The sequence below is a fragment of the Balaenoptera borealis genome (assembly GCF_965194805.1).
Source record: "Balaenoptera borealis genome assembly, chromosome: 10".
Taxonomy (NCBI): Eukaryota; Metazoa; Chordata; class Mammalia; order Artiodactyla; family Balaenopteridae; genus Balaenoptera; species Balaenoptera borealis.
Genome location: NC_138874.1, coordinates 18,086,506 through 18,158,594, shown reverse-complemented (window position 1 = coordinate 18,158,594; position 72,089 = coordinate 18,086,506).

Below are 72,089 nucleotides of genomic sequence, written 5' to 3'. Positions count from 1 at the left end.
ATGGTGACAGTGCTCACGGTGATAGAGCTCATGGTGATATTGCCCGTGGTAATAGTGCTCATGTTGACAGTGCCCATGGTGATATTGCTCATGGTGACACTGCCCATGGTGATAGTGCTGATGGTGATAGTGCTCATGGTGACAGTTCCCATGGTGACTGTGCCCATGGTGACAGTGCTCATGGTGACAGTACCGACGGTGACAGTGCTCATGGTGACAGTGCTCAGGGTGATAGTGCTCACGATGACAGTGGTCACGGTGACAGTTCCCTTGGTGATAGTGCTCACGGTGATAGTGCCCATGGTGACACTGCCCATGGTGATATTGCTCATGGTGACACTGCCCATGGTAATAGTGCTCATGGTGATAGTGTTCACATTGACAGTGCCTTTGGTGACAATTCTCATGGTGACACTGCCCATGGTGACAGTTCGCATGCTGACAGTGCCCATGTTGAAAGTTCCCATGGTGACAGTGTTCATGGTGATAATGCCCATGGTGACTTTGCTCATGCTGGCGGTGTACAGGGTTGGTGTTCCCATGTTGAAATTCCTCATGATGATAGTGTTGATGGTGACAGTGTCCATGTTGACAGTGCCAATGGTGACAGTGCTCATGGTGACACTGCCCATGGTGACATTTCGCAAGGTGACAGTGCCCATGTTGAAAGTGCCCATGGTGACAGTGACCATGGTGACACTTCCCATGTTGAAAGTGTTCATGGTGAGAGTGTCCATGATGAAAATGCCCATGGTGAGGATGCCCGTGGTGACAGTGTCTATGGTGATAGTGCTCATGGTGACAATGCCCATGGTGATATTGATCACGGTGACACTGCCCACGGTGATAGTGCTCATGGTGACATTTTCCATGGTGAGAGTGCTCATGTTGACATTGTCCATGGTGACCGTGCCCATGGTGACTATGCTCTTGCTAAGAATTCCCATGATGACATTACCCATGGTGACAGTACCCATGGCGACAGTGCCCATGGTGACAGTGCTCATGGTGACAGTGCTCACAGTGACAGTGCCCTTGGTGATAGTGCCCATGGTAATAGTGCTCACGGTGACAGTGCCCATGGTGACAGTTACCATGGTGACAGTGCCCACAGTGAAAGTGCTCATGGTGACATTACCCACGGTGACAGTACTCATGGTGAGAGTACGCATGGTGACAGTGCCCATGGTGACAGTGCTCATGGTGACACAGCCCATGGTGACTGTGCTAAAGCTGGCGGTGCATATGGTTGGAGTTCCCATGGTGAAATTCCTCATGGTGGCACTGCCCATGATGATAGTGCTCATGGTGACAGTGCCCATGGTGACATTTCCCATGGTGACAGTGCTCATGGTGAGAGTTCCTATGCTGACTGTGCTCATGTTGACAGTGCCCATGGTGACTGTGCCCACGGTGACAGTGTTCACGGTGATAGTTCTCGACGTGATAGTGCCCATGGTAATAGTGCTGATGGTGACACTGCCCATGTTGATAATGATCACGGTGACACTGCCCATGGTGATAGTGCTCAGGGTGATAATGCTCATCGTGACAGTTCCCATGGTGACACTGCCCATGGTGACAGTGCTCGTAGTGACACTGCCCATGGTGACAGTGCCCATAGTGATAGTGCCCATGGTGACATTTCCCATGGTGACAGTGCTCATGGTGAGAGTTCCCAGGCCGACAGTGCCCATGATGACAGTGTTCATGTTGACTGTGCCCACGGTGAAAGTGCTCATGGTAACAGTGCTCACGGTGACAGTGCCCTTGGTGATAGTACCCATGGTAACAGTGCTCAATGTGACAGTGCCCATGGTGATATTTCTCACGGTGACACTGCCCATGGTGATAGTGCTCATGGTGATTGTACTCATGGTGACAGTTCCCATGGTTACAGTGCCCACCGTGACAGTGCCCATGGTGACAATGCCCACGGTGACAGTGCTCATGGTGACAGTGCTCATGGTGATAATGCTCACGGTGATAGTGCTCACGGTGACAGTGCCCTTGGTGATAGTGCTCATCGTGATAGTGCTCATGGTGGCAGTTTGCATGGTGACTCTGCCCCTGTTGAAAGTGCCCATGGTGACAGTGCTCATGTTGACCCTGCCCATGGTGACAGTGCTCATGCTGGAGGTGTACATGGTTGGAGTTCCCATGGTACAACTGTTATGGTGGCACTGCCCATGATGATAGTGCTCATGGTGACAGTGTCCATGGTGACAGTGCCCATGGTGACAGGGCCTATGGTGAGAGTGCCCATGGTGACAGCACCCAAGGTGACCGTTTCCATGGTGACAGTGCTCATGTTGACAGTGCCCACGGTGACAGTGCTCATGGTGAGAGTTCCCATGGTGATAGTGCTCATCTTGACAATGCCCATGGTGACCGTTCCCATGGTGACAGTGCCCATGATGATAGTGCTAATGATGACAGTGCTCATGGTGACAGTTCCCATGGTGACATTGCCCATGGTGACAGTGCTCATGTTGACAGTGCCCACAGTGACAGTGCTCATGGTGGCAGTGCTCACAGTAACAATGCCCATGGTGATAGTGCCCATGGTAATAGTGCTCACGTTGACAGTACCCATGGTGATATTGTTCACGGTACACTTCCCATGGTGATAGTGCTCACGGTGATAGTGCTCATGGTGACAGTTCCCATGGTTACAGTGCCCATGGTGACAGTGCTCCTGGTGACAGTGCCCACGGTGACAATGCTCATGGTGATAGTGCTCACGGTGATAGTGCTCATGGTGACAGTTCGCATGGTGACAGGGCCCATGTTGAAAGTGCCCATGGTGACAGTGCTTATGGTGGCACTGCCCATGGTGAATGTGCTCATGCTGGCAGTGTACCTGGTTGGAGTTCCGATGGTGAAATTCCTCATGGTAGCACTGCCCATTATGATAGTGCTCATGGTGACAGTGTCCATGGTGACAGTGCCTATGGTGACAGTGCCCATTGTGATAGTGCTCATGGTGACAGTGCTCACGGTGACAGTGCCCTTGGTGATAGTGCTCATGGTGACAGTGCTCATGGGGACAGTGCACACGGTGACAGTGCCCATGGTGACAGTGCTCACGGTGATAGAGCTCATGGTGATATTGCCCGTGGTAATAGTGCTCATGTTGACAGTGCCCATGGTGATATTGCTCATGGTGACACTGCCCATGGTGATAGTGCTGATGGTGATAGTGCTCATGGTGACAGTTCCCATGGTGACTGTGCCCATGGTGACAGTGCTCATGGTGACAGTACCGACGGTGACAGTGCTCATGGTGACAGTGCTCAGGGTGATAGTGCTCACGATGACAGTGGTCACGGTGACAGTTCCCTTGGTGATAGTGCTCATGGTGATAGTGCCCATGGTGACACTGCCCATGGTGATATTGCTCATGGTGACACTGCCCATGGTAATAGTGCTCATGGTGATAGTGTTCACATTGACAGTGCCTTTGGTGACAATTCTCATGGTGACACTGCCCATGGTGACAGTTCGCATGCTGACAGTGCCCATGTTGAAAGTTCCCATGGTGACAGTGTTCATGGTGATAATGCCCATGGTGACTTTGCTCATGCTGGCGGTGTACAGGGTTGGTGTTCCCATGTTGAAATTCCTCATGATGATAGTGTTGATGGTGACAGTGTCCATGTTGACAGTGCCAATGGTGACAGTGCTCATGGTGACACTGCCCAAGGTGACATTTCGCAAGGTGACAGTGCCCATGTTGAAAGTGCCCATGGTGACAGTGACCATGGTGACACTTCCCATGTTGAAAGTGTTCATGGTGAGAGTGTCCATGATGAAAATGCCCATGGTGAGAGTGCCCATGGTGACAGTGTCTATGGTGATAGTGCTCATGGTGACAATGCCCATGGTGATATTGATCACGGTGACACTGCCCACGGTGATAGTGCTCATGGTGACATTTTCCATGGTGAGAGTGCTCATGTTGACATTGTCCATGGTGACCGTGCCCATGGTGACTATGCTCTTGCTAAGAATTCCCATGATGACATTACCCATGGTGACAGTACCCATGGCGACAGTGCCCATGGTGACAGTGCTCATGGTGACAGTGCTCACAGTGACAGTGCCCTTGGTGATAGTGCCCATGGTAATAGTGCTCACGGTGACAGTGCCCATGGTGACAGTTACCATGGTGACAGTGCCCACAGTGAAAGTGCTCATGGTGACATTACCCACGGTGACAGTACTCATGGTGAGAGTACGCATGGTGACAGTGCCCATGGTGACAGTGCGCATGGTGACACAGCCCATGGTGACTGTGCTAAAGCTGGCGGTGCATATGGTTGGAGTTCCCATGGTGAAATTCCTCATGGTGGCACTGCCCATGATGATAGTGCTCATGGTGACAGTGCCCATGGTGACATTTCCCATGGTGACAGTGCTCATGGTGAGAGTTCCTATGCTGACTGTGCTCATGTTGACAGTGCCCATGGTGACTGTGCCCACGGTGACAGTGTTCACGGTGATAGTTCTCGACGTGATAGTGCCCATGGTAATAGTGCTGATGGTGACACTGCCCATGTTGATAATGATCACGGTGACACTGCCCATGGTGATAGTGCTCAGGGTGATAATGCTCATCGTGACAGTTCCCATGGTGACACTGCCCATGGTGACAGTGCTCGTAGTGACACTGCCCATGGTGACAGTGCCCATAGTGATAGTGCCCATGGTGACATTTCCCATGGTGACAGTGCTCATGGTGAGAGTTCCCAGGCCGACAGTGCCCATGATGACAGTGTTCATGTTGACTGTGCCCACGGTGAAAGTGCTCATGGTAACAGTGCTCACGGTGACAGTGCCCTTGGTGATAGTACCCATGGTAACAGTGCTCAATGTGACAGTGCCCATGGTGATATTTCTCACGGTGACACTGCCCATGGTGATAGTGCTCATGGTGATTGTACTCATGGTGACAGTTCCCATGGTTACAGTGCCCACCGTGACAGTGCCCATGGTGACAATGCCCACGGTGACAGTGCTCATGGTGACAGTGCTCATGGTGATAATGCTCACGGTGATAGTGCTCACGGTGACAGTGCCCTTGGTGATAGTGCTCATCGTGATAGTGCTCATGGTGGCAGTTTGCATGGTGACTCTGCCCCTGTTGAAAGTGCCCATGGTGACAGTGCTCATGTTGACCCTGCCCATGGTGACAGTGCTCATGCTGGAGGTGTACATGGTTGGAGTTCCCATGGTACAACTGTTATGGTGGCACTGCCCATGATGATAGTGCTCATGGTGACAGTGTCCATGGTGACAGTGCCCATGGTGACAGGGCCTATGGTGAGAGTGCCCATGGTGACAGCACCCAAGGTGACCGTTTCCATGGTGACAGTGCTCATGTTGACAGTGCCCACGGTGACAGTGCTCATGGTGAGAGTTCCCATGGTGATAGTGCTCATCTTGACAATGCCCATGGTGACCGTTCCCATGGTGACAGTGCCCATGATGATAGTGCTAATGATGACAGTGCTCATGGTGACAGTTCCCATGGTGACATTGCCCATGGTGACAGTGCTCATGTTGACAGTGCCCACAGTGACAGTGCTCATGGTGGCAGTGCTCACAGTAACAATGCCCATGGTGATAGTGCCCATGGTAATAGTGCTCACGTTGACAGTACCCATGGTGATATTGTTCACGGTACACTTCCCATGGTGATAGTGCTCACGGTGATAGTGCTCATGGTGACAGTTCCCATGGTTACAGTGCCCATGGTGACAGTGCTCCTGGTGACAGTGCCCACGGTGACAATGCTCATGGTGATAGTGCTCACGGTGATAGTGCTCATGGTGACAGTTCGCATGGTGACAGGGCCCATGTTGAAAGTGCCCATGGTGACAGTGCTTATGGTGGCACTGCCCATGGTGAATGTGCTCATGCTGGCAGTGTACCTGGTTGGAGTTCCGATGGTGAAATTCCTCATGGTAGCACTGCCCATTATGATAGTGCTCATGGTGACAGTGTCCATGGTGACAGTGCCTATGGTGACAGTGCCCATTGTGATAGTGCTCATGGTGACAGTGCTCACGGTGACAGTGCCCTTGGTGATAGTGCTCATGGTGACAGTGCTCATGGGGACAGTGCACACGGTGACAGTGCCCACGGTGACAGTGCTCACGGTGATAGAGCTCATGGTGATATTGCCCATGGTAATAGTGCTCATGTTGACAGTGCCCATGGTGATATTGCTCATGGTGACACTGCCCATGGTGATAGTGCTGACGGTGATAGTGCTCATGGTGACAGTTCCCATGGTGACTGTGCCCATGGTGACAGTGCTCATGGTGACAGTACCGACGGTGACAGTGCTCATGGTGACAGTGCTCAGGGTGATAGTGCTCACGATGACAGTGGTCACGGTGACAGTTCCCTTGGTGATAGTGCTCACGGTGATAGTGCCCATGGTGACACTGCCCATGGTGATATTGCTCATGGTGACACTGCCCATGGTAATAGTGCTCATGGTGATAGTGTTCACATTGACAGTGCCTTTGGTGACAATTCTCATGGTGACACTGCCCATGGTGACAGTTCGCATGCTGACAGTGCCCATGTTGAAAGTTCCCATGGTGACAGTGTTCATGGTGATAATGCCCATGGTGACTTTGCTCATGCTGGCGGTGTACAGGGTTGGTGTTCCCATGTTGAAATTCCTCATGATGATAGTGTTGATGGTGACAGTGTCCATGTTGACAGTGCCAATGGTGACAGTGCTCATGTTGACAGTGCCCACAGTGACAGTGCTCATGGTGGCAGTGCTCACAGTAACAATGCCCATGGTGATAGTGCCCATGGTAATAGTGCTCACGTTGACAGTACCCATGGTGATATTGTTCACGGTACACTTCCCATGGTGATAGTGCTCACGGTGATAGTGCTCATGGTGACAGTTCCCATGGTTACAGTGCCCATGGTGACAGTGCTCCTGGTGACAGTGCCCACGGTGACAATGCTCATGGTGATAGTGCTCACGGTGATAGTGCTCATGGTGACAGTTCGCATGGTGACAGGGCCCATGTTGAAAGTGCCCATGGTGACAGTGCTTATGGTGGCACTGCCCATGGTGAATGTGCTCATGCTGGCAGTGTACCTGGTTGGAGTTCCGATGGTGAAATTCCTCATGGTAGCACTGCCCATTATGATAGTGCTCATGGTGACAGTGTCCATGGTGACAGTGCCTATGGTGACAGTGCCCATTGTGATAGTGCTCATGGTGACAGTGCTCACGGTGACAGTGCCCTTGGTGATAGTGCTCATGGTGACAGTGCTCATGGGGACAGTGCACACGGTGACAGTGCCCACGGTGACAGTGCTCACGGTGATAGAGCTCATGGTGATATTGCCCATGGTAATAGTGCTCATGTTGACAGTGCCCATGGTGATATTGCTCATGGTGACACTGCCCATGGTGATAGTGCTGACGGTGATAGTGCTCATGGTGACAGTTCCCATGGTGACTGTGCCCATGGTGACAGTGCTCATGGTGACAGTACCGACGGTGACAGTGCTCATGGTGACAGTGCTCAGGGTGATAGTGCTCACGATGACAGTGGTCACGGTGACAGTTCCCTTGGTGATAGTGCTCACGGTGATAGTGCCCATGGTGACACTGCCCATGGTGATATTGCTCATGGTGACACTGCCCATGGTAATAGTGCTCATGGTGATAGTGTTCACATTGACAGTGCCTTTGGTGACAATTCTCATGGTGACACTGCCCATGGTGACAGTTCGCATGCTGACAGTGCCCATGTTGAAAGTTCCCATGGTGACAGTGTTCATGGTGATAATGCCCATGGTGACTTTGCTCATGCTGGCGGTGTACAGGGTTGGTGTTCCCATGTTGAAATTCCTCATGATGATAGTGTTGATGGTGACAGTGTCCATGTTGACAGTGCCAATGGTGACAGTGCTCATGGTGACACTGCCCATGGTGACATTTCGCAAGGTGACAGTGCCCATGTTGAAAGTGCCCATGGTGACAGTGACCATGGTGACACTTCCCATGTTGAAAGTGTTCATGGTGAGAGTGTCCATGATGAAAATGCCCATGGTGAGAGTGCCCATGGTGACAGTGTCTATGGTGATAGTGCTCATGGTGACAATGCCCATGGTGATATTGATCACGGTGACACTGCCCACGGTGATAGTGCTCATGGTGACATTTTCCATGGTGAGAGTGCTCATGTTGACATTGTCCATGGTGACCGTGCCCATGGTGACTATGCTCTTGCTAAGAATTCCCATGATGACATTACCCATGGTGACAGTACCCATGGCGACAGTGCCCATGGTGACAGTGCTCATGGTGACAGTGCTCACAGTGACAGTGCCCTTGGTGATAGTGCCCATGGTAATAGTGCTCACGGTGACAGTGCCCATGGTGACAGTTACCATGGTGACAGTGCCCACAGTGAAAGTGCTCATGGTGACATTACCCACGGTGACAGTACTCATGGTGAGAGTACGCATGGTGACAGTGCCCATGGTGACAGTGCTCATGGTGACACAGCCCATGGTGACTGTGCTAAAGCTGGCGGTGCATATGGTTGGAGTTCCCATGGTGAAATTCCTCATGGTGGCACTGCCCATGATGATAGTGCTCATGGTGACAGTGCCCATGGTGACATTTCCCATGGTGACAGTGCTCATGGTGAGAGTTCCTATGCTGACTGTGCTCATGTTGACAGTGCCCATGGTGACTGTGCCCACGGTGACAGTGTTCACGGTGATAGTTCTCGACGTGATAGTGCCCATGGTAATAGTGCTGATGGTGACACTGCCCATGTTGATATTGATCACGGTGACACTGCCCATGGTGATAGTGCTCAGGGTGATAATGCTCATCGTGACAGTTCCCATGGTGACACTGCCCATGGTGACAGTGCTCGTAGTGACACTGCCCATGGTGACAGTGCCCATAGTGATAGTGCCCATGGTGACATTTCCCATGGTGACAGTGCTCATGGTGAGAGTTCCCAGGCCGACAGTGCCCATGATGACAGTGTTCATGTTGACTGTGCCCACGGTGAAAGTGCTCATGGTAACAGTGCTCACGGTGACAGTGCCCTTGGTGATAGTACCCATGGTAACAGTGCTCAATGTGACAGTGCCCATGGTGATATTTCTCACGGTGACACTGCCCATGGTGATAGTGCTCATGGTGATTGTACTCATGGTGACAGTTCCCATGGTTACAGTGCCCACCGTGACAGTGCCCATGGTGACAATGCCCACGGTGACAGTGCTCATGGTGACAGTGCTCATGGTGATAATGCTCACGGTGATAGTGCTCACGGTGACAGTGCCCTTGGTGATAGTGCTCATCGTGATAGTGCTCATGGTGGCAGTTTGCATGGTGACTCTGCCCCTGTTGAAAGTGCCCATGGTGACAGTGCTCATGTTGACCCTGCCCATGGTGACAGTGCTCATGCTGGAGGTGTACATGGTTGGAGTTCCCATGGTACAACTGTTATGGTGGCACTGCCCATGATGATAGTGCTCATGGTGACAGTGTCCATGGTGACAGTGCCCATGGTGACAGGGCCTATGATGAGAGTGCCCATGGTGACAGCACCCAAGGTGACCGTTTCCATGGTGACAGTGCTCATGTTGACAGTGCCCACGGTGACAGTGCTCATGGTGAGAGTTCCCATGGTGATAGTGCTCATCTTGACAATGCCCATGGTGACCGTTCCCATGGTGACAGTGCCCATGATGATAGTGCTAATGATGACAGTGCTCATGGTGACAGTTCCCATGGTGACATTGCCCATGGTGACAGTGCTCATGTTGACAGTGCCCACAGTGACAGTGCTCATGGTGGCAGTGCTCACAGTAACAATGCCCATGGTGATAGTGCCCATGGTAATAGTGCTCACGTTGACAGTACCCATGGTGATATTGTTCACGGTACACTTCCCATGGTGAAAGTGCTCACGGTGATAGTGCTCATGGTGACAGTTCCCATGGTTACAGTGCCCATGGTGACAGTGCTCCTGGTGACAGTGCCCACGGTGACAATGCTCATGGTGATAGTGCTCACGGTGATAGTGCTCATGGTGACAGTTCGCATGGTGACAGGGCCCATGTTGAAAGTGCCCATGGTGACAGTGCTTATGGTGGCACTGCCCATGGTGAATGTGCTCATGCTGGCAGTGTACCTGGTTGGAGTTCCGATGGTGAAATTCCTCATGGTAGCACTGCCCATTATGATAGTGCTCATGGTGACAGTGTCCATGGTGACAGTGCCTATGGTGACAGTGCCCATTGTGATAGTGCTCATGGTGACAGTGCTCACGGTGACAGTGCCCTTGGTGATAGTGCTCATGGTGACAGTGCTCATGGGGACAGTGCACACGGTGACAGTGCCCATGGTGACAGTGCTCACGGTGATAGAGCTCATGGTGATATTGCCCATGGTAATAGTGCTCATGTTGACAGTGCCCATGGTGATATTGCTCATGGTGACACTGCCCATGGTGATAGTGCTGATGGTGATAGTGCTCATGGTGACAGTTCCCATGGTGACTGTGCCCATGGTGACAGTGCTCATGGTGACAGTACCGACGGTGACAGTGCTCATGGTGACAGTGCTCAGGGTGATAGTGCTCACGATGACAGTGGTCACGGTGACAGTTCCCTTGGTGATAGTGCTCACGGTGATAGTGCCCATGGTGACACTGCCCATGGTGATATTGCTCATGGTGACACTGCCCATGGTAATAGTGCTCATGGTGATAGTGTTCACATTGACAGTGCCTTTGGTGACAATTCTCATGGTGACACTGCCCATGGTGACAGTTCGCATGCTGACAGTGCCCATGTTGAAAGTTCCCATGGTGACAGTGTTCATGGTGATAATGCCCATGGTGACTTTGCTCATGCTGGCGGTGTACAGGGTTGGTGTTCCCATGTTGAAATTCCTCATGATGATAGTGTTGATGTTGACAGTGCCAATGGTGACAGTGCTCATGGTGACACTGCCCATGGTGACATTTCGCAAGGTGACAGTGCCCATGTTGAAAGTGCCCATGGTGACAGTGACCATGGTGACACTTCCCATGTTGAAAGTGTTCATGGTGAGAGTGTCCATGATGAAAATGCCCATGGTGAGAGTGCCCGTGGTGACAGTGTCTATGGTGATAGTGCTCATGGTGACAATGCCCATGGTGATATTGATCACGGTGACACTGCCCACGGTGATAGTGCTCATGGTGACATTTTCCATGGTGAGAGTGCTCATGTTGACATTGTCCATGGTGACCGTGCCCATGGTGACTATGCTCTTGCTAAGAATTCCCATGATGACATTACCCATGGTGACAGTACCCATGGCGACAGTGCCCATGGTGACAGTGCTCATGGTGACAGTGCTCACAGTGACAGTGCCCTTGGTGATAGTGCCCATGGTAATAGTGCTCACGGTGACAGTGCCCATGGTGACAGTTACCATGGTGACAGTGCCCACAGTGAAAGTGCTCATGGTGACATTACCCACGGTGACAGTACTCATGGTGAGAGTACGCATGGTGACAGTGCCCATGGTGACAGTGCTCATGGTGACACAGCCCATGGTGACTGTGCTAAAGCTGGCGGTGCATATGGTTGGAGTTCCCATGGTGAAATTCCTCATGGTGGCACTGCCCATGATGATAGTGCTCATGGTGACAGTGCCCATGGTGACATTTCCCATGGTGACAGTGCTCATGGTGAGAGTTCCTATGCTGACTGTGCTCATGTTGACAGTGCCCATGGTGACTGTGCCCACGGTGACAGTGTTCACGGTGATAGTTCTCGACGTGATAGTGCCCATGGTAATAGTGCTGATGGTGACACTGCCCATGTTGATAATGATCACGGTGACACTGCCCATGGTGATAGTGCTCAGGGTGATAATGCTCATCGTGACAGTTCCCATGGTGACACTGCCCATGGTGACAGTGCTCGTAGTGACACTGCCCATGGTGACAGTGCCCATAGTGATAGTGCCCATGGTGACATTTCCCATGGTGACAGTGCTCATGGTGAGAGTTCCCAGGCCGACAGTGCCCATGATGACAGTGTTCATGTTGACTGTGCCCACGGTGAAAGTGCTCATGGTAACAGTGCTCACGGTGACAGTGCCCTTGGTGATAGTACCCATGGTAACAGTGCTCAATGTGACAGTGCCCATGGTGATATTTCTCACGGTGACACTGCCCATGGTGATAGTGCTCATGGTGATTGTACTCATGGTGACAGTTCCCATGGTTACAGTGCCCACCGTGACAGTGCCCATGGTGACAATGCCCACGGTGACAGTGCTCATGGTGACAGTGCTCATGGTGATAATGCTCACGGTGATAGTGCTCACGGTGACAGTGCCCTTGGTGATAGTGCTCATCGTGATAGTGCTCATGGTGGCAGTTTGCATGGTGACTCTGCCCCTGTTGAAAGTGCCCATGGTGACAGTGCTCATGTTGACCCTGCCCATGGTGACAGTGCTCATGCTGGAGGTGTACATGGTTGGAGTTCCCATGGTACAACTGTTATGGTGGCACTGCCCATGATGATAGTGCTCATGGTGACAGTGTCCATGGTGACAGTGCCCATGGTGACAGGGCCTATGATGAGAGTGCCCATGGTGACAGCACCCAAGGTGACCGTTTCCATGGTGACAGTGCTCATGTTGACAGTGCCCACGGTGACAGTGCTCATGGTGAGAGTTCCCATGGTGATAGTGCTCATCTTGACAATGCCCATGGTGACCGTTCCCATGGTGACAGTGCCCATGATGATAGTGCTAATGATGACAGTGCTCATGGTGACAGTTCCCATGGTGACATTGCCCATGGTGACAGTGCTCATGTTGACAGTGCCCACAGTGACAGTGCTCATGGTGGCAGTGCTCACAGTAACAATGCCCATGGTGATAGTGCCCATGGTAATAGTGCTCACGTTGACAGTACCCATGGTGATATTGTTCACGATACACTTCCCATGGTGATAGTGCTCACGGTGATAGTGCTCATGGTGACAGTTCCCATGGTTACAGTGCCCATGGTGACAGTGCTCCTGGTGAGAGTGCCCATGGTGACAGTGCTCCTGGTGACAGTGCCCACGGTGACAATGCTCATGGTGATAGTGCTCACGGTGATAGTGCTCATGGTGACAGTTCGCATGGTGACAGGGCCCATGTTGAAAGTGCCCATGGTGACAGTGCTTATGGTGGCACTGCCCATGGTGAATGTGCTCATGCTGGCAGTGTACCTGGTTGGAGTTCCGATGGTGAAATTCCTCATGGTAGCACTGCCCATTATGATAGTGCTCATGGTGACAGTGTCCATGGTGACAGTGCCTATGGTGACAGTGCCCATTGTGATAGTGCTCATGGTGACAGTGCTCACGGTGACAGTGCCCTTGGTGATAGTGCTCATGGTGACAGTGCTCATGGGGACAGTGCACACGGTGACAGTGCCCACGGTGACAGTGCTCACGGTGATAGAGCTCATGGTGATATTGCCCATGGTAATAGTGCTCATGTTGACAGTGCCCATGGTGATATTGCTCATGGTGACACTGCCCATGGTGATAGTGCTGACGGTGATAGTGCTCATGGTGACAGTTCCCATGGTGACTGTGCCCATGGTGACAGTGCTCATGGTGACAGTACCGACGGTGACAGTGCTCATGGTGACAGTGCTCAGGGTGATAGTGCTCACGATGACAGTGGTCACGGTGACAGTTCCCTTGGTGATAGTGCTCACGGTGATAGTGCCCATGGTGACACTGCCCATGGTGATATTGCTCATGGTGACACTGCCCATGGTAATAGTGCTCATGGTGATAGTGTTCACATTGACAGTGCCTTTGGTGACAATTCTCATGGTGACACTGCCCATGGTGACAGTTCGCATGCTGACAGTGCCCATGTTGAAAGTTCCCATGGTGACAGTGTTCATGGTGATAATGCCCATGGTGACTTTGCTCATGCTGGCGGTGTACAGGGTTGGTGTTCCCATGTTGAAATTCCTCATGATGATAGTGTTGATGGTGACAGTGTCCATGTTGACAGTGCCAATGGTGACAGTGCTCATGGTGACACTGCCCATGGTGACATTTCGCAAGGTGACAGTGCCCATGTTGAAAGTGCCCATGGTGACAGTGACCATGGTGACACTTCCCATGTTGAAAGTGTTCATGGTGAGAGTGTCCATGATGAAAATGCCCATGGTGAGAGTGCCCATGGTGACAGTGTCTATGGTGATAGTGCTCATGGTGACAATGCCCATGGTGATATTGATCACGGTGACACTGCCCACGGTGATAGTGCTCATGGTGACATTTTCCATGGTGAGAGTGCTCATGTTGACATTGTCCATGGTGACCGTGCCCATGGTGACTATGCTCTTGCTAAGAATTCCCATGATGACATTACCCATGGTGACAGTACCCATGGCGACAGTGCCCATGGTGACAGTGCTCATGGTGACAGTGCTCACAGTGACAGTGCCCTTGGTGATAGTGCCCATGGTAATAGTGCTCACGGTGACAGTGCCCATGGTGACAGTTACCATGGTGACAGTGCCCACAGTGAAAGTGCTCATGGTGACATTACCCACGGTGACAGTACTCATGGTGAGAGTACGCATGGTGACAGTGCCCATGGTGACAGTGCTCATGGTGACACAGCCCATGGTGACTGTGCTAAAGCTGGCGGTGCATATGGTTGGAGTTCCCATGGTGAAATTCCTCATGGTGGCACTGCCCATGATGATAGTGCTCATGGTGACAGTGCCCATGGTGACATTTCCCATGGTGACAGTGCTCATGGTGAGAGTTCCTATGCTGACTGTGCTCATGTTGACAGTGCCCATGGTGACTGTGCCCACGGTGACAGTGTTCACGGTGATAGTTCTCGACGTGATAGTGCCCATGGTAATAGTGCTGATGGTGACACTGCCCATGTTGATATTGATCACGGTGACACTGCCCATGGTGATAGTGCTCAGGGTGATAATGCTCATCGTGACAGTTCCCATGGTGACACTGCCCATGGTGACAGTGCTCGTAGTGACACTGCCCATGGTGACAGTGCCCATAGTGATAGTGCCCATGGTGACATTTCCCATGGTGACAGTGCTCATGGTGAGAGTTCCCAGGCCGACAGTGCCCATGATGACAGTGTTCATGTTGACTGTGCCCACGGTGAAAGTGCTCATGGTAACAGTGCTCACGGTGACAGTGCCCTTGGTGATAGTACCCATGGTAACAGTGCTCAATGTGACAGTGCCCATGGTGATATTTCTCACGGTGACACTGCCCATGGTGATAGTGCTCATGGTGATTGTACTCATGGTGACAGTTCCCATGGTTACAGTGCCCACCGTGACAGTGCCCATGGTGACAATGCCCACGGTGACAGTGCTCATGGTGACAGTGCTCATGGTGATAATGCTCACGGTGATAGTGCTCACGGTGACAGTGCCCTTGGTGATAGTGCTCATCGTGATAGTGCTCATGGTGGCAGTTTGCATGGTGACTCTGCCCCTGTTGAAAGTGCCCATGGTGACAGTGCTCATGTTGACCCTGCCCATGGTGACAGTGCTCATGCTGGAGGTGTACATGGTTGGAGTTCCCATGGTACAACTGTTATGGTGGCACTGCCCATGATGATAGTGCTCATGGTGACAGTGTCCATGGTGACAGTGCCCATGGTGACAGGGCCTATGATGAGAGTGCCCATGGTGACAGCACCCAAGGTGACCGTTTCCATGGTGACAGTGCTCATGTTGACAGTGCCCACGGTGACAGTGCTCATGGTGAGAGTTCCCATGGTGATAGTGCTCATCTTGACAATGCCCATGGTGACCGTTCCCATGGTGACAGTGCCCATGATGATAGTGCTAATGATGACAGTGCTCATGGTGACAGTTCCCATGGTGACATTGCCCATGGTGACAGTGCTCATGTTGACAGTGCCCACAGTGACAGTGCTCATGGTGGCAGTGCTCACAGTAACAATGCCCATGGTGATAGTGCCCATGGTAATAGTGCTCACGTTGACAGTACCCATGGTGATATTGTTCACGGTACACTTCCCATGGTGAAAGTGCTCACGGTGATAGTGCTCATGGTGACAGTTCCCATGGTTACAGTGCCCATGGTGACAGTGCTCCTGGTGACAGTGCCCACGGTGACAATGCTCATGGTGATAGTGCTCACGGTGATAGTGCTCATGGTGACAGTTCGCATGGTGACAGGGCCCATGTTGAAAGTGCCCATGGTGACAGTGCTTATGGTGGCACTGCCCATGGTGAATGTGCTCATGCTGGCAGTGTACCTGGTTGGAGTTCCGATGGTGAAATTCCTCATGGTAGCACTGCCCATTATGATAGTGCTCATGGTGACAGTGTCCATGGTGACAGTGCCTATGGTGACAGTGCCCATTGTGATAGTGCTCATGGTGACAGTGCTCACGGTGACAGTGCCCTTGGTGATAGTGCTCATGGTGACAGTGCTCATGGGGACAGTGCACACGGTGACAGTGCCCATGGTGACAGTGCTCACGGTGATAGAGCTCATGGTGATATTGCCCATGGTAATAGTGCTCATGTTGACAGTGCCCATGGTGATATTGCTCATGGTGACACTGCCCATGGTGATAGTGCTGATGGTGATAGTGCTCATGGTGACAGTTCCCATGGTGACTGTGCCCATGGTGACAGTGCTCATGGTGACAGTACCGACGGTGACAGTGCTCATGGTGACAGTGCTCAGGGTGATAGTGCTCACGATGACAGTGGTCACGGTGACAGTTCCCTTGGTGATAGTGCTCACGGTGATAGTGCCCATGGTGACACTGCCCATGGTGATATTGCTCATGGTGACACTGCCCATGGTAATAGTGCTCATGGTGATAGTGTTCACATTGACAGTGCCTTTGGTGACAATTCTCATGGTGACACTGCCCATGGTGACAGTTCGCATGCTGACAGTGCCCATGTTGAAAGTTCCCATGGTGACAGTGTTCATGGTGATAATGCCCATGGTGACTTTGCTCATGCTGGCGGTGTACAGGGTTGGTGTTCCCATGTTGAAATTCCTCATGATGATAGTGTTGATGTTGACAGTGCCAATGGTGACAGTGCTCATGGTGACACTGCCCATGGTGACATTTCGCAAGGTGACAGTGCCCATGTTGAAAGTGCCCATGGTGACAGTGACCATGGTGACACTTCCCATGTTGAAAGTGTTCATGGTGAGAGTGTCCATGATGAAAATGCCCATGGTGAGAGTGCCCGTGGTGACAGTGTCTATGGTGATAGTGCTCATGGTGACAATGCCCATGGTGATATTGATCACGGTGACACTGCCCACGGTGATAGTGCTCATGGTGACATTTTCCATGGTGAGAGTGCTCATGTTGACATTGTCCATGGTGACCGTGCCCATGGTGACTATGCTCTTGCTAAGAATTCCCATGATGACATTACCCATGGTGACAGTACCCATGGCGACAGTGCCCATGGTGACAGTGCTCATGGTGACAGTGCTCACAGTGACAGTGCCCTTGGTGATAGTGCCCATGGTAATAGTGCTCACGGTGACAGTGCCCATGGTGACAGTTACCATGGTGACAGTGCCCACAGTGAAAGTGCTCATGGTGACATTACCCACGGTGACAGTACTCATGGTGAGAGTACGCATGGTGACAGTGCCCATGGTGACAGTGCTCATGGTGACACAGCCCATGGTGACTGTGCTAAAGCTGGCGGTGCATATGGTTGGAGTTCCCATGGTGAAATTCCTCATGGTGGCACTGCCCATGATGATAGTGCTCATGGTGACAGTGCCCATGGTGACATTTCCCATGGTGACAGTGCTCATGGTGAGAGTTCCTATGCTGACTGTGCTCATGTTGACAGTGCCCATGGTGACTGTGCCCACGGTGACAGTGTTCACGGTGATAGTTCTCGACGTGATAGTGCCCATGGTAATAGTGCTGATGGTGACACTGCCCATGTTGATAATGATCACGGTGACACTGCCCATGGTGATAGTGCTCAGGGTGATAATGCTCATCGTGACAGTTCCCATGGTGACACTGCCCATGGTGACAGTGCTCGTAGTGACACTGCCCATGGTGACAGTGCCCATAGTGATAGTGCCCATGGTGACATTTCCCATGGTGACAGTGCTCATGGTGAGAGTTCCCAGGCCGACAGTGCCCATGATGACAGTGTTCATGTTGACTGTGCCCACGGTGAAAGTGCTCATGGTAACAGTGCTCACGGTGACAGTGCCCTTGGTGATAGTACCCATGGTAACAGTGCTCAATGTGACAGTGCCCATGGTGATATTTCTCACGGTGACACTGCCCATGGTGATAGTGCTCATGGTGATTGTACTCATGGTGACAGTTCCCATGGTTACAGTGCCCACCGTGACAGTGCCCATGGTGACAATGCCCACGGTGACAGTGCTCATGGTGACAGTGCTCATGGTGATAATGCTCACGGTGATAGTGCTCACGGTGACAGTGCCCTTGGTGATAGTGCTCATCGTGATAGTGCTCATGGTGGCAGTTTGCATGGTGACTCTGCCCCTGTTGAAAGTGCCCATGGTGACAGTGCTCATGTTGACCCTGCCCATGGTGACAGTGCTCATGCTGGAGGTGTACATGGTTGGAGTTCCCATGGTACAACTGTTATGGTGGCACTGCCCATGATGATAGTGCTCATGGTGACAGTGTCCATGGTGACAGTGCCCATGGTGACAGGGCCTATGATGAGAGTGCCCATGGTGACAGCACCCAAGGTGACCGTTTCCATGGTGACAGTGCTCATGTTGACAGTGCCCACGGTGACAGTGCTCATGGTGAGAGTTCCCATGGTGATAGTGCTCATCTTGACAATGCCCATGGTGACCGTTCCCATGGTGACAGTGCCCATGATGATAGTGCTAATGATGACAGTGCTCATGGTGACAGTTCCCATGGTGACATTGCCCATGGTGACAGTGCTCATGTTGACAGTGCCCACAGTGACAGTGCTCATGGTGGCAGTGCTCACAGTAACAATGCCCATGGTGATAGTGCCCATGGTAATAGTGCTCACGTTGACAGTACCCATGGTGATATTGTTCACGATACACTTCCCATGGTGATAGTGCTCACGGTGATAGTGCTCATGGTGACAGTTCCCATGGTTACAGTGCCCATGGTGACAGTGCTCCTGGTGAGAGTGCCCATGGTGACAGTGCTCCTGGTGACAGTGCCCACGGTGACAATGCTCATGGTGATAGTGCTCACGGTGATAGTGCTCATGGTGACAGTTCGCATGGTGACAGGGCCCATGTTGAAAGTGCCCATGGTGACAGTGCTTATGGTGGCACTGCCCATGGTGAATGTGCTCATGCTGGCAGTGTACCTGGTTGGAGTTCCGATGGTGAAATTCCTCATGGTAGCACTGCCCATTATGATAGTGCTCATGGTGACAGTGTCCATGGTGACAGTGCCTATGGTGACAGTGCCCATTGTGATAGTGCTCATGGTGACAGTGCTCACGGTGACAGTGCCCTTGGTGATAGTGCTCATGGTGACAGTGCTCATGGGGACAGTGCACACGGTGACAGTGCCCACGGTGACAGTGCTCACGGTGATAGAGCTCATGGTGATATTGCCCATGGTAATAGTGCTCATGTTGACAGTGCCCATGGTGATATTGCTCATGGTGACACTGCCCATGGTGATAGTGCTGACGGTGATAGTGCTCATGGTGACAGTTCCCATGGTGACTGTGCCCATGGTGACAGTGCTCATGGTGACAGTACCGACGGTGACAGTGCTCATGGTGACAGTGCTCAGGGTGATAGTGCTCACGATGACAGTGGTCACGGTGACAGTTCCCTTGGTGATAGTGCTCACGGTGATAGTGCCCATGGTGACACTGCCCATGGTGATATTGCTCATGGTGACACTGCCCATGGTAATAGTGCTCATGGTGATAGTGTTCACATTGACAGTGCCTTTGGTGACAATTCTCATGGTGACACTGCCCATGGTGACAGTTCGCATGCTGACAGTGCCCATGTTGAAAGTTCCCATGGTGACAGTGTTCATGGTGATAATGCCCATGGTGACTTTGCTCATGCTGGCGGTGTACAGGGTTGGTGTTCCCATGTTGAAATTCCTCATGATGATAGTGTTGATGGTGACAGTGTCCATGTTGACAGTGCCAATGGTGACAGTGCTCATGGTGACACTGCCCATGGTGACATTTCGCAAGGTGACAGTGCCCATGTTGAAAGTGCCCATGGTGACAGTGACCATGGTGACACTTCCCATGTTGAAAGTGTTCATGGTGAGAGTGTCCATGATGAAAATGCCCATGGTGAGAGTGCCCATGGTGACAGTGTCTATGGTGATAGTGCTCATGGTGACAATGCCCATGGTGATATTGATCACGGTGACACTGCCCACGGTGATAGTGCTCATGGTGACATTTTCCATGGTGAGAGTGCTCATGTTGACATTGTCCATGGTGACCGTGCCCATGGTGACTATGCTCTTGCTAAGAATTCCCATGATGACATTACCCATGGTGACAGTACCCATGGCGACAGTGCCCATGGTGACAGTGCTCATGGTGACAGTGCTCACAGTGACAGTGCCCTTGGTGATAGTGCCCATGGTAATAGTGCTCATGGTGACAGTGCCCATGGTGACAGTTACCATGGTGACAGTGCCCACAGTGAAAGTGCTCATGGTGACATTACCCACGGTGACAGTACTCATGGTGAGAGTACGCATGGTGACAGTGCCCATGGTGACAGTGCTCATGGTGACACAGCCCATGGTGACTGTGCTAAAGCTGGCGGTGCATATGGTTGGAGTTCCCATGGTGAAATTCCTCATGGTGGCACTGCCCATGATGATAGTGCTCATGGTGACAGTGCCCATGGTGACATTTCCCATGGTGACAGTGCTCATGGTGAGAGTTCCTATGCTGACTGTGCTCATGTTGACAGTGCCCATGGTGACTGTGCCCACGGTGACAGTGTTCACGGTGATAGTTCTCGACGTGATAGTGCCCATGGTAATAGTGCTGATGGTGACACTGCCCATGTTGATAATGATCACAGTGACACTGCCCATGGTGATAGTGCTCAGGGTGATAATGCTCATCGTGACAGTTCCCATGGTGACACTGCCCATGGTGACAGTGCTCGTAGTGACACTGCCCATGGTGACAGTGCCCATAGTGATAGTGCCCATGGTGACATTTCCCATGGTGACAGTGCTCATGGTGAGAGTTCCCAGGCCGACAGTGTTCATGTTGACTGTGCCCACGGTGAAAGTGCTCATGGTAACAGTGCTCACGGTGACAGTGCCCTTGGTGATAGTACCCATGGTAACAGTGCTCAATGTGACAGTGCCCATGGTGATATTTCTCACGGTGACACTGCCCATGGTGATAGTGCTCATGGTGATTGTACTCATGGTGACAGTTCCCATGGTTACAGTGCCCACCGTGACAGTGCCCATGGTGACAATGCCCACGGTGACAGTGCTCATGGTGACAGTGCTCATGGTGATAATGCTCACGGTGATAGTGCTCACGGTGACAGTGCCCTTGGTGATAGTGCTCATCGTGATAGTGCTCATGGTGGCAGTTTGCATGGTGACTCTGCCCCTGTTGAAAGTGCCCATGGTGACAGTGCTCATGTTGACCCTGCCCATGGTGACAGTGCTCATGCTGGAGGTGTACATGGTTGGAGTTCCCATGGTACAACTGTTATGGTGGCACTGCCCATGATGATAGTGCTCATGGTGACAGTGTCCATGGTGACAGTGCCCATGGTGACAGGGCCTATGATGAGAGTGCCCATGGTGACAGCACCCAAGGTGACCGTTTCCATGGTGACAGTGCTCATGTTGACAGTGCCCACGGTGACAGTGCTCATGGTGAGAGTTCCCATGGTGATAGTGCTCATCTTGACAATGCCCATGGTGACCGTTCCCATGGTGACAGTGCCCATGATGATAGTGCTAATGATGACAGTGCTCATGGTGACAGTTCCCATGGTGACATTGCCCATGGTGACAGTGCTCATGTTGACAGTGCCCACAGTGACAGTGCTCATGGTGGCAGTGCTCACAGTAACAATGCCCATGGTGATAGTGCCCATGGTAATAGTGCTCACGTTGACAGTACCCATGGTGATATTGTTCACGGTACACTTCCCATGGTGATAGTGCTCACGGTGATAGTGCTCATGGTGACAGTTCCCATGGTTACAGTGCCCATGGTGACAGTGCTCCTGGTGACAGTGCCCACGGTGACAATGCTCATGGTGATAGTGCTCACGGTGATAGTGCTCATGGTGACAGTTCGCATGGTGACAGGGCCCATGTTGAAAGTGCCCATGGTGACAGTGCTTATGGTGGCACTGCCCATGGTGAATGTGCTCATGCTGGCAGTGTACCTGGTTGGAGTTCCGATGGTGAAATTCCTCATGGTAGCACTGCCCATTATGATAGTGCTCATGGTGACAGTGTCCATGGTGACAGTGCCTATGGTGACAGTGCCCATTGTGATAGTGCTCATGGTGACAGTGCTCACGGTGACAGTGCCCTTGGTGATAGTGCTCATGGTGACAGTGCTCATGGGGACAGTGCACACGGTGACAGTGCCCATGGTGACAGTGCTCACGGTGATAGAGCTCATGGTGATATTGCCCGTGGTAATAGTGCTCATGTTGACAGTGCCCATGGTGATATTGCTCATGGTGACACTGCCCATGGTGATAGTGCTGATGGTGATAGTGCTCATGGTGACAGTTCCCATGGTGACTGTGCCCATGGTGACAGTGCTCATGGTGACAGTACCGACGGTGACAGTGCTCATGGTGACAGTGCTCAGGGTGATAGTGCTCACGATGACAGTGGTCACGGTGACAGTTCCCTTGGTGATAGTGCTCACGGTGATAGTGCCCATGGTGACACTGCCCATGGTGATATTGCTCATGGTGACACTGCCCATGGTAATAGTGCTCATGGTGATAGTGTTCACATTGACAGTGCCTTTGGTGACAATTCTCATGGTGACACTGCCCATGGTGACAGTTCGCATGCTGACAGTGCCCATGTTGAAAGTTCCCATGGTGACAGTGTTCATGGTGATAATGCCCATGGTGACTTTGCTCATGCTGGCGGTGTACAGGGTTGGTGTTCCCATGTTGAAATTCCTCATGATGATAGTGTTGATGGTGACAGTGTCCATGTTGACAGTGCCAATGGTGACAGTGCTCATGGTGACACTGCCCATGGTGACATTTCGCAAGGTGACAGTGCCCATGTTGAAAGTGCCCATGGTGACAGTGACCATGGTGACACTTCCCATGTTGAAAGTGTTCATGGTGAGAGTGTCCATGATGAAAATGCCCATGGTGAGGATGCCCGTGGTGACAGTGTCTATGGTGATAGTGCTCATGGTGACAATGCCCATGGTGATATTGATCACGGTGACACTGCCCACGGTGATAGTGCTCATGGTGACATTTTCCATGGTGAGAGTGCTCATGTTGACATTGTCCATGGTGACCGTGCCCATGGTGACTATGCTCTTGCTAAGAATTCCCATGATGACATTACCCATGGTGACAGTACCCATGGCGACAGTGCCCATGGTGACAGTGCTCATGGTGACAGTGCTCACAGTGACAGTGCCCTTGGTGATAGTGCCCATGGTAATAGTGCTCACGGTGACAGTGCCCATGGTGACAGTTACCATGGTGACAGTGCCCACAGTGAAAGTGCTCATGGTGACATTACCCACGGTGACAGTACTCATGGTGAGAGTACGCATGGTGACAGTGCCCATGGTGACAGTGCTCATGGTGACACAGCCCATGGTGACTGTGCTAAAGCTGGCGGTGCATATGGTTGGAGTTCCCATGGTGAAATTCCTCATGGTGGCACTGCCCATGATGATAGTGCTCATGGTGACAGTGCCCATGGTGACATTTCCCATGGTGACAGTGCTCATGGTGAGAGTTCCTATGCTGACTGTGCTCATGTTGACAGTGCCCATGGTGACTGTGCCCACGGTGACAGTGTTCACGGTGATAGTTCTCGACGTGATAGTGCCCATGGTAATAGTGCTGATGGTGACACTGCCCATGTTGATAATGATCACGGTGACACTGCCCATGGTGATAGTGCTCAGGGTGATAATGCTCATCGTGACAGTTCCCATGGTGACACTGCCCATGGTGACAGTGCTCGTAGTGACACTGCCCATGGTGACAGTGCCCATAGTGATAGTGCCCATGGTGACATTTCCCATGGTGACAGTGCTCATGGTGAGAGTTCCCAGGCCGACAGTGCCCATGATGACAGTGTTCATGTTGACTGTGCCCACGGTGAAAGTGCTCATGGTAACAGTGCTCACGGTGACAGTGCCCTTGGTGATAGTACCCATGGTAACAGTGCTCAATGTGACAGTGCCCATGGTGATATTTCTCACGGTGACACTGCCCATGGTGATAGTGCTCATGGTGATTGTACTCATGGTGACAGTTCCCATGGTTACAGTGCCCACCGTGACAGTGCCCATGGTGACAATGCCCACGGTGACAGTGCTCATGGTGACAGTGCTCATGGTGATAATGCTCACGGTGATAGTGCTCACGGTGACAGTGCCCTTGGTGATAGTGCTCATCGTGATAGTGCTCATGGTGGCAGTTTGCATGGTGACTCTGCCCCTGTTGAAAGTGCCCATGGTGACAGTGCTCATGTTGACCCTGCCCATGGTGACAGTGCTCATGCTGGAGGTGTACATGGTTGGAGTTCCCATGGTACAACTGTTATGGTGGCACTGCCCATGATGATAGTGCTCATGGTGACAGTGTCCATGGTGACAGTGCCCATGGTGACAGGGCCTATGGTGAGAGTGCCCATGGTGACAGCACCCAAGGTGACCGTTTCCATGGTGACAGTGCTCATGTTGACAGTGCCCACGGTGACAGTGCTCATGGTGAGAGTTCCCATGGTGATAGTGCTCATCTTGACAATGCCCATGGTGACCGTTCCCATGGTGACAGTGCCCATGATGATAGTGCTAATGATGACAGTGCTCATGGTGACAGTTCCCATGGTGACATTGCCCATGGTGACAGTGCTCATGTTGACAGTGCCCACAGTGACAGTGCTCATGGTGGCAGTGCTCACAGTAACAATGCCCATGGTGATAGTGCCCATGGTAATAGTGCTCACGTTGACAGTACCCATGGTGATATTGTTCACGGTACACTTCCCATGGTGATAGTGCTCACGGTGATAGTGCTCATGGTGACAGTTCCCATGGTTACAGTGCCCATGGTGACAGTGCTCCTGGTGACAGTGCCCACGGTGACAATGCTCATGGTGATAGTGCTCACGGTGATAGTGCTCATGGTGACAGTTCGCATGGTGACAGGGCCCATGTTGAAAGTGCCCATGGTGACAGTGCTTATGGTGGCACTGCCCATGGTGAATGTGCTCATGCTGGCAGTGTACCTGGTTGGAGTTCCGATGGTGAAATTCCTCATGGTAGCACTGCCCATTATGATAGTGCTCATGGTAACAGTGTCCATGGTGACAGTGCCTATGGTGACAGTGCCCATTGTGATAGTGCTCATGGTGACAGTGCTCACGGTGACAGTGCCCTTGGTGATAGTGCTCATGGTGACAGTGCTCATGGGGACAGTGCACACGGTGACAGTGCCCATGGTGACAGTGCTCACGGTGATAGAGCTCATGGTGATATTGCCCATGGTAATAGTGCTCATGTTGACAGTGCCCATGGTGATATTGCTCATGGTGACACTGCCCACGGTGACAGTGCTCATGGTGACAGTGTCCTTGGTGATAGTACCCATGGTAATAGTGCTCACGGTGACAGTGCCCACGGTGATATTGCTCATGGTGACACTGCCCATGGTGATAGTGCCAACGGTTACAGTTCTCATGGTGACAGTGCCCATGGCGACAGTGCTCATGGTGACAGTGCTCACAGTGACAGTGCCCATGGTGATATTGTTCACGGTGACACTGCCCAGGGTGATAGTGCTAACGGTGATAGTGCTCATGGTGATAGTTCCCATGGTTACAGTGCCCATGGTGACAGTGCTCATGGTGACAGTGCTCACGGTGATAGTGCTCACATTGACAGTGCCCTTGGTGATAGTGCTCACGGTGATAGTACCCACAGTGACAGTTCAAATGATGACAGTTCCCATGGTGACAGTGCCCATGATGACAGTGCTCATGGTGACAGTGTCCACGGTGAGAGTGCTCATGGTGACACTGCTCACGGTAACAGTGCCCTTGGTGATAGTACCCATGTTAATAGTGCTCACGGTGATAGAGCCCACGGTGACATTTCCCATGGTGACAGTGCTCACTTTAACAGTGTACACGATTACAGTGCCCACGGTGACAGTGTTTATGGTGATATTACTAACGGTGACCCGGCCCATGTTCATAGTGCTCACGGTGATAGTGCTCATGGTGACAGTTACCATGGTGATAGGGCCCATGTTGAAAGTGCCCATGGTGACAGTGCTTATGGTGGCACTGCCCATGGTGAATGTGCTCATGCTGGCAGAGTACCTGGTTGGAGTTCCGATGGTAAAATTCCTCATGGTAGCACTGCCCATGATGATAGTGCTCATGGTGACAGTGTCCATGGTGACAGTGCCTATGGTGACAGAGCCCATTGTGATAGTGCTCATGGTGACAGTGCCCACTGTGACAGTGCTCATGGTGACAGTGCTCACGGTGACAGTGCCCTTGGTGATAGTGCTCATGGTGACAGTGCTCATGGGGACAGTGCTCACGATGACAGTGCCCTTGGTGATAGTGCTCATAGTGATAGTGCTCATGGCGACAGTGCTCATGGTGACACTGCCCATGGTGATAGTGCCAACGGTTACAGTTCTCATGGTGACAGTGCCCATGGTGACAGTGCTCACGTTGACAGTGCCCACGCTGGCAGTGCTCATGGTTACAGTGATCACAGTGACAGTGCCCATGGTGATATTGTTCACGGTGACACTGCCCAGGGTGATAGTGCTAACGGTGATAGTGCTCATGGTGATAGTTCCCATGGTTACAGTGCTCATGGTGACAGTGCTCACGGTGATAGTGCTCACATTGACAGTGCCCTTGGTGATAGTGCTCACGGTGATAGTACCCACAGTGACAGTTCAAATGATGACAGTTCCCATGGTGACAGTGCCCATGATGACAGTGCTCATGGTGACAGTGTCCACGGTGAGAGTGCTCATGGTGACACTGCTCACGGTAACAGTGCCCTTGGTGATAGTACCCATGTTAATAGTGCTCACGGTGATAGAGCCCACGGTGACATTTCCCATGGTGACAGTGCTAACTTTGACAGTGTACACGATGACAGTGCCCACGGTGACAGTGTTTATGGTGATATTACTAACGGGGACACGGCCCATGTTCATAGTGCTCATGGTGATAGTGCTCATGGTGACAGTTACCATGGTGACAGTGCCCACAGTGACAGTGCTCATGGTGACATTACCCACAGTGACAGTACTCATGGTGACAGTACACATGGTGACAGTGCCCATGGTGACAGTGCTCATGGTGACACAGCCCATGGTGACTGTGCTAAAGCTGGCGGTGCATATGGTTGGAGTTCCCATGGTGAAATTCCTCATGGTGGCACTGCCCATGATGATAGTGCTCATGGTGACAGTGCCCATGGTGACATTTCCCATGGTGACAGTGCTCATGGTGAGAGTTCCCAGGCCGACCGTGCCCATGATGACAGTGCTCATGTTTACTGTGCCCACGGTGAAAGTGCTCATGGTAACAGTGATCACGGTGACAGTGCCCTTGGTGATAGTCCCCATGGTAACAGTGCTCAATGTGACAGTGCCCATGGTGATATTTCTTACGGTGACACTGCCCATGGTGATAGTGCTCACGGTGATTGTGCTCATGGTGACAGTTCCCATGGTTACAGTGCCCACTGTGGCAGTGCCCATGGTGACAGTGCCCACGGTGACAGTGCTCATGGTGACAGTGCTCATGGTGATAGTGCTCACGGTGATAGTGCTCATGGTGACAGTGCCCTTGGTGATAGTGCTCATGGTGATAGTTCTCATGGTGGCAGTTTGCATGGTGACACTGCCCCTGTTGAAAGTGCCCATGGTGACAGTGCTCATGTTGACACCGCCCATGGTGACAGTGCTCATGTTGGAGGTGTACATGGTTGGAGTTCCCATGGTACAACTGTTATGGTGCACTGCCCATGATGATAGTGCTCATGGTGACAGTGTCCGTGGTGACAGTGCACATGGTGACAGTGCCTATGGTGAGAGTGCCCATGGTGACAGCGCCCATGGTGACCGTTTCCATGGTGACAGTGCTCATGTTGACAGTGCCCATGGTGACCGTTTCCATGGTGACAGTTCCCATGGTGATAGTGCTCACCGTGATAGTGCCCATTGTGACAGTTCCCATGGATCCAGTGCCCATGGTGACAGTGCTCATTGTGACAGTGCCCTCGGTGATAGAGCTCATGGTGGCATTTCGCATGGTGACAGTGCCCATGACGACAGTGCTCATGGTTACAATGCCCACGGAGACAGTGCTCATGGTTACAGTGCTCACGGTGACAGTGCTCATGGTGACATTGCCCATGGTGACAGTGCTCATGGTGACAGTTCGCATGGTGACAGTGCCCACGGTGATAGTGCTCACGGTGATAATGCTCGCAGTGACAGTGCTCTTGATGATAGTGCTCATGGTTAAAGTTCTCATGGTGAGAGTGCTCATGGTAACACTGACCATCGTGACTGTGCTCATGCTGGCGGTGTACATGGCTGGAGTCCCCATGGTGAAATTTCTTATGCTGGCAGTGCCCATGATGATAGTGCTCATGGTGACAGTGTCCATCGTGAGAGTGCCCATGGTGACAGTGCTCATGGTGACCCTGCCCATGGTGAGAGTTCCCATGGTGATATTTCCCATGTTGACAGTGCTCATGTTGACAGTGCACACGGTGACAGTGTTCATGGTGATATTGCTCAAGGTGACAGTGCCCATGGTTATAGTGCTCACGTTGATAGTGCTCATGGTGACAGTTCCCATGGTGACAGTGCTCATGGTGACATTTCCCATGGTAACAGAGCTCATGATGACAGTGTCCATGGTGACAGTGCCCATGTTGAAAGTGCCCATGGTGACATTGCTCATGGTGACACTGCCATGGTGACTGTGCTCATGCTGGCGGTGTACATGATTGGAGTTCCCATGGTGAAATTCCTCATGGTGTCACTGCCCATGATGACACTGCCCATGGTGACAGTGCCCATGGTGACATTTCCCATGATGACAGTGCTCATGTTGACAGTGCACATGGTGACAGTGCCCACGGTGACATTTCCCATGGTTACAGTGTTCATGGTGATATTGCTCACGGTGACAGTGCCCATGGTTATAGTCCTCACGGTGATAGTGCTCATGGTGACAGTTCCCATGGTGACAGTGCCCACGGTGACAGTGCTCATGGTGACATTGCCCACGGTGACAGTTCTCATGGTAACAGTTCCCATGGTGACAGTGCTCATGTTGATAGTGCCCACGGTGACAGTGCTCATGGTGACAGTGCTCACAATGACAGTGCCCTTGGTGATAGTGCCCATGGTAATAGGGCTCACGGTGACACTGCCCATGGTGATATTGTTCACGGTGACACTGCCCATGGTGATAGAGCTCACGGTGATAGTGCTCACATTGACAGTGCCCTTGGGGATAGTGCTCATGGTAATACTGCTCATGGTGATAGTGCTCATGGCGATAGTTCGCATGGTGACAGTGCCCATGTGGAAAGTGCCCATGGTGGCAGTGCTCATGGTGACACGCCCATGGTGGCTGTGCTCATGCTGGCGGTGTCCATGGTTGGAGTTCCCATGGTGAAATTCCTTATGGTAGCACTGCCCATGATGATAGTGCTCATGGTGACAGTATCCATGGTGACAGTGCCTATGGTGACAGTGTCCATGGTGATAGTGCCCACAGTGACTGTGCTCATTGTGACAGTTTCTATGGTGAGAGTAACCATGATGACAGTGCTCATGGTGACAATGCCCACAGTGACAGTGCTCACGGTGATAGTGCTCACGTTGACATTGCCCTTGGTGATAGTACGCATGGTAATATTGCTCACGGTGACAGTGCCCATGGTGATAGTGCTCATGGTGATAGTGCTCATGGTAATAGTGATCATGGTGAAACTGCCTATGGTGACAGTGCCCACGGTGACACTGCCCATAGTGATATTTGCCATGGTGACAATGCTCATGGTGAGAGTTCCCATGGTGACAGTGCTCACGGTGACAGTGCTCATGGTGACACAGCCCATGGTGACTGTGCTAAAGCTGGCGGTGTATATGGTTGGAGTTCCCATGATGAAATTCCTCATGGTGGCACTCCCCATGATGATAGTGCTCATGGTGACAGTGCCCATGGTGAAATTATCCATGGTGACAGTGCTCATGGTGAGAGTTCCTATGGTGACTGTGCTCATGTTGACAGTGCCCATGGTGACAGTGCCCACGGTGACACTGCGCAAGGTGATAGTGCTCAACGTGATAGTGCCCATGGTAATACTGCTGATGGTGACACTGCCCATGTTGATATTGCTCACGGTGACACTGCCCATGGTGATAGTGCTCACGGTGATAGTGCTCACGGTGACAGTGCCCTTGGTGATATTGCTCATGGTGATACAGCTCATGGCGGAAGTTCGCATGGTGACACTGCCCCTCTTGAAATTGCCCATGGTGACAGTGCTCATGTTGACACTGCCCATGGTGACTGTGCTCACGATGGAGGTGTACATGGTTGGAGTTCCCATGGTACAACTGTTATGGTGGTACTGCCCATGATGATAGTGCTCATGGTGACAGTGTCCATGGTGACAGTGCCCATGGTGATAGTGCCTATTGTGAGAGTGCCCATGGTGACAGTTCCCATGGTGACCATTTCCATGGTGATAATGCTCATGTTGACAGTGCCAACCGTGACAATGCTCATGGTGAGAGTTCCCATGGTGAAAGTGATCATCTTGACAATGCCCATGGCGACCGTTCCCATGGTGACATTTCCCATGGTGATAGTACTCACCGTGATAGTGCCCATGGTGACAGTTCCCATGGATACAGTGTCCATGGTGACAGTGCTCATTGTGGCACTGCCCATGGTGACTGTGCTCATGCTGGCGGTGTACTTGGTTGGAGTTCCGATGGTGAAATTCCTCATGGTAGCACTGCCCATGATGATAGTGCTCATGGTGACAGTGTCCGTCATGAGAGTGTCCATGGTGACAGTTCCCATGGTGATAGTGCATACCGTGATAGTGCCCATGGTGACAGTTCCCATGGATACAGTGCCCATGGTGACAGTGCTCACGGTGATAGTGCTCATGCAGACAGTTCGCATGGTGACACAGCCCATGTTGAAAGTGCCCATGGTGACAGTGCTCATAGTGGCACTGCCCATGATGATTGTGCTCATTCTGGCGGTGTACTTGGTTGGAGTTCCCATGGTGAAATTCCTCATGGTAGCACTGCCCATGCTGATAGTGCTCATGGTGACAGTGCACATGGTGACAATGCCCACACTGACAGTGCTCACGGTGTTAGTGCACATGGTGATAATGCCCATTGTAATTGTGCTCAAGGTGACAGTGCCCATGTTGATATTGCTCAAGGTGATAGTGCTCATGGTGACACTGCCCTTGATGATAGTGCTCTTGGTGATAGTGCTCATGGTAATAGTGTTCATGGTGACAGTGCCCATGGTGACACTGCTCATAGTGACAATTCCCATGGTGACAGTGCTCATGGTGAGAGTTCCCATGGTGACAGTGCACATGGTGACAGTTCCCATGGTGACAGTGCTCACTGTGACAGTGCTCACTGTGGCAGTGTCAATGGTTACAGTGCACATGGTGACCGTTCCCATAGTGACAGTTCCCATGGTGATAGTGCTCACCGTGATAGTGCCCATGGTGACAGTGCCCATTATGATAGTGCTCCCAGTGACAGTGCCCCTGGTGATAGTGCTCATGGAGATAGTGCTCATGGTGACAGTGTCCTCAGTGACAGTGATCACGGTGATAGTGCTCATGGTGATTGTGCCCATGGTAATAGTGCTCACGGTGACAGTGCCCATGGTGATATTGCTCACGGTGACCCTGTCCATGGTGATAGTACTCACGGTGATGCTGCTCATGGTGACAGTTCCCATGGTGACATTGCCCATGGTGACAGTGCGCATGGTGACAGTGCCCACGGTGACAGTGCTCAGGGTGATAGTGCTCACAGTGATAGTGCTCAAGGTGACATTGCTCTGGCTGATAGTGCCCATGGTGACAGTGTCCCTGGTGACCGTTCTCATGGTGACAGTGCTCATGATGACAGTGCCCACGGTGGCAGTGCCAATGGTTACAGTGGTGATGGTGGCAGTGTCCGTGCTGGCAGTTCGTAAGAGGACAGTGCTCATGGTGACAGTTCCCATGGTAATAGAGCTCATGATGACAGTGTCCTTTGTGATAGTGCCCATGGTGACAGTGCCCATGGTGACACAGCCCTTGGTGACTGTGCTAATGCTGGTGGTGTACATGGTTGGAGTTTCCATGGTGAAATTACTCATGGTGGTACTGCTCATGATGACAGTGTCCACGGTTACAGTGCTCATGGTGACACTGCCCATGGTGACAGTGCACACGGTGACAGTGCCCACGGTGACAGTGCACACGGTGACAGTGCCCACGGTGACAGTGCTCACGGTGATAGTGCTAATGGTGATAGTGCCCATGGTAATAGTGCTCACCATGAAAGTTCCCATGGTGCTATTGCTCATGGTGACACTGCCAATGCTGTTAGTGCTCACGGTGATAGTGCTCATGGTGACAGTTCCCATGGTGACAGAGCCCATGGTGACAGAGCTCATGGTGACAGTGCCCACGGTGACAGTGCTCATGGTGACAGTGCTCATGGTGATGGTGCTCACAGTGATACTGCTCATGGTGAAAGTGCCTTTTGTGATAGTGCTCATGGTGATAGTGCTCATAGTGATAGTGCTCATTGTGACAGTTCTCATGGTGACAGTGCCCATGTTGAAATTGCCCATGGTGAGAGTGTTCATGGTGAAAATGCCCATGGTGACTGTGCTCATGCTGGCGGTGTACATGGTTGGAGTTCCCATGGTGAAATTCCTCATGGTGGCACTTCCCATGATGATAGTGCTCATGCAGACAGTGTCCATGGTGACATTGCTCATGGTGACTGTGCCCATGGTAATAGTGCTCATGGTGACAGTACCCATGGTGATATTGCTCACCATGACACTGCCCATAGTGACAGTGCTGACGGCGAGAGTGCTCGTTGTGACAGTTCCCCTGGTGACAGTGTCTATGGTAACAGTGTCCATGGTGAAAGTGGCCATGGTGACATTGCCCATGGTGACATTCCCCATGGTGACAGTGCCCATGGTGTCAGTACCCAAGGTGGAAGCATCAATTGTGACAGTTCCTATGGTGACATTGCTCATGGCATCAGTTCCCATGGTGACAGTGCTCATGTTGACAATGCGCACGGTGACACTGCTCACGGTGACAATGCTCACGGTGACAATGCTCATGGTGGCAGTTTCCATGGTTGTGGTTACCATCTTGAAAGTTCTCATGGTGGCAGTTCCCATGATGACAGTGCTCACGGTGAGAGTGCTCATAGTGACGGTTCTCACGGTGAGAGTGCTCGAGGTGATATTTCTCATTGTGAGAGTGCTCATGATGAAAGTGCTCATGGTGAGAGTGCTCACGGTATCAGTGCTCACTGTGACAGTCCTGGAGATGATAGTACTCATGGTGACACATCCCATGATGACAATGCCCTGGTGACAATGATCATGGTGACAGTGCTCACAGTGACAGTGCTCATGGTGGCAGTGTCCATGGTGACAGTGCTCATGGTGTCAGATCCCATATTGACGGTGCTCATGGTGACAGTGCTCATGGTGACATTGCCCATGATGACACTTCCAATGTTGACAGTGTACATGGGGACAATGCTCATGGAAAGAGTGTCCATGGTGATAGTGCTCCTGGTGAGAGTGTCCATGGTTACAGTGCCCATGGTGACATTTCCCATGGTGATAGTTCCCAAGCTGACATTGTCCTTGGTGACAGTGCCTATGGTGACAGTGCCCATGGTGAAAGTTCCCATGGTGACAGTGCCCACGGTGACAGTGCTCATGGTGACAGTGCTCACGGTGATTGTGCTCACAGTGATAGTGCTCATGGTGACAGTGCCCTTTGTGATAGTGTTCATGGTGATAATGCTCATAGTGATAGTGCTCATGGTGACAGTTCGAATGGTGACAGAGCCCATGGTGACAGTGCTCATGGTGACTGTGCTCATGCTGGCGGTGTACACGGTTGGAGTTCCAATGGTGAAATTCCTTATGGTGGCCCTGCCCATGATGATAGGGCTCATGGTGACAGTGTCCATGGTGACAGTGCCCATTGTGACAGTGCCCAGAGTGACATTTCCCATGGTGACAGTGCCCATGGTGACATTTCCCATGGTGACAGTGCTCATGGTGAGAGTTGCCATGGTGACAGTGCTCATGTTGACAGCGCCCACGGTGCCAGTGCTCATGGTGAGAATTCCCATGGTGACAGTGCACATGGTGACAATATCCATGGTGACAGTGCCCATGGTGACAGTGCCCATGGTGACATTTCCCATGGTGACAGTGTCCATGGTGACATTGCCCATGGTGAGAGTGCCCATGGTGACAGTGTCCCTGGTGACAGTGCCCATGGTGAGAGTGCTCTTAGTGACAGTTCCCATGGTGCCAGTGCCCATGTTGAAAGTGCCCATGGCGACAGTGCTCATGGTGACACTGCCCATGGTGACTGTGCTCATGCTGGCGGTGTACATGTTTGGAGCTCCCATGGTGAAATTCCTTATGGGAGTTCTGCCCATGACAATAGTGCTCATGGTGACACTGTCCATGTTTACAGTGCCTATGGTGACAGTGCCCATTGTGAGAGTGCTCACGGTGATAGTACCCAGAGTGAGAGTGACAGTTCTAATGGTGACAGTGCCCATGGTGACATTGCCCATGATGACAGTGCTCATGGTGACAGTGCCCACGGTGACAGTGCTCATGGTGACTTTGCCCACGGTGACAGTGCTCATGGTGACAGTGCTCATGGTGATAGTGCTCACGGTGATAGTGCTCACGGTGACAGTGCCCTTGGTGATAGTGCTCATGGGGATAGTGCTCATGGTGGCACTGCCAATGTTCACAGTGCTCATGGTGGCAGTGTCCATGGTGGCAGTTCCCAAGATGACAGTGCTCGTGGTGACATTTCCCTTGGTAACAGAGCTCATGATGACAGTGTCCATGGTGACAGTGCCCATGGTGACAGTGGCCATGTAGAAATTGCCCATGGTGACAGTGCACACGGTGACAGTGCCCACAGTGACAGTGCTCACGGTGACAGTGCTCATGGTGATAGTGCTTACGGTGATAGTGCGCACGTTGACAGTGCCCTTGGTGATAGTGTTCATGGTAATATTTCTCATGGTGATAGTCCTCATGGTGATAGTTCGCATGGTGACTGTGCCCATGTTGAAAGTGCCCATGGTGGCATTGCTCATGGTGACACTGCCCATGGTGACTATGCTCATGGTGACAGTGCTCACGGTGATAGTGCTCATGGAGACAGTTCGCATGGTGACAGGGCCCATGTTGAAAGTACCCATGGTGACAGTGCTCATAGTGGCAGTGTCCATGATGACTGTGCTCATGCTGGCGGTGTACTTGGTTGGAGTTCCGATGGTGAAATTCCTCATGGTAGCACTGCCCATGATGATAGTGCTCATGGTGACAGTGTCCATGGTGACAGTGCCTATGGTGACAGTGCCCATTGTGAGAGTGCTCATGGTGATAGTGCCCAAAGTGACAGTGCTAATGGTGACAGTCGCCATGGTGACAGTGCCCATGATGACAGTGCTCATGGTGACAGTGCCTACTGTGACAGTGCTCACGGTGACAATGCTCACGGTGACAGTGCCCTTGGTGATAGTGCTCATGGTGATAGTGCTCATTGTGACTGTGCGCATGGTGACAGTGCCCATGTTGAAAGTGCCCATGGTGACAGTACCCATGGTGACAGTGCTCATGGTGAGATTGCCCATGGTGACCATTCCCATGGTGACAGTTCCCATGTTAATAGTGCTCATGGTAACAGTGCTCATGTTGACAGTGCACATGGTGACAATGCCCACACTGACAGTGCTCACGGTGATAGTGCTCATGGTGACACTGCCCATGATGATAGTGTTCATGGTGATAGTGCTCATGGTAATAGTGCTCATGGTGACACTACCCATGGTGACACTGCCCATGGTGACACTGCCCATTGTGACATTTCCCATGGTGACAGTGCCCATGGTGACATTGCTCATGGTGACAGTTCTCACGGTGACAGTGACTTTGGTGATAGTACCCATGGTAATAGAGGTCACAGTGACAGTGCCCATGGTGATATTGCTCACGGTGACACTGCCCATGGTGATAGTGCTTACGGTGATAGTGCTCATGGTGACAGTTCCCATGGTTACAGTGCCCATGGTGACAGTGCTCATGATGACAGTGCCCACGGTGACTATGCTCATGGTGAGAGTGCTCACAGAGATACTGTTCATGGTGACAGTTCGCATGGCGACAGGGCCCATGTTAAAAGTGCCCATGGTGACAGTGCTCATGGTGGCACTGCCCATGGTGACTGTGCTCATGCTGGTGGTGTACATGGCTGGAGTTCCCATGGTGAAATTCCTTATGGTGGCAATGCCCATGATGATAGTGCTCATGGTGACAGTGTCCATGGTGACAGTGCCCATGGTGACATTTCCCATCTTGACAGTGCTCATGGTGAGAGTTCCCATGATGACAATGCTCATGTTGACAATACCCAAGGTGCCAGTGCTCATGATGACAGTGTCCAGGGTGACAATTCTCATGGTGACAGTGCTCACAGTGATAGTGCTCATGGTGACAGTGCTCCCGCTGACAGTGCCCTTGGTGATAGTGCTCATGGTAATACTGCTGATGGTGATAGTGCTCATGGTGACGGTTTGCATGTTGAGAGTGCCCATGTTGAAAGTGCCCATGGTGGCAGTGATCATGGTGACACTGCCCATTGTGACTGTGCTCATGCTGGCGGTGTACATAGTTGGAGTTCCCATGGTGAAATTCCTTATGGTGGCACTGCCCATGATGATAGTTTTCATGGTGACAGTGTCCATGGTGACAGTGCCTATGGTGACAGTGCCCATTGTGATAGTGCTCACGGTGATAGTGCCCTCAGTGACAGTTCTAATGGTGACAGTTCCCATGGTGACAGTGCCCATGATGACAGTGCTCATGGTGACAGTGCCCATGGTGACATTGCTCATGGTGACAGTGCTCACGGTGACAATGCCCTTGGTGATAGTACCCATGGTAATAGGGGTCACGGTGACAGTGCCCATGGTGATATTGCTCACGGTGACACTGCCCATGGTGATAGTGCTCATGGTGATAGTGCTCATGTTGACAGTTCCCATGGTGACAGTGCTCATGTTCACAGTGCCCACGGTGACTATGCTCATGATGAAAGTTCTCACGGTGATAGTGCTCATGGAGACAGTGCTCATGGTGACAGTTCGCATGGTAGACATTGTGAAGTTCAAAGTGCCCATGGTGACAGTGCTCATGGTGACACTGCCCATGGTGACTGTGCTCATGTTGGCGGTGTACATGGTTGGAGTTCCGATGGTTAAATTCCTCACGGTAGCACTGCCTATGATGATAGTGCTCATGGTGACAGTGTCCACGGTGACAGTGCCTATGGTGACAGTGCCCATTGTGATAGTGCTCATGGTGATAGTGCCCACAGTGACAGTGCTCATGGTGACAGTTCCTATGGTGACAGTAACCATGGTGACAGTGCCCATGGTGACAGTGCCCATGGTGACATTTCCCATGGTAACAGTGCTCACAGTGAGAGTTCTCATGGTGAGAGTGCTCATGTTGACATTGCCCATGGTGACCGTTCCCATGGAGACAGTTCCCATGGTGATACTGCTCATGGTGACAGTGCTCATGGTGACCGTGCACACGGTGACAATACCCACAGTTACAGTGCTCACGGTGATAGTGCTCATGGCGATAGTGCCCATTGTTACAGTGCCCACTGTGACAGTGCCCACGGTGACAGTGCTCATGCTGGCGGTGTACATGTTTGGAGCTCCCATGGTGAAATTCCTTATGGGAGTTCTGCCCATGACAATAGTGCTCATGGTGACACTGTCCATGTTTACAGTGCCTATGGTGACAGTGCCCATTGTGAGAGTGCTCACGGTGATAGTACCCAGAGTGAGAGTGACAGTTCTAATGGTGACAGTGCCCATGGTGACATTGCCCATGATGACAGTGCTCATGGTGACAGTGCCCACGGTGACAGTGCTCATGGTGACTTTGCCCACGGTGACAGTGCTCATGGTGACAGTGCTCATGGTGATAGTGCTCACGGTGATAGTGCTCACGGTGACAGTGCCCTTGGTGATAGTGCTCATGGGGATAGTGCTCATGGTGGCACTGCCAATGTTCACAGTGCTCATGGTGGCAGTGTCCATGGTGGCAGTTCCCAAGATGACAGTGCTCGTGGTGACATTTCCCTTGGTAACAGAGCTCATGATGACAGTGTCCATGGTGACAGTGCCCATGGTGACAGTGGCCATGTAGAAATTGCCCATGGTGACAGTGCACACGGTGACAGTGCCCACAGTGACAGTGCTCACGGTGACAGTGCTCATGGTGATAGTGCTTACGGTGATAGTGCGCACGTTGACAGTGCCCTTGGTGATAGTGTTCATGGTAATATTTCTCATGGTGATAGTCCTCATGGTGATAGTTCGCATGGTGACTGTGCCCATGTTGAAAGTGCCCATGGTGGCATTGCTCATGGTGACACTGCCCATGGTGACTATGCTCATGGTGACAGTGCTCACGGTGATAGTGCTCATGGAGACAGTTCGCATGGTGACAGGGCCCATGTTGAAAGTACCCATGGTGACAGTGCTCATAGTGGCAGTGTCCATGATGACTGTGCTCATGCTGGCGGTGTACTTGGTTGGAGTTCCGATGGTGAAATTCCTCATGGTAGCACTGCCCATGATGATAGTGCTCATGGTGACAGTGTCCATGGTGACAGTGCCTATGGTGACAGTGCCCATTGTGAGAGTGCTCATGGTGATAGTGCCCAAAGTGACAGTGCTAATGGTGACAGTCGCCATGGTGACAGTGCCCATGATGACAGTGCTCATGGTGACAGTGCCTACTGTGACAGTGCTCACGGTGACAATGCTCACGGTGACAGTGCCCTTGGTGATAGTGCTCATGGTGATAGTGCTCATTGTGACTGTGCGCATGGTGACAGTGCCCATGTTGAAAGTGCCCATGGTGACAGTACCCATGGTGACAGTGCTCATGGTGAGATTGCCCATGGTGACCATTCCCATGGTGACAGTTCCCATGTTAATAGTGCTCATGGTAACAGTGCTCATGTTGACAGTGCACATGGTGACAATGCCCACACTGACAGTGCTCACGGTGATAGTGCTCATGGTGACACTGCCCATGATGATAGTGTTCATGGTGATAGTGCTCATGGTAATAGTGCTCATGGTGACACTACCCATGGTGACACTGCCCATGGTGACACTGCCCATTGTGACATTTCCCATGGTGACAGTGCCCATGGTGACATTGCTCATGGTGACAGTTCTCACGGTGACAGTGACTTTGGTGATAGTACCCATGGTAATAGAGGTCACAGTGACAGTGCCCATGGTGATATTGCTCACGGTGACACTGCCCATGGTGATAGTGCTTACGGTGATAGTGCTCATGGTGACAGTTCCCATGGTTACAGTGCCCATGGTGACAGTGCTCATGATGACAGTGCCCACGGTGACTATGCTCATGGTGAGAGTGCTCACAGAGATACTGTTCATGGTGACAGTTCGCATGGCGACAGGGCCCATGTTAAAAGTGCCCATGGTGACAGTGCTCATGGTGGCACTGCCCATGGTGACTGTGCTCATGCTGGTGGTGTACATGGCTGGAGTTCCCATGGTGAAATTCCTTATGGTGGCAATGCCCATGATGATAGTGCTCATGGTGACAGTGTCCATGGTGACAGTGCCCATGGTGACATTTCCCATCTTGACAGTGCTCATGGTGAGAGTTCCCATGATGACAATGCTCATGTTGACAATACCCAAGGTGCCAGTGCTCATGATGACAGTGTCCAGGGTGACAATTCTCATGGTGACAGTGCTCACAGTGATAGTGCTCATGGTGACAGTGCTCCCGCTGACAGTGCCCTTGGTGATAGTGCTCATGGTAATACTGCTGATGGTGATAGTGCTCATGGTGACGGTTTGCATGTTGAGAGTGCCCATGTTGAAAGTGCCCATGGTGGCAGTGATCATGGTGACACTGCCCATTGTGACTGTGCTCATGCTGGCGGTGTACATAGTTGGAGTTCCCATGGTGAAATTCCTTATGGTGGCACTGCCCATGATGATAGTTTTCATGGTGACAGTGTCCATGGTGACAGTGCCTATGGTGACAGTGCCCATTGTGATAGTGCTCACGGTGATAGTGCCCTCAGTGACAGTTCTAATGGTGACAGTTCCCATGGTGACAGTGCCCATGATGACAGTGCTCATGGTGACAGTGCCCATGGTGACATTGCTCATGGTGACAGTGCTCACGGTGACAATGCCCTTGGTGATAGTACCCATGGTAATAGGGGTCACGGTGACAGTGCCCATGGTGATATTGCTCACGGTGACACTGCCCATGGTGATAGTGCTCATGGTGATAGTGCTCATGTTGACAGTTCCCATGGTGACAGTGCTCATGTTCACAGTGCCCACGGTGACTATGCTCATGATGAAAGTTCTCACGGTGATAGTGCTCATGGAGACAGTGCTCATGGTGACAGTTCGCATGGTAGACATTGTGAAGTTCAAAGTGCCCATGGTGACAGTGCTCATGGTGACACTGCCCATTGTGACTGTGCTCATGCTGGCGGTGTACATAGTTGGAGTTCCCATGGTGAAATTCCTTATGGTGGCACTGCCCATGATGATAGTGCTCATGGTGACAGTGTCCATGGTGACATTGCCTATGGTGACAGTTCCCATTGTGATAGTGCTCACGGTGATAGGGCCCACAGGGACAGTTCTAATGGTGACAGTTCCAATGGTGACAGTGCCCATGATGATAGTGCTTATGGTGACAGTGCCCACGGTGACAGTGCTCATGGTGACATTGCTCATGGTGACAGTGCCATTGGTGATAGTACCCATGGTAAAAGTGCTCATGGTGACATTGCCCATGGTGATATTGCTCACGGTGACACCGCCCATGGTGATAGTGCTCAAGGTGATAGTGCTCATGGTGACGGTTCCCATGGTTACAGTGCCCATGGTGACAGTGCTCATGCTGACAGTGCTCACGGTGACTATGCTCATGGTGACAGTGCTCACGGTGATAGTGCTCAAGGTGACAGTTCGCATGGTGACAGTGCCCATGTTGAAAGTGCCCATGGTGACACTGCTCATGGTGGCACTGCCCATGGTGACTGTGCTCATGCTGGCGGTGTACATGGTTGGAGTTCCGATGGTGAAATTCCTCATGGTAGCACTGCCCATGATGATAGTGCTCACGGTGAAAGTGTCCATGGTGACAGTGCCTATGGTGACAGTGCCCATTGTGATAGTGCTCATGGTGATAGTGCCCAAAGTGACAGTGCTCATTGTAACAGTTCCTATGGTGACAGTGCCCATGATGATAGTGCTCATGGTAAAAGTTCCCACTGTGATAGTGCTCACGGTAAAAGTGCTCACGGTGACAGTGCCCTTGGTGATAGTGCTCTTGGTGATAGTGCTCATGGTAATAGTGCACATGGTGACACTGCCCATGGTGACAGTGCCCATGGTGACACTGCCCATAGTAACATTTCCCATGGTGACAGTGCTCATGTTGACAGTGCCCATGGTGACACTCCCGATAGTGACATTTCTTATGGTGACAGTGCTCATGGTGAGAGTTCCCATGGTGACAGTGCACATGGTGACAGTTCCCATGGTGACAGTGCTCACGGTGACCGTGCTCACTGTGGCAGTGCCAATGGTAACATTGTTCATGGTGGCAGTGTCCATGGTGGCGGTTTCCAAGATGACAGTGCTCATGGTGATATTTCCCATGGTAACAGAGTTCATGATGACAGTGTCCATGGTGACAGTGCCCATGGTGACAGTGGCCATGTAGAAAGTGCCCATGATGAAACTGCCCATGGTGACAGTGCCCATAGTGATAGTGCCCATGGTGACATTTCCCATGGTGACAGTGCTAATGGAGAGAGTTCCCATGGTGACAGTGCCCATTATGACAGTGCTCATGGTGACAGTGCCCATGGTGATACTGCTCACGGTGATAGTGCTCATGGTGACATATCCCCTTGTGACATTTCCCATGGTGACAGTGCTCATGGTGACCGCACCCACAGTGACAATGTCCACGGTGACAGTGCTCACGGTGACACTGCCCATGGTGACAGTGCTCATGGTGATAGTGCTCATGGTGACAGTGCCCTTGGTGATAGTGCTCCTGGTGATAGTGCTTATGGAGACATTTCCCATGGTGACAGTGCTCATGTTGACAGTCCCCATGGTGACTGTGCTCATGCTGGCGGTGTACATGGTTGGAGTTACAATGGTGAAATTCCTTATTTTGGCACTGCCCATGATGATAGTGCTCATGGTGAAGGTGTCCATGGTGACAGCGCCCATGGTGACAGTGCCCATGGTGATATTTCCCATGGTGATAGTGCTCATGGTGAGAGTTCCCATGGTGACAGTGCTCATCTTGGCAGTGCCCATAGTGACCGTTCCCATGGTGACAGTTCCCATGGTGATAGGGCTCATGGTTACAGTGCTCATGGTGACAGTGAACACGGTGACAGTGCCCGCAGTGACAGTGCTCATGGTGATAGTGCTCATGCTTATAGTGCCCACGGTGAAAGTAGTCATGGTGAAAGTGTTCACGGTGATAGTGCTCACGGTGACAGTGCCCTTAATGATAGTGTTCATGGTGATAGTGCTCATGGTGATAGTGCTCATGGTGACACGGCCCATGGTGAATGTGCTCATGCTGGCGGTGTACATGGTTGGAGTTCCCATGGTGAAATTCCTTATGGTGGCAATGCCCATGATGATAGTGCTCATGGTGAGAGTGTCCATGTTGACAATGCCTATGGTGACAGTGCCCATGGTGACATTTCCCATGGTGACAGTGCTCATAGTGAGAGTTCCCATGGTGACAATGCTTATGTTGACAACGCCCATGATGACAGTGCTCATGGTGACAGTGCCCACGGTGAAAATCCTCATGGTGACAGTGCTCACGGTGATAGTGCTCACGGTGATAGTGCTCACGCTGACAGTGCCCTTGGTGATAGTGCTCATGGTAGTAGTGCTCATGGTGACTGTTCGCATGGTGACAATGCCTATGTTGAAAGTGCCCATGGTGGCAGTGCTCATCGTGACACAGCCCATGGTGACTGTGCTAACGCTGCCGATGTACACGGTTGGAGTTCCCAAGGTGAAATTCCTCATGGTGGCACTGCCCATGATGATAGTGTTCGTGGTGACAGTGTCCATGGTGACAGTACCTATGGTGACAGTTTCCGTTGTGATAGTGCTCACGGTGATAGTGCCCACAGTGACAGTGCTAATGTTGACCGTTCCCATGGTGACAGTGCCCATGATGACAGTGCTCATGGTGACAGTGCCCACGGAGACAGTGTTCATGGTGACAGTACCCTTGGTGATAGTTTTCATGGTGATAGTGCTCATCGTGGCAGTTCGCATGGTGACACTGCGTATGTTGAAAGTGACCATGGTGACAGTGCTCATGCTTGCACTGCTCATGGTGACTGTGCTCATGCTGGCGGTGTAAGTGGTCGGAATTCCGATGGTGAAATTCCTCATGGTAGCACTCCCCATGATGTTAGTGCTCATGGTGACACTGTCCAAGGTGACAGTGCCTATGGTGACAGTGCCCATTGTGATAGTGCTCATGGTGATAGTGCCCACAGTGACAGTGCTCATTGTGACCTTTCCTATGGTGACAGTGCCCATGATGACAGTGCTCATGGTGACAGTGCCCACTGTGATAGTGATCACGGTGAAAGTGCTCACGGTGACAGTGCCCTTGGTGATAGTGCTCATGGTGACAGTTCGCATTGTGACAGTTCCCAAGTTGAAAGTGCCCATGGTGACAGTACCCATGGTGACAGTGCCCATGGTGACACAGCCCATGGTGACTGTGCTAAAGCTGGCGGTGTATATGGTTGGAGTTCCCATGATGAAATTCCTCATGGTAGCACTCCCCATGATGTTAGTGCTCATGGTGACACTGTCCAAGGTGACAGTGCCTATGGTGACAGTGCCCATTGTGATAGTGCTCATGGTGATAGTGCCCACAGTGACAGTGCTCATTGTGACCTTTCCTATGGTGACAGTGCCCATGATGACAGTGCTCATGGTGACAGTGCCCACTGTGATAGTGATCACGGTGAAAGTGCTCACGGTGACAGTGCCCTTGGTGATAGTGCTCATGGTGACAGTTCGCATTGTGACAGTTCCCAAGTTGAAAGTGCCCATGGTGACAGTACCCATGGTGACAGTGCCCATGGTGACACAGCCCATGGTGACTGTGCTAAAGCTGGCGGTGTATATGGTTGGAGTTCCCATGATGAAATTCCTCATGGTGGCACTCCCCATGATGATAGTGCTCATGGTGACAGTGCCCAGGGTGAAATTATCCATGGTGACAGTGCTCATGGTGAGAGTTCCTATGGTGACTGTGCTCATGTTGACAGTGCCCATGGTGACAGTGCCCACGGTGACACTGCGCAAGGTGATAGTGCTCAACGTGATAGTGCCCATGGTAATAGTGCTGATGGTGACACTGCCCATGTTGATATTGCTCACGGTGACACTGCCCATGGTGATAGTGCTCACGGTGATAGTGCTCACGGTGACAGTGCCCTTGGTGATATTGCTCATGGGGACAGTGCTCATGGGGACAGTGCTCACGATGACAGTGCCCTTGGTGATAGTACCCATGGTAATAGTGCTCACTGTGACAGTGCCCATGGTGATAGTGCTCATAGTGATAGTGCTCATGGTAATAGTGCTCATAGTGACACTGCCCATGGTGACAGTGCCCATGGTGACACTGCCCATAGTGACATTTCCCATGGTCGCAGTGCTCATGGTGAGAGTTCCCATGGTGACAGTGCACATGGTGACAATTCCCATGGTGACACTGCTCATGGTGGCAGTGCTCACTGTGGCAGTGCCAATGGTTAAAGTGCTCATGGTGGCAGTGTCCATGGTGGCAGTTCCCAAAGTGACAGTGCTCATGGTGACATTTCCCATGGTAACAGATTTCATGATGACAGTGTCCATGGTGACAGTGCGCATGGTGACAATGGCCTTGTTGAAAGTACCTATGGTGACAGTGCTCATGGTGACAGTGCCCACGGTGACTATGCTCATGGTGACAGTGCCCACGGTGACAGTGCTCATGGTGGCACTGCCCATGGTGACTGTGCTCATGATGGCGGTGTACATGGTTGGAGTTCCGATGGTGAAATTCCTCATGGTAGCCATGCCCATGATGATAGTGCTCACGGTGATAGTGCGCACAGTGACACTGCCCTTGGTGATAGTGCTCATGGTAATAGTGCTCACAGTGACAGTGCCCATGGTGATATTGTTCACGGTGACACTGCCCATGGTGATAGTGCTCACGGTGATAGTGCTCATGGTGATAGTTCCCATGGTGGCAGTGCCCATGGTGACAGTGCTCATGGTGACAGTGCGCACGGTGAAAATGCTCATGGTGACAGTGCTCACGGTGATAGTGCTCACATTGACAGTGCCCTTGGTGATAGTGCTCATGGTAATACTGCTCATGGTGATAGTGGTCATGGTGATAGTTCGTATGGTGACTGTGCCCATGTTGAAAGTCCCCATGGTGGCAGTGCTCATGGTGACACTCCCCGTGGTGACTATGCTCATGCTGGTGGTATACATGGTTGGAGTTCCCATGGTGAAATTCCTTATGGTGGCACTGCCCATGATGATATTGTCCATGGTGACAGTGTCCACGGTGACAGTGCCTATGGTGACAGTGCTCATGGTGACAGTGCCAATGGTGACCGTGCTCATGGTGACAGTGCCAACAGTGACAGTGCTCATGGTGGCAGTGCCCTTGGTGATAGTACCCATGTTAATAGTGCTCACGGTGACAGTGCCCATGGTGATATTGCTCACGGTGACGCTGCCCATGTTGATAGTGCCCACGGTGATAGTGCTCAGGATGAAAGACCCCATGGTTAGAGTGCCCATGGTGACAGTGCTCATAGTGACATTGCCCATGGTGACAGTGCCCATAGTGATAGTGCCCATGGTGACATTTCCCATGGTCACAGTGCTCATGGTGACAGTGCACATGATGACAGTGCTCATGTTGACAGTGCCCACGGTGACAGTGCTCATGGTAACAGTGCTCACGGTGACAGTGCCCTTGGTGATATTTCTCATGGTGACACTGCCCATGGTGATAGTGCTCACGGTGATTGTGCTCATGGTGACAGTTCCCATGGTTACAGTGCCCACGGTGACAGTGCTCATGGTGACAGTGCCCATGGTGATATTGATCACGGTGACACTGCCCACGGTGATAGTGCTCATGGTGACATTTTCCATGGTGAGAGTGCTCATGTTGACATTGTCCATGGTGACCGTGCCCATGGTGACTATGCTCTTGCTAAGAATTCCCATGATGACATTACCCATGGTGACAGTACCCATGGCGACAGTGCCCATGGTGACAGTGCTCATGGTGACAGTGCTCACAGTGACAGTGCCCTTGGTGATAGTGCCCATGGTAATAGTGCTCACGGTGACAGTGCCCATGGTGACAGTTACCATGGTGACAGTGCCCACAGTGAAAGTGCTCATGGTGACATTACCCACGGTGACAGTACTCATGGTGAGAGTACGCATGGTGACAGTGCCCATGGTGACAGTGCTCATGGTGACACAGCCCATGGTGACTGTGCTAAAGCTGGCGGTGCATATGGTTGGAGTTCCCATGGTGAAATTCCTCATGGTGGCACTGCCCATGATGATAGTGCTCATGGTGACAGTGCCCATGGTGACATTTCCCATGGTGACAGTGCTCATGGTGAGAGTTCCTATGCTGACTGTGCTCATGTTGACAGTGCCCATGGTGACTGTGCCCACGGTGACAGTGTTCACGGTGATAGTTCTCGACGTGATAGTGCCCATGGTAATAGTGCTGATGGTGACACTGCCCATGTTGATATTGATCACGGTGACACTGCCCATGGTGATAGTGCTCAGGGTGATAATGCTCATCGTGACAGTTCCCATGGTGACACTGCCCATGGTGACAGTGCTCGTAGTGACACTGCCCATGGTGACAGTGCCCATAGTGATAGTGCCCATGGTGACATTTCCCATGGTGACAGTGCTCATGGTGAGAGTTCCCAGGCCGACAGTGCCCATGATGACAGTGTTCATGTTGACTGTGCCCACGGTGAAAGTGCTCATGGTAACAGTGCTCACGGTGACAGTGCCCTTGGTGATAGTACCCATGGTAACAGTGCTCAATGTGACAGTGCCCATGGTGATATTTCTCACGGTGACACTGCCCATGGTGATAGTGCTCACAGTGATTGTACTCATGGTGACAGTTCCCATGGTTACAGTGCCCACCGTGACAGTGCCCATGGTGACAATGCCCACGGTGACAGTGCTCATGGTGACAGTGCTCATGGTGATAATGCTCACGGTGATAGTGCTCACGGTGACAGTGCCCTTGGTGATAGTGCTCATCGTGATAGTGCTCATGGTGGCAGTTTGCATGGTGACTCTGCCCCTGTTGAAAGTGCCCATGGTGACAGTGCTCATGTTGACCCTGCCCATGGTGACAGTGCTCATGCTGGAGGTGTACATGGTTGGAGTTCCCATGGTACAACTGTTATGGTGGCACTGCCCATGATGATAGTGCTCATGGTGACAGTGTCCATGGTGACAGTGCCCATGGTGACAGGGCCTATGGTGAGAGTGCCCATGGTGACAGCACCCAAGGTGACCGTTTCCATGGTGACAGTGCTCATGTTGACAGTGCCCACGGTGACAGTGCTCATGGTGAGAGTTCCCATGGTGATAGTGCTCATCTTGACAATGCCCATGGTGACCGTTCCCATGGTGACAGTGCCCATGATGATAGTGCTAATGATGACAGTGCTCATGGTGACAGTTCCCATGGTGACATTGCCCATGGTGACAGTGCTCATGTTGACAGTGCCCACAGTGACAGTGCTCATGGTGGCAGTGCTCACAGTAACAATGCCCATGGTGATAGTGCCCATGGTAATAGTGCTCACGTTGACAGTACCCATGGTGATATTGTTCACGGTACACTTCCCATGGTGATAGTGCTCACGGTGATAGTGCTCATGGTGACAGTTCCCATGGTTACAGTGCCCATGGTGACAGTGCTCCTGGTGACAGTGCCCACGGTGACAATGCTCATGGTGATAGTGCTCACGGTGATAGTGCTCATGGTGACAGTTCGCATGGTGACAGGGCCCATGTTGAAAGTGCCCATGGTGACAGTGCTTATGGTGGCACTGCCCATGGTGAATGTGCTCATGCTGGCAGTGTACCTGGTTGGAGTTCCGATGGTGAAATTCCTCATGGTAGCACTGCCCATTATGATAGTGCTCATGGTAACAGTGTCCATGGTGACAGTGCCTATGGTGACAGTGCCCATTGTGATAGTGCTCATGGTGACAGTGCTCACGGTGACAGTGCCCTTGGTGATAGTGCTCATGGTGACAGTGCTCATGGGGACAGTGCACACGGTGACAGTGCCCATGGTGACAGTGCTCACGGTGATAGAGCTCATGGTGATATTGCCCATGGTAATAGTGCTCATGTTGACAGTGCCCATGGTGATATTGCTCATGGTGACACTGCCCATGGTGATAGTGCTGACGGTGATAGTGCTCATGGTGACAGTTCCCATGGTGACTGTGCCCATGGTGACAGTGCTCATGGTGACAGTACCGACGGTGACAGTGCTCATGGTGACAGTGCTCAGGGTGATAGTGCTCACGATAACAGTGGTCACGGTGACAGTTCCCTTGGTGATAGTGCTCATGGTGATAGTGCCCATGGTGACACTGCCCATGGTGATATTGCTCATGGTGACACTGCCCATGGTAATAGTGCTCATGGTGATAGTGTTCACATTGACAGTGCCTTTGGTGACAATTCTCATGGTGACACTGCCCATGGTGACAGTTCGCATGCTGACAGTGCCCATGTTGAAAGTTCCCATGGTGACAGTGTTCATGGTGATAATGCCCATGGTGACTTTGCTCATGCTGGCGGTGTACAGGGTTGGTGTTCCCATGTTGAAATTCCTCATGATGATAGTGTTGATGGTGACAGTGTCCATGTTGACAGTGCCAATGGTGACAGTGCTCATGGTGACACTGCCCATGGTGACATTTCGCAAGGTGACAGTGCCCATGTTGAAAGTGCCCATGGTGACAGTGACCATGGTGACACTTCCCATGTTGAAAGTGTTCATGGTGAGAGTGTCCCTGATGAAAATGCCCATGGTGAGAGTGCCCATGGTGACAGTGTCTATGGTGATAGTGCTCATGGTGACAATGCCCATGGTGATATTGATCACGGTGACACTGCCCACGGTGATAGTGCTCATGGTGACATTTTCCATGGTGAGAGTGCTCATGTTGACATTGTCCATGGTGACCGTGCCCATGGTGACTATGCTCTTGCTAAGAATTCCCATGATGACATTACCCATGGTGACAGTACCCATGGCGACAGTGCCCATGGTGACAGTGCTCATGGTGACAGTGCTCACAGTGACAGTGCCCTTGGTGATAGTGCCCATGGTAATAGTGCTCACGGTGACAGTGCCCATGGTGACAGTTACCATGGTGACAGTGCCCACAGTGAAAGTGCTCATGGTGACATTACCCACGGTGACAGTACTCATGGTGAGAGTACGCATGGTGACAGTGCCCATGGTGACAGTGCTCATGGTGACACAGCCCATGGTGACTGTGCTAAAGCTGGCGGTGCATATGGTTGGAGTTCCCATGGTGAAATTCCTCATGGTGGCACTGCCCATGATGATAGTGCTCATGGTGACAGTGCCCATGGTGACATTTCCCATGGTGACAGTGCTCATGGTGAGAGTTCCTATGCTGACTGTGCTCATGTTGACAGTGCCCATGGTGACTGTGCCCACGGTGACAGTGTTCACGGTGATAGTTCTCGACGTGATAGTGCCCATGGTAATAGTGCTGATGGTGACACTGCCCATGTTGATAATGATCACGGTGACACTGCCCATGGTGATAGTGCTCAGGGTGATAATGCTCATCGTGACAGTTCCCATGGTGACACTGCCCATGGTGACAGTGCTCGTAGTGACACTGCCCATGGTGACAGTGCCCATAGTGATAGTGCCCATGGTGACATTTCCCATGGTGACAGTGCTCATGGTGAGAGTTCCCAGGCCGACAGTGCCCATGATGACAGTGTTCATGTTGACTGTGCCCACGGTGAAAGTGCTCATGGTAACAGTGCTCACGGTGACAGTGCCCTTGGTGATAGTACCCATGGTAACAGTGCTCAATGTGACAGTGCCCATGGTGATATTTCTCACGGTGACACTGCCCATGGTGATAGTGCTCATGGTGATTGTACTCATGGTGACAGTTCCCATGGTTACAGTGCCCACCGTGACAGTGCCCATGGTGACAATGCCCACGGTGACAGTGCTCATGGTGACAGTGCTCATGGTGATAATGCTCACGGTGATAGTGCTCACGGTGACAGTGCCCTTGGTGATAGTGCTCATCGTGATAGTGCTCATGGTGGCAGTTTGCATGGTGACTCTGCCCCTGTTGAAAGTGCCCATGGTGACAGTGCTCATGTTGACCCTGCCCATGGTGACAGTGCTCATGCTGGAGGTGTACATGGTTGGAGTTCCCATGGTACAACTGTTATGGTGGCACTGCCCATGATGATAGTGCTCATGGTGACAGTGTCCATGGTGACAGTGCCCATGGTGACAGGGCCTATGATGAGAGTGCCCATGGTGACAGCACCCAAGGTGACCGTTTCCATGGTGACAGTGCTCATGTTGAGAGTGCCCACGGTGACAGTGCTCATGGTGAGAGTTCCCATGGTGATAGTGCTCATCTTGACAATGCCCATGGTGACCGTTCCCATGGTGACAGTGCCCATGATGATAGTGCTAATGATGACAGTGCTCATGGTGACAGTTCCCATGGTGACATTGCCCATGGTGACAGTGCTCATGTTGACAGTGCCCACAGTGACAGTGCTCATGGTGGCAGTGCTCACAGTAACAATGCCCATGGTGATAGTGCCCATGGTAATAGTGCTCACGTTGACAGTACCCATGGTGATATTGTTCACGATACACTTCCCATGGTGATAGTGCTCACGGTGATAGTGCTCATGGTGACAGTTCCCATGGTTACAGTGCCCATGGTGACAGTGCTCCTGGTGACAGTGCCCATGGTGACAGTGCTCCTGGTGACAGTGCCCACGGTGACAATGCTCATGGTGATAGTGCTCACGGTGATAGTGCTCATGGTGACAGTTCGCATGGTGACAGGGCCCATGTTGAAAGTGCCCATGGTGACAGTGCTTATGGTGGCACTGCCCATGGTGAATGTGCTCATGCTGGCAGTGTACCTGGTTGGAGTTCCGATGGTGAAATTCCTCATGGTAGCACTGCCCATTATGATAGTGCTCATGGTGACAGTGTCCATGGTGACAGTGCCTATGGTGACAGTGCCCATTGTGATAGTGCTCATGGTGACAGTGCTCACGGTGACAGTGCCCTTGGTGATAGTGCTCATGGTGACAGTGCTCATGGGGACAGTGCACATGGTGACAGTGCCCACGGTGACAGTGCTCACGGTGATAGAGCTCATGGTGATATTGCCCATGGTAATAGTGCTCATGTTGACAGTGCCCATGGTGATATTGCTCATGGTGACACTGCCCATGGTGATAGTGCTGACGGTGATAGTGCTCATGGTGACAGTTCCCATGGTGACTGTGCCCATGGTGACAGTGCTCATGGTGACAGTACCGACGGTGACAGTGCTCATGGTGACAGTGCTCAGGGTGATAGTGCTCACGATGACAGTGGTCACGGTGACAGTTCCCTTGGTGATAGTGCTCACGGTGATAGTGCCCATGGTGACACTGCCCATGGTGATATTGCTCATGGTGACACTGCCCATGGTAATAGTGCTCATGGTGATAGTGTTCACATTGACAGTGCCTTTGGTGACAATTCTCATGGTGACACTGCCCATGGTGACAGTTCGCATGCTGACAGTGCCCATGTTGAAAGTTCCCATGGTGACAGTGTTCATGGTGATAATGCCCATGGTGACTTTGCTCATGCTGGCGGTGTACAGGGTTGGTGTTCCCATGTTGAAATTCCTCATGATGATAGTGTTGATGGTGACAGTGTCCATGTTGACAGTGCCAATGGTGACAGTGCTCATGGTGACACTGCCCATGGTGACATTTCGCAAGGTGACAGTGCCCATGTTGAAAGTGCCCATGGTGACAGTGACCATGGTGACACTTCCCATGTTGAAAGTGTTCATGGTGAGAGTGTCCATGATGAAAATGCCCATGGTGAGAGTGCCCATGGTGACAGTGTCTATGGTGATAGTGCTCATGGTGACAATGCCCATGGTGATATTGATCACGGTGACACTGCCCACGGTGATAGTGCTCATGGTGACATTTTCCATGGTGAGAGTGCTCATGTTGACATTGTCCATGGTGACCGTGCCCATGGTGACTATGCTCTTGCTAAGAATTCCCATGATGACATTACCCATGGTGACAGTACCCATGGCGACAGTGCCCATGGTGACAGTGCTCATGGTGACAGTGCTCACAGTGACAGTGCCCTTGGTGATAGTGCCCATGGTAATAGTGCTCACGGTGACAGTGCCCATGGTGACAGTTACCATGGTGACAGTGCCCACAGTGAAAGTGCTCATGGTGACATTACCCACGGTGACAGTACTCATGGTGAGAGTACGCATGGTGACAGTGCCCATGGTGACAGTGCTCATGGTGACACAGCCCATGGTGACTGTGCTAAAGCTGGCGGTGCATATGGTTGGAGTTCCCATGGTGAAATTCCTCATGGTGGCACTGCCCATGATGATAGTGCTCATGGTGACAGTGCCCATGGTGACATTTCCCATGGTGACAGTGCTCATGGTGAGAGTTCCTATGCTGACTGTGCTCATGTTGACAGTGCCCATGGTGACTGTGCCCACGGTGACAGTGTTCACGGTGATAGTTCTCGACGTGATAGTGCCCATGGTAATAGTGCTGATGGTGACACTGCCCATGTTGATATTGATCACGGTGACACTGCCCATGGTGATAGTGCTCAGGGTGATAATGCTCATCGTGACAGTTCCCATGGTGACACTGCCCATGGTGACAGTGCTCGTAGTGACACTGCCCATGGTGACAGTGCCCATAGTGATAGTGCCCATGGTGACATTTCCCATGGTGACAGTGCTCATGGTGAGAGTTCCCAGGCCGACAGTGCCCATGATGACAGTGTTCATGTTGACTGTGCCCACGGTGAAAGTGCTCATGGTAACAGTGCTCACGGTGACAGTGCCCTTGGTGATAGTACCCATGGTAACAGTGCTCAATGTGACAGTGCCCATGGTGATATTTCTCACGGTGACACTGCCCATGGTGATAGTGCTCACGGTGATTGTACTCATGGTGACAGTTCCCATGGTTACAGTGCCCACCGTGACAGTGCCCATGGTGACAATGCCCACGGTGACAGTGCTCATGGTGACAGTGCTCATGGTGATAATGCTCACGGTGATAGTGCTCACGGTGACAGTGCCCTTGGTGATAGTGCTCATCGTGATAGTGCTCATGGTGGCAGTTTGCATGGTGACTCTGCCCCTGTTGAAAGTGCCCATGGTGACAGTGCTCATGTTGACCCTGCCCATGGTGACAGTGCTCATGCTGGAGGTGTACATGGTTGGAGTTCCCATGGTACAACTGTTATGGTGGCACTGCCCATGATGATAGTGCTCATGGTGACAGTGTCCATGGTGACAGTGCCCATGGTGACAGGGCCTATGATGAGAGTGCCCATGGTGACAGCACCCAAGGTGACCGTTTCCATGGTGACAGTGCTCATGTTGACAGTGCCCACGGTGACAGTGCTCATGGTGAGAGTTCCCATGGTGATAGTGCTCATCTTGACAATGCCCATGGTGACCGTTCCCATGGTGACAGTGCCCATGATGATAGTGCTAATGATGACAGTGCTCATGGTGACAGTTCCCATGGTGACATTGCCCATGGTGACAGTGCTCATGTTGACAGTGCCCACAGTGACAGTGCTCATGGTGGCAGTGCTCACAGTAACAATGCCCATGGTGATAGTGCCCATGGTAATAGTGCTCACGTTGACAGTACCCATGGTGATATTGTTCACGGTACACTTCCCATGGTGATAGTGCTCACGGTGATAGTGCTCATGGTGACAGTTCCCATGGTTACAGTGCCCATGGTGACAGTGCTCCTGGTGACAGTGCCCACGGTGACAATGCTCATGGTGATAGTGCTCATGGTGATAGTGCTCATGGTGACAGTTCGCATGGTGACAGGGCCCATGTTGAAAGTGCCCATGGTGACAGTGCTTATGGTGGCACTGCCCATGGTGAATGTGCTCATGCTGGCAGTGTACCTGGTTGGAGTTCCGATGGTGAAATTCCTCATGGTAGCACTGCCCATTATGATAGTGCTCATGGTGACAGTGTCCATGGTGACAGTGCCTATGGTGACAGTGCCCATTGTGATAGTGCTCATGGTGACAGTGCTCACGGTGACAGTGCCCTTGGTGATAGTGCTCATGGTGACAGTGCTCATGGGGACAGTGCACACGGTGACAGTGCCCATGGTGACAGTGCTCACGGTGATAGAGCTCATGGTGATATTGCCCATGGTAATAGTGCTCATGTTGACAGTGCCCATGGTGATATTGCTCATGGTGACACTGCCCATGGTGATAGTGCTGACGGTGATAGTGCTCATGGTGACAGTTCCCATGGTGACTGTGCCCATGGTGACAGTGCTCATGGTGACAGTACCGACGGTGACAGTGCTCATGGTGACAGTGCTCAGGGTGATAGTGCTCACGATGACAGTGGTCACGGTGACAGTTCCCTTGGTGATAGTGCTCACGGTGATAGTGCCCATGGTGACACTGCCCATGGTGATATTGCTCATGGTGACACTGCCCATGGTAATAGTGCTCATGGTGATAGTGTTCACATTGACAGTGCCTTTGGTGACAATTCTCATGGTGACACTGCCCATGGTGACAGTTCGCATGCTGACAGTGCCCATGTTGAAAGTTCCCATGGTGACAGTGTTCATGGTGATAATGCCCATGGTGACTTTGCTCATGCTGGCGGTGTACAGGGTTGGTGTTCCCATGTTGAAATTCCTCATGATGATAGTGTTGATGGTGACAGTGTCCATGTTGACAGTGCCAATGGTGACAGTGCTCATGGTGACACTGCCCATGGTGACATTTCGCAAGGTGACAGTGCCCATGTTGAAAGTGCCCATGGTGACAGTGACCATGGTGACACTTCCCATGTTGAAAGTGTTCATGGTGAGAGTGTCCCTGATGAAAATGCCCATGGTGAGAGTGCCCATGGTGACAGTGTCTATGGTGATAGTGCTCATGGTGACAATGCCCATGGTGATATTGATCACGGTGACACTGCCCACGGTGATAGTGCTCATGGTGACATTTTCCATGGTGAGAGTGCTCATGTTGACATTGTCCATGGTGACCGTGCCCATGGTGACTATGCTCTTGCTAAGAATTCCCATGATGACATTACCCATGGTGACAGTACCCATGGCGACAGTGCCCATGGTGACAGTGCTCATGGTGACAGTGCTCACAGTGACAGTGCCCTTGGTGATAGTGCCCATGGTAATAGTGCTCACGGTGACAGTGCCCATGGTGACAGTTACCATGGTGACAGTGCCCACAGTGAAAGTGCTCATGGTGACATTACCCACGGTGACAGTACTCATGGTGAGAGTACGCATGGTGACAGTGCCCATGGTGACAGTGCTCATGGTGACACAGCCCATGGTGACTGTGCTAAAGCTGGCGGTGCATATGGTTGGAGTTCCCATGGTGAAATTCCTCATGGTGGCACTGCCCATGATGATAGTGCTCATGGTGACAGTGCCCATGGTGACATTTCCCATGGTGACAGTGCTCATGGTGAGAGTTCCTATGCTGACTGTGCTCATGTTGACAGTGCCCATGGTGACTGTGCCCATGGTGACAGTGTTCACGGTGATAGTTCTCGACGTGATAGTGCCCATGGTAATAGTGCTGATGGTGACACTGCCCATGTTGATATTGATCACGGTGACACTGCCCATGGTGATAGTGCTCAGGGTGATAATGCTCATCGTGACAGTTCCCATGGTGACACTGCCCATGGTGACAGTGCTCGTAGTGACACTGCCCATGGTGACAGTGCCCATAGTGATAGTGCCCATGGTGACATTTCCCATGGTGACAGTGCTCATGGTGAGAGTTCCCAGGCCGACAGTGCCCATGATGACAGTGTTCATGTTGACTGTGCCCACGGTGAAAGTGCTCATGGTAACAGTGCTCACGGTGACAGTGCCCTTGGTGATAGTACCCATGGTAACAGTGCTCAATGTGACAGTGCCCATGGTGATATTTCTCACGGTGACACTGCCCATGGTGATAGTGCTCACGGTGATTGTACTCATGGTGACAGTTCCCATGGTTACAGTGCCCACCGTGACAGTGCCCATGGTGACAATGCCCACGGTGACAGTGCTCATGGTGACAGTGCTCATGGTGATAATGCTCACGGTGATAGTGCTCACGGTGACAGTGCCCTTGGTGATAGTGCTCATCGTGATAGTGCTCATGGTGGCAGTTTGCATGGTGACTTTGCCCCTGTTGAAAGTGCCCATGGTGACAGTGCTCATGTTGACCCTGCCCATGGTGACAGTGCTCATGCTGGAGGTGTACATGGTTGGAGTTCCCATGGTACAACTGTTATGGTGGCACTGCCCATGATGATAGTGCTCATGGTGACAGTGTCCATGGTGACAGTGCCCATGGTGACAGGGCCTATGGTGAGAGTGCCCATGGTGACAGCACCCAAGGTGACCGTTTCCATGGTGACAGTGCTCATGTTGACAGTGCCCACGGTGACAGTGCTCATGGTGAGAGTTCCCATGGTGATAGTGCTCATCTTGACAATGCCCATGGTGACCGTTCCCATGGTGACAGTGCCCATGATGATAGTGCTAATGATGACAGTGCTCATGGTGACAGTTCCCATGGTGACATTGCCCATGGTGACAGTGCTCATGTTGACAGTGCCCACAGTGACAGTGCTCATGGTGGCAGTGCTCACAGTAACAATGCCCATGGTGATAGTGCCCATGGTAATAGTGCTCACGTTGACAGTACCCATGGTGATATTGTTCACGGTACACTTCCCATGGTGATAGTGCTCACGGTGATAGTGCTCATGGTGACAGTTCCCATGGTTACAGTGCCCATGGTGACAGTGCTCCTGGTGACAGTGCCCACGGTGACAATGCTCATGGTGATAGTGCTCACGGTGATAGTGCTCATGGTGACAGTTCGCATGGTGACAGGGCCCATGTTGAAAGTGCCCATGGTGACAGTGCTTATGGTGGCACTGCCCATGGTGAATGTGCTCATGCTGGCAGTGTACCTGGTTGGAGTTCCGATGGTGAAATTCCTCATGGTAGCACTGCCCATTATGATAGTGCTCATGGTGACAGTGTCCATGGTGACAGTGCCTATGGTGACAGTGCCCATTGTGATAGTGCTCATGGTGACAGTGCTCACGGTGACAGTGCCCTTGGTGATAGTGCTCATGGTGACAGTGCTCATGGGGACAGTGCACACGGTGACAGTGCCCATGGTGACAGTGCTCACGGTGATAGAGCTCATGGTGATATTGCCCGTGGTAATAGTGCTCATGTTGACAGTGCCCATGGTGATATTGCTCATGGTGACACTGCCCATGGTGATAGTGCTGATGGTGATAGTGCTCATGGTGACAGTTCCCATGGTGACTGTGCCCATGGTGACAGTGCTCATGGTGACAGTACCGACGGTGACAGTGCTCATGGTGACAGTGCTCAGGGTGATAGTGCTCACGATGACAGTGGTCACGGTGACAGTTCCCTTGGTGATAGTGCTCATGGTGATAGTGCCCATGGTGACACTGCCCATGGTGATATTGCTCATGGTGACACTGCCCATGGTAATAGTGCTCATGGTGATAGTGTTCACATTGACAGTGCCTTTGGTGACAATTCTCATGGTGACACTGCCCATGGTGACAGTTCGCATGCTGACAGTGCCCATGTTGAAAGTTCCCATGGTGACAGTGTTCATGGTGATAATGCCCATGGTGACTTTGCTCATGCTGGCGGTGTACAGGGTTGGTGTTCCCATGTTGAAATTCCTCATGATGATAGTGTTGATGGTGACAGTGTCCATGTTGACAGTGCCAATGGTGACAGTGCTCATGGTGACACTGCCCATGGTGACATTTCGCAAGGTGACAGTGCCCATGGTGAGAGTGCCCATGGTGACAGTGTCTATGGTGATAGTGCTCATGGTGACAATGCCCATGGTGATATTGATCACGGTGACACTGCCCACGGTGATAGTGCTCATGGTGACATTTTCCATGGTGAGAGTGCTCATGTTGACATTGTCCATGGTGACCGTGCCCATGGTGACTATGCTCTTGCTAAGAATTCCCATGATGACATTACCCATGGTGACAGTACCCATGGCGACAGTGCCCATGGTGACAGTGCTCATGGTGACAGTGCTCACAGTGACAGTGCCCTTGGTGATAGTGCCCATGGTAATAGTGCTCACGGTGACAGTGCCCATGGTGACAGTTACCATGGTGACAGTGCCCACAGTGAAAGTGCTCATGGTGACATTACCCACGGTGACAGTACTCATGGTGAGAGTACGCATGGTGACAGTGCCCATGGTGACAGTGCTCATGGTGACACAGCCCATGGTGACTGTGCTAAAGCTGGTGGTGCATATGGTTGGAGTTCCCATGGTGAAATTCCTCATGGTGGCACTGCCCATGATGATAGTGCTCATGGTGACAGTGCCCATGGTGACATTTCCCATGGTGACAGTGCTCATGGTGAGAGTTCCTATGCTGACTGTGCTCATGTTGACAGTGCCCATGGTGACTGTGCCCACGGTGACAGTGTTCACGGTGATAGTTCTCGACGTGATAGTGCCCATGGTAATAGTGCTGATGGTGACACTGCCCATGTTGATATTGATCACGGTGACACTGCCCATGGTGATAGTGCTCAGGGTGATAATGCTCATCGTGACAGTTCCCATGGTGACACTGCCCATGGTGACAGTGCTCGTAGTGACACTGCCCATGGTGACAGTGCCCATAGTGATAGTGCCCATGGTGACATTTCCCATGGTGACAGTGCTCATGGTGAGAGTTCCCAGGCCGACAGTGCCCATGATGACAGTGTTCATGTTGACTGTGCCCACGGTGAAAGTGCTCATGGTAACAGTGCTCACGGTGACAGTGCCCTTGGTGATAGTACCCATGGTAACAGTGCTCAATGTGACAGTGCCCATGGTGATATTTCTCACGGTGACACTGCCCATGGTGATAGTGCTCACAGTGATTGTACTCATGGTGACAGTTCCCATGGTTACAGTGCCCACCGTGACAGTGCCCATGGTGACAATGCCCACGGTGACAGTGCTCATGGTGACAGTGCTCATGGTGATAATGCTCACGGTGATAGTGCTCACGGTGACAGTGCCCTTGGTGATAGTGCTCATCGTGATAGTGCTCATGGTGGCAGTTTGCATGGTGACTCTGCCCCTGTTGAAAGTGCCCATGGTGACAGTGCTCATGTTGACCCTGCCCATGGTGACAGTGCTCATGCTGGAGGTGTACATGGTTGGAGTTCCCATGGTACAACTGTTATGGTGGCACTGCCCATGATGATAGTGCTCATGGTGACAGTGTCCATGGTGACAGTGCCCATGGTGACAGGGCCTATGGTGAGAGTGCCCATGGTGACAGCACCCAAGGTGACCGTTTCCATGGTGACAGTGCTCATGTTGACAGTGCCCACGGTGACAGTGCTCATGGTGAGAGTTCCCATGGTGATAGTGCTCATCTTGACAATGCCCATGGTGACCGTTCCCATGGTGACAGTGCCCATGATGATAGTGCTAATGATGACAGTGCTCATGGTGACAGTTCCCATGGTGACATTGCCCATGGTGACAGTGCTCATGTTGACAGTGCCCACAGTGACAGTGCTCATGGTGGCAGTGCTCACAGTAACAATGCCCATGGTGATAGTGCCCATGGTAATAGTGCTCACGTTGACAGTACCCATGGTGATATTGTTCACGGTACACTTCCCATGGTGATAGTGCTCACGGTGATAGTGCTCATGGTGACAGTTCCCATGGTTACAGTGCCCATGGTGACAGTGCTCCTGGTGACAGTGCCCACGGTGACAATGCTCATGGTGATAGTGCTCACGGTGATAGTGCTCATGGTGACAGTTCGCATGGTGACAGGGCCCATGTTGAAAGTGCCCATGGTGACAGTGCTTATGGTGGCACTGCCCATGGTGAATGTGCTCATGCTGGCAGTGTACCTGGTTGGAGTTCCGATGGTGAAATTCCTCATGGTAGCACTGCCCATTATGATAGTGCTCATGGTAACAGTGTCCATGGTGACAGTGCCTATGGTGACAGTGCCCATTGTGATAGTGCTCATGGTGACAGTGCTCACGGTGACAGTGCCCTTGGTGATAGTGCTCATGGTGACAGTGCTCATGGGGACAGTGCACACGGTGACAGTGCCCATGGTGACAGTGCTCACGGTGATAGAGCTCATGGTGATATTGCCCATGGTAATAGTGCTCATGTTGACAGTGCCCATGGTGATATTGCTCATGGTGACACTGCCCATGGTGATAGTGCTGACGGTGATAGTGCTCATGGTGACAGTTCCCATGGTGACTGTGCCCATGGTGACAGTGCTCATGGTGACAGTACCGACGGTGACAGTGCTCATGGTGACAGTGCTCAGGGTGATAGTGCTCACGATGACAGTGGTCACGGTGACAGTTCCCTTGGTGATAGTGCTCACGGTGATAGTGCCCATGGTGACACTGCCCATGGTGATATTGCTCATGGTGACACTGCCCATGGTAATAGTGCTCATGGTGATAGTGTTCACATTGACAGTGCCTTTGGTGACAATTCTCATGGTGACACTGCCCATGGTGACAGTTCGCATGCTGACAGTGCCCATGTTGAAAGTTCCCATGGTGACAGTGTTCATGGTGATAATGCCCATGGTGACTTTGCTCATGCTGGCGGTGTACAGGGTTGGTGTTCCCATGTTGAAATTCCTCATGATGATAGTGTTGATGGTGACAGTGTCCATGTTGACAGTGCCAATGGTGACAGTGCTCATGGTGACACTGCCCATGGTGACATTTCGCAAGGTGACAGTGCCCATGTTGAAAGTGCCCATGGTGACAGTGACCATGGTGACACTTCCCATGTTGAAAGTGTTCATGGTGAGAGTGTCCATGATGAAAATGCCCATGGTGAGAGTGCCCATGGTGACAGTGTCTATGGTGATAGTGCTCATGGTGACAATGCCCATGGTGATATTGATCACGGTGACACTGCCCACGGTGATAGTGCTCATGGTGACATTTTCCATGGTGAGAGTGCTCATGTTGACATTGTCCATGGTGACCGTGCCCATGGTGACTATGCTCTTGCTAAGAATTCCCATGATGACATTACCCATGGTGACAGTACCCATGGCGACAGTGCCCATGGTGACAGTGCTCATGGTGACAGTGCTCACAGTGACAGTGCCCTTGGTGATAGTGCCCATGGTAATAGTGCTCACGGTGACAGTGCCCATGGTGACAGTTACCATGGTGACAGTGCCCACAGTGAAAGTGCTCATGGTGACATTACCCACGGTGACAGTACTCATGGTGAGAGTACGCATGGTGACAGTGCCCATGGTGACAGTGCTCATGGTGACACAGCCCATGGTGACTGTGCTAAAGCTGGCGGTGCATATGGTTGGAGTTCCCATGGTGAAATTCCTCATGGTGGCACTGCCCATGATGATAGTGCTCATGGTGACAGTGCCCATGGTGACATTTCCCATGGTGACAGTGCTCATGGTGAGAGTTCCTATGCTGACTGTGCTCATGTTGACAGTGCCCATGGTGACTGTGCCCACGGTGACAGTGTTCACGGTGATAGTTCTCGACGTGATAGTGCCCATGGTAATAGTGCTGATGGTGACACTGCCCATGTTGATATTGATCACGGTGACACTGCCCATGGTGATAGTGCTCAGGGTGATAATGCTCATCGTGACAGTTCCCATGGTGACACTGCCCATGGTGACAGTGCTCGTAGTGACACTGCCCATGGTGACAGTGCCCATAGTGATAGTGCCCATGGTGACATTTCCCATGGTGACAGTGCTCATGGTGAGAGTTCCCAGGCCGACAGTGCCCATGATGACAGTGTTCATGTTGACTGTGCCCACGGTGAAAGTGCTCATGGTAACAGTGCTCACGGTGACAGTGCCCTTGGTGATAGTACCCATGGTAACAGTGCTCAATGTGACAGTGCCCATGGTGATATTTCTCACGGTGACACTGCCCATGGTGATAGTGCTCACAGTGATTGTACTCATGGTGACAGTTCCCATGGTTACAGTGCCCACCGTGACAGTGCCCATGGTGACAATGCCCACGGTGACAGTGCTCATGGTGACAGTGCTCATGGTGATAATGCTCACGGTGATAGTGCTCACGGTGACAGTGCCCTTGGTGATAGTGCTCATCGTGATAGTGCTCATGGTGGCAGTTTGCATGGTGACTCTGCCCCTGTTGAAAGTGCCCATGGTGACAGTGCTCATGTTGACCCTGCCCATGGTGACAGTGCTCATGCTGGAGGTGTACATGGTTGGAGTTCCCATGGTACAACTGTTATGGTGGCACTGCCCATGATGATAGTGCTCATGGTGACAGTGTCCATGGTGACAGTGCCCATGGTGACAGGGCCTATGGTGAGAGTGCCCATGGTGACAGCACCCAAGGTGACCGTTTCCATGGTGACAGTGCTCATGTTGACAGTGCCCACGGTGACAGTGCTCATGGTGAGAGTTCCCATGGTGATAGTGCTCATCTTGACAATGCCCATGGTGACCGTTCCCATGGTGACAGTGCCCATGATGATAGTGCTAATGATGACAGTGCTCATGGTGACAGTTCCCATGGTGACATTGCCCATGGTGACAGTGCTCATGTTGACAGTGCCCACAGTGACAGTGCTCATGGTGGCAGTGCTCACAGTAACAATGCCCATGGTGATAGTGCCCATGGTAATAGTGCTCACGTTGACAGTACCCATGGTGATATTGTTCACGGTACACTTCCCATGGTGATAGTGCTCACGGTGATAGTGCTCATGGTGACAGTTCCCATGGTTACAGTGCCCATGGTGACAGTGCTCCTGGTGACAGTGCCCACGGTGACAATGCTCATGGTGATAGTGCTCACGGTGATAGTGCTCATGGTGACAGTTCGCATGGTGACAGGGCCCATGTTGAAAGTGCCCATGGTGACAGTGCTTATGGTGGCACTGCCCATGGTGAATGTGCTCATGCTGGCAGTGTACCTGGTTGGAGTTCCGATGGTGAAATTCCTCATGGTAGCACTGCCCATTATGATAGTGCTCATGGTAACAGTGTCCATGGTGACAGTGCCTATGGTGACAGTGCCCATTGTGATAGTGCTCATGGTGACAGTGCTCACGGTGACAGTGCCCTTGGTGATAGTGCTCATGGTGACAGTGCTCATGGGGACAGTGCACACGGTGACAGTGCCCATGGTGACAGTGCTCACGGTGATAGAGCTCATGGTGATATTGCCCATGGTAATAGTGCTCATGTTGACAGTGCCCATGGTGATATTGCTCATGGTGACACTGCCCATGGTGATAGTGCTGACGGTGATAGTGCTCATGGTGACAGTTCCCATGGTGACTGTGCCCATGGTGACAGTGCTCATGGTGACAGTACCGACGGTGACAGTGCTCATGGTGACAGTGCTCAGGGTGATAGTGCTCACGATGACAGTGGTCACGGTGACAGTTCCCTTGGTGATAGTGCTCACGGTGATAGTGCCCATGGTGACACTGCCCATGGTGATATTGCTCATGGTGACACTGCCCATGGTAATAGTGCTCATGGTGATAGTGTTCACATTGACAGTGCCTTTGGTGACAATTCTCATGGTGACACTGCCCATGGTGACAGTTCGCATGCTGACAGTGCCCATGTTGAAAGTTCCCATGGTGACAGTGTTCATGGTGATAATGCCCATGGTGACTTTGCTCATGCTGGCGGTGTACAGGGTTGGTGTTCCCATGTTGAAATTCCTCATGATGATAGTGTTGATGGTGACAGTGTCCATGTTGACAGTGCCAATGGTGACAGTGCTCATGGTGACACTGCCCATGGTGACATTTCGCAAGGTGACAGTGCCCATGTTGAAAGTGCCCATGGTGACAGTGACCATGGTGACACTTCCCATGTTGAAAGTGTTCATGGTGAGAGTGTCCATGATGAAAATGCCCATGGTGAGAGTGCCCATGGTGACAGTGTCTATGGTGATAGTGCTCATGGTGACAATGCCCATGGTGATATTGATCACGGTGACACTGCCCACGGTGATAGTGCTCATGGTGACATTTTCCATGGTGAGAGTGCTCATGTTGACATTGTCCATGGTGACCGTGCCCATGGTGACTATGCTCTTGCTAAGAATTCCCATGATGACATTACCCATGGTGACAGTACCCATGGCGACAGTGCCCATGGTGACAGTGCTCATGGTGACAGTGCTCACAGTGACAGTGCCCTTGGTGATAGTGCCCATGGTAATAGTGCTCACGGTGACAGTGCCCATGGTGACAGTTACCATGGTGACAGTGCCCACAGTGAAAGTGCTCATGGTGACATTACCCACGGTGACAGTACTCATGGTGAGAGTACGCATGGTGACAGTGCCCATGGTGACAGTGCTCATGGTGACACAGCCCATGGTGACTGTGCTAAAGCTGGCGGTGCATATGGTTGGAGTTCCCATGGTGAAATTCCTCATGGTGGCACTGCCCATGATGATAGTGCTCATGGTGACAGTGCCCATGGTGACATTTCCCATGGTGACAGTGCTCATGGTGAGAGTTCCTATGCTGACTGTGCTCATGTTGACAGTGCCCATGGTGACTGTGCCCACGGTGACAGTGTTCACGGTGATAGTTCTCGACGTGATAGTGCCCATGGTAATAGTGCTGATGGTGACACTGCCCATGTTGATATTGATCACGGTGACACTGCCCATGGTGATAGTGCTCAGGGTGATAATGCTCATCGTGACAGTTCCCATGGTGACACTGCCCATGGTGACAGTGCTCGTAGTGACACTGCCCATGGTGACAGTGCCCATAGTGATAGTGCCCATGGTGACATTTCCCATGGTGACAGTGCTCATGGTGAGAGTTCCCAGGCCGACAGTGCCCATGATGACAGTGTTCATGTTGACTGTGCCCACGGTGAAAGTGCTCATGGTAACAGTGCTCACGGTGACAGTGCCCTTGGTGATAGTACCCATGGTAACAGTGCTCAATGTGACAGTGCCCATGGTGATATTTCTCACGGTGACACTGCCCATGGTGATAGTGCTCACAGTGATTGTACTCATGGTGACAGTTCCCATGGTTACAGTGCCCACCGTGACAGTGCCCATGGTGACAATGCCCACGGTGACAGTGCTCATGGTGACAGTGCTCATGGTGATAATGCTCACGGTGATAGTGCTCACGGTGACAGTGCCCTTGGTGATAGTGCTCATCGTGATAGTGCTCATGGTGGCAGTTTGCATGGTGACTCTGCCCCTGTTGAAAGTGCCCATGGTGACAGTGCTCATGTTGACCCTGCCCATGGTGACAGTGCTCATGCTGGAGGTGTACATGGTTGGAGTTCCCATGGTACAACTGTTATGGTGGCACTGCCCATGATGATAGTGCTCATGGTGACAGTGTCCATGGTGACAGTGCCCATGGTGACAGGGCCTATGGTGAGAGTGCCCATGGTGACAGCACCCAAGGTGACCGTTTCCATGGTGACAGTGCTCATGTTGACAGTGCCCACGGTGACAGTGCTCATGGTGAGAGTTCCCATGGTGATAGTGCTCATCTTGACAATGCCCATGGTGACCGTTCCCATGGTGACAGTGCCCATGATGATAGTGCTAATGATGACAGTGCTCATGGTGACAGTTCCCATGGTGACATTGCCCATGGTGACAGTGCTCATGTTGACAGTGCCCACAGTGACAGTGCTCATGGTGGCAGTGCTCACAGTAACAATGCCCATGGTGATAGTGCCCATGGTAATAGTGCTCACGTTGACAGTACCCATGGTGATATTGTTCACGGTACACTTCCCATGGTGATAGTGCTCACGGTGATAGTGCTCATGGTGACAGTTCCCATGGTTACAGTGCCCATGGTGACAGTGCTCCTGGTGACAGTGCCCACGGTGACAATGCTCATGGTGATAGTGCTCACGGTGATAGTGCTCATGGTGACAGTTCGCATGGTGACAGGGCCCATGTTGAAAGTGCCCATGGTGACAGTGCTTATGGTGGCACTGCCCATGGTGAATGTGCTCATGCTGGCAGTGTACCTGGTTGGAGTTCCGATGGTGAAATTCCTCATGGTAGCACTGCCCATTATGATAGTGCTCATGGTAACAGTGTCCATGGTGACAGTGCCTATGGTGACAGTGCCCATTGTGATAGTGCTCATGGTGACAGTGCTCACGGTGACAGTGCCCTTGGTGATAGTGCTCATGGTGACAGTGCTCATGGGGACAGTGCACACGGTGACAGTGCCCATGGTGACAGTGCTCACGGTGATAGAGCTCATGGTGATATTGCCCATGGTAATAGTGCTCATGTTGACAGTGCCCATGGTGATATTGCTCATGGTGACACTGCCCATGGTGATAGTGCTGACGGTGATAGTGCTCATGGTGACAGTTCCCATGGTGACTGTGCCCATGGTGACAGTGCTCATGGTGACAGTACCGACGGTGACAGTGCTCATGGTGACAGTGCTCAGGGTGATAGTGCTCACGATAACAGTGGTCACGGTGACAGTTCCCTTGGTGATAGTGCTCATGGTGATAGTGCCCATGGTGACACTGCCCATGGTGATATTGCTCATGGTGACACTGCCCATGGTAATAGTGCTCATGGTGATAGTGTTCACATTGACAGTGCCTTTGGTGACAATTCTCATGGTGACACTGCCCATGGTGACAGTTCGCATGCTGACAGTGCCCATGTTGAAAGTTCCCATGGTGACAGTGTTCATGGTGATAATGCCCATGGTGACTTTGCTCATGCTGGCGGTGTACAGGGTTGGTGTTCCCATGTTGAAATTCCTCATGATGATAGTGTTGATGGTGACAGTGTCCATGTTGACAGTGCCAATGGTGACAGTGCTCATGGTGACACTGCCCATGGTGACATTTCGCAAGGTGACAGTGCCCATGTTGAAAGTGCCCATGGTGACAGTGACCATGGTGACACTTCCCATGTTGAAAGTGTTCATGGTGAGAGTGTCCCTGATGAAAATGCCCATGGTGAGAGTGCCCATGGTGACAGTGTCTATGGTGATAGTGCTCATGGTGACAATGCCCATGGTGATATTGATCACGGTGACACTGCCCACGGTGATAGTGCTCATGGTGACATTTTCCATGGTGAGAGTGCTCATGTTGACATTGTCCATGGTGACCGTGCCCATGGTGACTATGCTCTTGCTAAGAATTCCCATGATGACATTACCCATGGTGACAGTACCCATGGCGACAGTGCCCATGGTGACAGTGCTCATGGTGACAGTGCTCACAGTGACAGTGCCCTTGGTGATAGTGCCCATGGTAATAGTGCTCACGGTGACAGTGCCCATGGTGACAGTTACCATGGTGACAGTGCCCACAGTGAAAGTGCTCATGGTGACATTACCCACGGTGACAGTACTCATGGTGAGAGTACGCATGGTGACAGTGCCCATGGTGACAGTGCTCATGGTGACACAGCCCATGGTGACTGTGCTAAAGCTGGCGGTGCATATGGTTGGAGTTCCCATGGTGAAATTCCTCATGGTGGCACTGCCCATGATGATAGTGCTCATGGTGACAGTGCCCATGGTGACATTTCCCATGGTGACAGTGCTCATGGTGAGAGTTCCTATGCTGACTGTGCTCATGTTGACAGTGCCCATGGTGACTGTGCCCACGGTGACAGTGTTCACGGTGATAGTTCTCGACGTGATAGTGCCCATGGTAATAGTGCTGATGGTGACACTGCCCATGTTGATAATGATCACGGTGACACTGCCCATGGTGATAGTGCTCAGGGTGATAATGCTCATCGTGACAGTTCCCATGGTGACACTGCCCATGGTGACAGTGCTCGTAGTGACACTGCCCATGGTGACAGTGCCCATAGTGATAGTGCCCATGGTGACATTTCCCATGGTGACAGTGCTCATGGTGAGAGTTCCCAGGCCGACAGTGCCCATGATGACAGTGTTCATGTTGACTGTGCCCACGGTGAAAGTGCTCATGGTAACAGTGCTCACGGTGACAGTGCCCTTGGTGATAGTACCCATGGTAACAGTGCTCAATGTGACAGTGCCCATGGTGATATTTCTCACGGTGACACTGCCCATGGTGATAGTGCTCATGGTGATTGTACTCATGGTGACAGTTCCCATGGTTACAGTGCCCACCGTGACAGTGCCCATGGTGACAATGCCCACGGTGACAGTGCTCATGGTGACAGTGCTCATGGTGATAATGCTCACGGTGATAGTGCTCACGGTGACAGTGCCCTTGGTGATAGTGCTCATCGTGATAGTGCTCATGGTGGCAGTTTGCATGGTGACTCTGCCCCTGTTGAAAGTGCCCATGGTGACAGTGCTCATGTTGACCCTGCCCATGGTGACAGTGCTCATGCTGGAGGTGTACATGGTTGGAGTTCCCATGGTACAACTGTTATGGTGGCACTGCCCATGATGATAGTGCTCATGGTGACAGTGTCCATGGTGACAGTGCCCATGGTGACAGGGCCTATGATGAGAGTGCCCATGGTGACAGCACCCAAGGTGACCGTTTCCATGGTGACAGTGCTCATGTTGAGAGTGCCCACGGTGACAGTGCTCATGGTGAGAGTTCCCATGGTGATAGTGCTCATCTTGACAATGCCCATGGTGACCGTTCCCATGGTGACAGTGCCCATGATGATAGTGCTAATGATGACAGTGCTCATGGTGACAGTTCCCATGGTGACATTGCCCATGGTGACAGTGCTCATGTTGACAGTGCCCACAGTGACAGTGCTCATGGTGGCAGTGCTCACAGTAACAATGCCCATGGTGATAGTGCCCATGGTAATAGTGCTCACGTTGACAGTACCCATGGTGATATTGTTCACGATACACTTCCCATGGTGATAGTGCTCACGGTGATAGTGCTCATGGTGACAGTTCCCATGGTTACAGTGCCCATGGTGACAGTGCTCCTGGTGACAGTGCCCATGGTGACAGTGCTCCTGGTGACAGTGCCCACGGTGACAATGCTCATGGTGATAGTGCTCACGGTGATAGTGCTCATGGTGACAGTTCGCATGGTGACAGGGCCCATGTTGAAAGTGCCCATGGTGACAGTGCTTATGGTGGCACTGCCCATGGTGAATGTGCTCATGCTGGCAGTGTACCTGGTTGGAGTTCCGATGGTGAAATTCCTCATGGTAGCACTGCCCATTATGATAGTGCTCATGGTGACAGTGTCCATGGTGACAGTGCCTATGGTGACAGTGCCCATTGTGATAGTGCTCATGGTGACAGTGCTCACGGTGACAGTGCCCTTGGTGATAGTGCTCATGGTGACAGTGCTCATGGGGACAGTGCACATGGTGACAGTGCCCACGGTGACAGTGCTCACGGTGATAGAGCTCATGGTGATATTGCCCATGGTAATAGTGCTCATGTTGACAGTGCCCATGGTGATATTGCTCATGGTGACACTGCCCATGGTGATAGTGCTGACGGTGATAGTGCTCATGGTGACAGTTCCCATGGTGACTGTGCCCATGGTGACAGTGCTCATGGTGACAGTACCGACGGTGACAGTGCTCATGGTGACAGTGCTCAGGGTGATAGTGCTCACGATGACAGTGGTCACGGTGACAGTTCCCTTGGTGATAGTGCTCACGGTGATAGTGCCCATGGTGACACTGCCCATGGTGATATTGCTCATGGTGACACTGCCCATGGTAATAGTGCTCATGGTGATAGTGTTCACATTGACAGTGCCTTTGGTGACAATTCTCATGGTGACACTGCCCATGGTGACAGTTCGCATGCTGACAGTGCCCATGTTGAAAGTTCCCATGGTGACAGTGTTCATGGTGATAATGCCCATGGTGACTTTGCTCATGCTGGCGGTGTACAGGGTTGGTGTTCCCATGTTGAAATTCCTCATGATGATAGTGTTGATGGTGACAGTGTCCATGTTGACAGTGCCAATGGTGACAGTGCTCATGGTGACACTGCCCATGGTGACATTTCGCAAGGTGACAGTGCCCATGTTGAAAGTGCCCATGGTGACAGTGACCATGGTGACACTTCCCATGTTGAAAGTGTTCATGGTGAGAGTGTCCATGATGAAAATGCCCATGGTGAGAGTGCCCATGGTGACAGTGTCTATGGTGATAGTGCTCATGGTGACAATGCCCATGGTGATATTGATCACGGTGACACTGCCCACGGTGATAGTGCTCATGGTGACATTTTCCATGGTGAGAGTGCTCATGTTGACATTGTCCATGGTGACCGTGCCCATGGTGACTATGCTCTTGCTAAGAATTCCCATGATGACATTACCCATGGTGACAGTACCCATGGCGACAGTGCCCATGGTGACAGTGCTCATGGTGACAGTGCTCACAGTGACAGTGCCCTTGGTGATAGTGCCCATGGTAATAGTGCTCACGGTGACAGTGCCCATGGTGACAGTTACCATGGTGACAGTGCCCACAGTGAAAGTGCTCATGGTGACATTACCCACGGTGACAGTACTCATGGTGAGAGTACGCATGGTGACAGTGCCCATGGTGACAGTGCTCATGGTGACACAGCCCATGGTGACTGTGCTAAAGCTGGCGGTGCATATGGTTGGAGTTCCCATGGTGAAATTCCTCATGGTGGCACTGCCCATGATGATAGTGCTCATGGTGACAGTGCCCATGGTGACATTTCCCATGGTGACAGTGCTCATGGTGAGAGTTCCTATGCTGACTGT